Source organism: Cupressus sempervirens, chromosome 4 (assembly GCF_028749045.1).
Source record: "Cupressus sempervirens isolate cs-2001-9-10 chromosome 4, ASM2874904v1, whole genome shotgun sequence".
NCBI classification, from domain to species: Eukaryota; Viridiplantae; Streptophyta; class Pinopsida; order Cupressales; family Cupressaceae; genus Cupressus; species Cupressus sempervirens.
In genome coordinates, this window is record NC_143121.1 from 856,955,243 (window position 1) to 857,027,331 (window position 72,089).

General features: G+C 34.5%; 2 protein-coding genes and 1 pseudogene across 3 annotated transcripts; 1 reads left to right on the forward strand and 2 right to left on the reverse strand.

Annotated features, from left to right (window-relative positions):
• Positions 1-18,074: 18,074 nt before the first annotated feature.
• On the reverse strand, positions 18,075-19,509 carry LOC149564109 (xyloglucan endotransglucosylase/hydrolase 2-like). Of its 2 annotated transcripts, XM_089827190.1 has the most exons (4): positions 19,211-19,509; positions 18,991-19,091; positions 18,689-18,882; positions 18,075-18,591 (listed from the first exon to the last, which is right to left on the reverse strand). In XM_089827190.1, exons 1-4 carry the CDS (start codon positions 19,371-19,373, stop codon positions 18,219-18,221), a joined length of 831 nt encoding a protein of 276 aa, XP_089683316.1. In that variant the 5' UTR covers positions 19,374-19,509; the 3' UTR covers positions 18,075-18,218. The 2 variants fall into 2 exon arrangements, with proteins under 2 accessions (XP_089683316.1, XP_089683315.1); XM_089827189.1 differs by having other exon boundaries at positions 18,689-19,091; positions 19,211-19,501.
• Positions 19,510-36,723: 17,214 nt separating this feature from the next.
• LOC149564110 (glyoxylate/hydroxypyruvate/pyruvate reductase 2KGR pseudogene) lies at positions 36,724-43,992 on the reverse strand (annotated as a pseudogene).
• Positions 43,993-54,146: 10,154 nt separating this feature from the next.
• On the forward strand, positions 54,147-55,805 carry LOC149564111 (xyloglucan endotransglucosylase protein 1-like). The gene is made up of 4 exons (XM_089827180.1): positions 54,147-54,653; positions 54,742-54,842; positions 54,951-55,144; positions 55,239-55,805. Exons 1-4 carry the CDS (start codon positions 54,485-54,487, stop codon positions 55,606-55,608), a joined length of 834 nt encoding a protein of 277 aa, XP_089683306.1. The 5' UTR covers positions 54,147-54,484; the 3' UTR covers positions 55,609-55,805.
• Positions 55,806-72,089: the final 16,284 nt, after the last annotated feature.

Genomic DNA, 72,089 nt, shown 5'->3' on the forward strand with positions numbered 1-72,089 from the left:
GCAATTTAAGAGCTTACCATTTTAGAGACCAAAACAGCCAACCCAGAAGCGGGAAAACATTTTTTTTCAAAACCTGACATCCAAAAATCATGGAACTTTAAAATTTAGACCTAGGGTCAGGGTCAAGGTTGACTCTGACCTAGGTCAAGGTCAAGGTCAACCTTGACCTAAAAGGTTGACCTTGATCATGAGGTCACACATCTTAGGATCATGGACTTAAAAAAATAGCACCTAAATAAGTGACCGTATGAGCTCAAACGATGCCTCAAAAGTTGAAAAATGCAGGACTATACAAGGATTGTCATCGAGAATTGTAAGAACACCCTACAAGAGGTAGGCCCCACAAGAAGGTGGGCATTGTTAGAGGTGGGCCATGTTTGGTGTGGGCCCTACTAGAGGCAAACTCTGCTTGGTGTGGTACCTGCTAGAAATGGGACCCATTGGAGGTGGACCCTTCTTGGTGTGGACCTCAGTTGATGTAGGACACCACAGGTAGGCGAGCCCCACTAAGAGAAAAAATATTTATTTTTACATTGTCATAAACATCTAAATCCTTCAAAGTGTTGCAATCACTAGATAACAAAAAACAATATATGAAAAAGAGATTAATGGGTTTTCATAAATCCTTTTTGATTCTCCAATTCATATATATTAATGCAAGAGAAGAACATATGAGATTTTCCAAGACCACTAAAAATAATCTAATCTTTCAATAACTACTCTGATACCATGTTAGAATTTGTGAAAACAAATATATAAACCAAAATCTAATGAAAGAATTAGATTAGATAACGGTAAATGAAATTGACATAATAATTATATGAGACCAATTTATGATGTTAATTATTAGAGGCATAATAACATCAATGTTTCCTAATGTGTTATATGATATATATCTGAGATATGAAAGACAAAGAGTTGGCTTGTTTATATAGGCATGATATAGGAGTAAACTTGGACAAGATTGAGACAAGCGTCTCAACTTGGAGAAAGTAGAGTCATGATGGACTCAACCACCTACCATCCACCTACAATCTAGGAGGATGGTGTCCAAATTGGATTGAATCACGTCTTAGGAATAGTTGAGTCAAAAGGATGACTCAACAATATCCTCCTAATAATAATATTCAAAATAAACAATTCCTCCTGATTTATGAGTTCCCCTAAGTAAACTTAAAAGAGTGAAATGGAAAAGAACCATTTACTCGAACCCAATCTCCTCCTTCTTAGATGTAGTAATAGAACATGGCTCAAGTATCTACTCCTCCTCTACACCATCTTCATGATATTCTGTTAAGTTTTCAATATTGAAAATAGGGGAATATGAATTCCATTTGACAACTCTGCCTCGTATGCATTCCCTAAATCATGTTTCTTTAAAATATATTAGGGACAAAATTTCTTCATCTTCAACTTGTTGTGGGTGCTCATTGGAATTATTATTTTTTTCAAATACACCATAACTAGATCTCCAACTTGGAACTCCTTATGTCTCCTCTTTTCATTTACTATAGCCTTATACTGCATGTTCATCTTGGCAATATGCTCACGTGCTTCCTTAGGTAAGCTCTTGACATGTTCAACAAAGTCTTCTTCCCCAACACTAGTCCTCCCTCCTTGCTCCATCTTCCTCAACTCTAGTGCAATCCATGGACTACTTCCATACACAATTGGGAATGGTGACCTATTAGTACTCATATTCACAGAATTATTGTAAGAAAATTATATGCGTGATAGAATCGAATCCCATCCCTTGGGCTTATCCCCTACTAAACACCTCAACAAATTACCCAAGCTTCTATTTACCAATTTAGTTTTTCCATTAGTCTATGGGTGATGTGCAAAATTGAACTCCAACATTGTCTTTAAATTCTTCCACAAAGTCCTCCATAAATACCCAACAAACTTTGTATCTTTGTCCCGAACAATACTTTTTGGGAGACCATGTAGCCACAATACCTCTAAAAAACAAATTTGCAATATGAATTGCATCATGGGTCTTGTGAAAAGGCATACAATGAGTCATCTTTAAAAACTTGTCAACCACCACAAATACTAAATCATTACCCTACTATGTCCTTGGCAACCCAAGATCATATTCCCAGGGCCTTGATGGAATAGGTAATGGCTGATAAAGTCCAGTATTCTGGCTAACTCCTTTAGATGTCTGACACACTCAACAACTCTACAGAAACTTCTTCACATCTTGTGAAAATTAAGGCTAGAAATAATGTTTACTAACAATAGAAATGGTCTTATCTCAACCAAAGTGTCATGTCATCTCTCCACTATGCTTCTCCTTGATCAAGTTTTCCCTCATAGAACTCCTTGGAATACACAGTTTTTTCCCTTGAACAATATACCATCTTGGATCATGTAATCCAACCACCTAGTCTTGTCTAGAGTAAGAGGTTCCTTACAAGCCTTCCAAGCCTCTACAAAATTAGGATCCTCATAGTATAGAGACTTGAGTTCATTAAATCCAACCACTACAGCTTCCATTTTTGCCACTAACAATTGCCTCCTACTTAATACATCTACAACCCTATTAGATCTTCCACTACTATACTTCAATACAAATGTATAGCTCTGCAAGAACTCCACCCATTTCAAATGTCTTTGATTTAATTTACCTTGGATATTTTGGTATTATAATGCTTGATGATAAGTATATAGAAAAAATATTTTGGAAATAAATAATACCTTCATTTATTTAAAGAATGAACTCTCGCTTAGATCTCCTTATCATAAACATAATACTTCTTCTTTGCATCATTCAATTTCTCACTAAAATATGTAACAGACTTACCTTCTTAGGTCAATACATCCCTAATGACACTACCACTATCATCAAAATCCACCTGGAAAACCTTGTTAAAATTAGGGAATGCTACACAAGTTGCTTTGTCACCTTCTTTTTCAGCAACTCAAAACTCCTTGCAGCTCCCACAATCCACTTGAACTATTTTCTATCCCTTCTCATTGTCTCAGTTAGGGGTGCACGGATACTACTAAAATTCCTAATGAATTTTATGTAAAAACTAGGTACACCATGGGACAACCTCACCTCAGTGCTAGACCTTGGGGTAGGCCATTCCAGGATGACCTTTTCCTTCTTTGGATCCATTTTGAGACCATTAGATGATACAACAAACCCCAGGTAGACTAGATCATTTTGTACAAAGTTACACTTCTTCAAATTAATCAAATACATTTTCTTCCTTTGACATCTCAAAGCCACTATGAATGTGCAACAAATGTTCATCTAGAGACTTACTATAAATCAAAATATCATCCAAACAAATAATAACAAATGTACCTACAAATTTCTTTAGTGCCTCATTCATAAGTCACATGAAGGTGCTCAACACATTGGTTAATCTAAAGGGCATGACTAACCACTCATATAGTCCCTCCTTGGTCTCAAATGTAGTCTTTCATTCATCTCCCTTTCTTATCTAGATCTTGTGATAGCCTCTCTTGAGGTCTATCTTTGTGATGTATTGAGCTCCACTTACATAGTCCATAAGATCATCCATCCTTGGCAAAGAAACTGACAATTGATGGTGATCTTGTTTATAACCTTGGATTCTTTACATATCCTCCACTCTCCATCCTTCTTTGGTTCTAGTACTATAGGAATTGTACATGGAATCAAGCTCTCCCGAATCAAACCTTTCATCAATAGCTCCTAAACTTGTATGTCCAACTCCTCAGTCTCAATAGGAGTCATCCTATGAGAAGCCTTGTTAATCAAACCAACTCCAGAGACTAAATCTATTTGATGATGAATTTTCCTTGTTGGTGACAACCCTTCTAGGACATTATTAGATATGATATCTCCATACTCATTCAACAAACACGAGACTTCTATTAGAACTTCTCTACCACCTTACTTATCCTTTCTAGGAATTAAAGCATAGGGTGAATACACCAAGTTGTGGCACCAAAAAAATTACACACAACTAAAATTTTGAAAATTTTGAAAAGTGTGCACATGCTTTTTCTTGGGCTCCACATGCCTTAGGCTTGTGGAGCCCAAGCCAAAGTGCATGTGCACTATAGCACATGTGCTCTTTATAAAAAACCTATTTATGGGCTGCAAACCCATGACCCGTTCCATTTTTGCTTGTTTGTATTTTTTGGTGCCTTCTTTTCCCTCAATAGCATGCATGTGTTTTGTAGAAGTTGAAGAATTTTCTCACTCTCCTGCTCAAAATTCTTCCTCATCGCCAGAGATCAAGATCGGGATCATCAAGTATGTTTTCTACTCTTGTTTTTGTATTATTTTGTATGTTTTTGCATTGTTTTGTATTTTTTTGTTTTGCTTCAAATTTGTTTATTTATTTAAAATGCAATTGATTTCTTATTAGGAAATGTGAATAATCAACCACCAAAACCCCAACTTGATCAAAAAAATCAAAATAAAAACCCTCCACAAGATCAAAACGAAAACCCTCATAAGGAAGAGTGAGAGCTTCCGCAACCTTCACTGATTCAAAGACCTCCTCTTCGCACCCAAGATAATATAATGAATGAAATAGAAAGAGGGAAAAATAAATAAGAAGCAATCATTGGTAGGTTGAAATCTTGTGGGAAAACTAATCCTATGAGAGCACAATTGGCATCCTTCCTTGAGTCCATTATGAGCCATGTAGCTTTTGTTAGTGGTCAGTTGCATATTTGACATGTTAAGAGAGAAGAACTAAGAAGATATTATGCAAACAAATTATCTTATAAAAATGTAGGAAAAATGACATAGTGAAAGGTAACATATGTGCATTGTTTAAAAAGCCAAGAGAACAAGACATTGTTAAGCATACAACTAAAATATTCCCCATCCACTAGTGCATACATGATGATATTAGAAATAACTTTTGCGATAGATGGTAGATGGTAGATGGTAGAAATGACTAGTGCATAAAATGACATAGTGAAAGGTAACATATGTGCATTGTTTAAAAATCCAAGAGAACAAGACATTGTTAAGCATACAACTAAAATATTCCCCATCCACTAGTGCATACATGATGATATTAGAAATAACTTTTGCAATAGATGGTAGATGGTCTTTGATGCCTCTCCCTACAATAATCACAAGGTTCCAATATATTTCTTAAAGAAATTGTATTGTGAATTTTTCCTCGAGGAGATCCCCAATTATTCTGACATGTTAGATTCTTAGGATAGAGTTGGGAAGTCATCATTTGAGTGGTCAGGGGAACATCATGACCCCCTAATGTAGTTAGCGCACTTGTTATTAAGCTAGAACATGAGCATGTCATTATTTCTTTAGTTGTGAAGGAACATTTAGAGATCAGTACTCTAGGGATTATCAATGCTTTGACACAAACCTGCATTCATTGCACCAGTCCATTAGTTGAGGATGAGACTTCTTCGCACTATGGTCACATGTTCACATCATGTGGATCCTTATGCACGTTTGGCAATCACGTTGGAGACACTATGGATGATGGGCTAGTCACTAATGAGTTCCTAAGTGATACATTCGGCATTGACACATAAGTAAATTACAATTATAATAACCTAATTTGATCACCATGAATGACTAATTGATTAGTATATCTTGACAATGTTCAAAATTTAGGGTAAGAGTGCTGATGAACCTAGTATAGATTCCCTAACCCCATTTTATGTTATGTCGATGAGTCGATAGGTATGTATCGATTTAATCATTTAAATTAATACATATTTTTATTACATAATCATATGAAGGATTGACACTTTTTTTTATCCATGTGCATTAGTTCTCTATTGGACAATTGACATTTACAAGGGACTCTGAGCCTAGGCATTATATGAGCTTCGCAGAGGTACATTTATTTCATGAACTAATTTAATTCATTTGATTATATTATATTCTATTAAAAATATGTAAATTGTATTATATGATTTGTAGTTGTTGACATCTGAGACTCTTCCTTATCTTCATCAGTGCATCGATCATGGAGTCGCTGATGTGATGGCTAGTTTAGAGCCATAATCGAGGTATGAAAGAGTTTTCATAGTTTCAGTTAATTATTTATAATAGTTAGTATTGAAATTTCAAATGGTATTTATAAGTAATGATCGAGTGATTATATTGATTGAATTTTTGTAGGGCCTTGTTACTCTCAATTGTCTGCAAGCCTTTGAGGTGGATGTAAAGAGTGACTATTTGATGGCGGTAAGAAAATAATTAATTTTGTGTGTACATATATTTGATTTCAATGTATAATAATTATTGATTCTTTTTTTTTTTTTTGTATCATCTCCAGTTAGAGAGGAACCTAAACAAGAGGATGAGCGAACGTGTGAGGAAGACCCCATCATCCCCATCATCTCCCTCCATGCAATGACCAAAGACCTCTAGGGATTTGTTTCCTTCCCCTCGTGGGAAGGAGAAGATGTAGGTACAAAAACATGTATAGGCATTAGTGGACATATATCTTGGATTTTATGTTACTGGACATATTCGACATACATTTGATGTATGACATATATTTGATGCATCGATTTGTTCATGTATGACATTATTGGTTATCATAATATATATCTTGTTTTTCTTGTTTACATTTTAAGTATTTCATTTTAATGTAATTTGTATCCAAAATAAGGGTAGGAATCATTATAATAAGATTTGGTAGTATCTTTTGACATGTAAATAAGGCTATGATATTAATTTGTATTTAAATTTTATAAGTTATGAGTACTTTTGATTATGAGTGACTTATTTGAAGATTTTGTTGGGATGAGAACAGTGAAACTTGAATTCTTATTACTATTATACAATTAACATTGAAGTTTGACTCTTGAGTTGGGTGCATTATGTAATGTCTAAGCTTGTATCTTAGTGTCATCATAAATATGTCAAGAGTTTATAAATGCTTTATATTCAAAACACAAGAAGACTTGAAATAAATTTTTTAATTTATTCATGGAATTTGATATCAATATTGCTTTCTTATCCATCTCTTCAAGAGCTTATTCATGGAAACACATTATATATGCTCTTCTTATGATTCCTATAACTATAGTTGTTGTATTTTTTCTTGGATATCTTTTGTTTGTCATTATGCTAGTGCAAGTGATGCGGGAGCATCTTGCATGGGAAAATTTATAAAAATAAAAATTTTTAAAAATTATATTTAAAAAAATTGTGGAGGAGAGAGAAAGTGACAAAAATTGAAGGAAAAATAATAAATAAAATAAAATAAGGGAAAAAGGAGAAAAGAAAAAAAAAATTCTATTTTCGAGGTGCATAGGTGGCATAAATAGAAAAATAAAATAAAAATGGTTGTTATTCCATTTATCGAGGTGTGTAGGTGGAATTCTAGAAGGTTGTGGATATTGTGTAGGTGGAATCCTAGAAGGTTGTGGATATTGTGTAGGTGGAATTCTAGAAGGTTGTGGATAAATCATGCATTGGGTGGTAAGTGCCTATTTAAGCAAGGCATATGAGCATTTCTAATCAAACTTTGGAAGGTCAAGCTTCAAGGTGTGAAAGATTCAAGGTGTGATCTCTTCTTAGTAGAAGTTTGGAGAGAAGGAGGAAGCTAAAGGGTGAGTTTTCCTGAGTCTATGGATAGAGCGCCGAATGTGAGGTAATTTACAGCAGGATTGAGGTGGAGTTGTGAGTGTGTGGATAGAGCATCAAATGTGAGGCAATCTACACTTGGATCTTGGGTAAAGTTGGAGAAGAGCTAGTGGCTGCAGTTTTGAAACAAGGAGATTGCTTGGTGGCTTGGAAGCACAAGTTGAGATCTTGGAGGTTTCTACCAGAGTGTGGATTTGGACTAGCTAGTGTTTGGAGTGGATCTTGAGAGGTCTTGCAGAAATGTTATTGTAATTGCTATTGGATTTTCAAGTATAATAAAATTCCTTGGGAAGCATTTTGTCTCTCTTTGTCTCCATTTTTTTGAATTTTTGGTTATGATTTGGTAGGGTGGTGTGGCACTTCATCAAGTGGTATCAGAGCACAATGGTTCCTGAGCTTGTAAACAGATCATCAAAGTTGAGGCAGTTTGCACTAGGACCTTGGGAGGACATGCAAATTGATCGATGGATGCAGAGATGGAAGACTGAACTTGTTGAGGCATGATTGAACTTGTGAATTATAGATCTGTGGTCCTAGACTTGTGATGTGATTCCTGATTGTTCATGCGAGGTGGCAGGTTGTGATCTGACTTGCAAATAATTCAAGGTTGTCACAAGGAGTGTGGAAAGGATTCGTTACATAGGGTTTATGAAGAATTTCAAGGATGGGGTGAGGAAGGAATTTCATGAATGTTTGTGGAGTTGGAGTCTACCGATCTGGAAGAGAGTTGTTTGGCCAGTTAAGAGACTTGTTTGTGAGAGAAGATGGCATCACAAGGTCAAGGTGGAAGAGGTTGGTTTTGTTGATTAGATTATGGAGCCTAATACAGAACCTGCAGAGCAGATGGAGGTTGTTGCTAAAGATATTCCTAACCTAGTTGATGTTGTGATGGAGATTGGTTTTCATGATCAATTGGTTGAGTTTGACATCTAGATTATAGAGCACTCGGTCATGGATGATCTAGTTGTTGTTGGTGGTGGCTTGTATGTTGCAGAGCATCTTGTTGTGAGCAATGAGACTATTGTTGTTGTGAGTTTGGAATGTGTTGGAGATCTACATGTTGTTGTTGATATGGGGTTTTTTGCTCGTGGTGTGGATTCACTAGTTGCTAATGTAAATGAGGTTTTGTCGATGAAGCATTATGTTCAATTTGTTCCTAGGGGTGAGCATGTTGATTGGATGGTTGAGATTCTAGTGTTTGATAGAGTAATGCAGATGTGGAGGATTTGCATGGTGATTTTCTTGTCCTTGTTGAGGTGGAAGCCTTTGGTGAAGATGAAGATAGTTGTAGATCTTTCTTTTTGGCATCAAAGTGTGGACGTACTTTTCTATTTACTGGGCGAGTCTGATGTAGGAGCATCTTGCATGGAAAAATTTATAAAAACAAAAAAATAAAAAATAAAAAAATTTGGAGGAGAGAGAAAGTGACAAAAATTGAAGGAAAAATAATAAAATAAATAAAATAGGAGAAAAATGAGAAAATAATTTTTTTTTTAAATTCTATTTTTGAGGTGCATAGGTGGCATAAATAGAAAAATAAAATAAAAATGGTTGTCATTCCATTTATCGAGGTGTGTAGGTGGAATCCTAGAAGGTTGTGGATATTGTGTAGGTGCAATTCTAGAAGGTTGTGGATAAATCATGCATTAGGTGGTAAGTGCCTATTTAAGCAAGGCATATGAGCATTTCTAATCAAGCTTTGGAAGGTCAAACTTCAAGGTTTGAAAGCTTTGGAAGGTCAAGCTTCAAGGTGAAAGCTAGAAGGTGTGAAGGCTTCAAGGTGTGAAAGATTCAAGGTGTGGTCTCTTCTTAGTAGAATTTTGGAGAAAAGGAGGAAGCTAAAGGGTGAGTTTTCTTGAGTCTGTGGACAGAGCGCCAAATGTGAGGCAGCTGACAGCACGATTGTGGTGGAGTTGTGAGTGTGTGGATAGAGCGCCGAATGTGAGGCAGTCTACAGTTGGATCTTGGGTAAAGTTGGAGAAGAGCTAGTGGCTACAGTTTAGAAACAAGGAGATTGCTTGGTGGCTTGCAAGAACAAGTTGAGATCTTGGAGGTTTCTACCACAGTGTGGATCTGGACTAGCTAGTGTTTGGAGTGGATCTTGAGAGATCTTGCAGAAATGTTATTATAATTGCTATTGGATTTTTCAATTATAATAAGATTGCTTGGGAAGCATTTTATCTCTCTTTGTCTCCATTTTGTTGCATTTTTGGTTATGAGTTGGTAGGGTGGTGTGGCCCTTCATCAGCAAGGCACCTAACAACCCTTATTTTGGCTTTGTTTTTGTTGTTGTTTCTTTGAGTCTTCTTGTGACTCTAGCCAAGTCAAGGTGGTGCATTGGTGTGCTTAGATCAAGTTGGTTTGACTAAGCCATGTTTAGGTATGTACAAGCTAATAAACACTAAGGGAGACACTAGGTGGTCAAAGTGGGTCAAATTTTGTAAAATTTACTAGTAAGTGGGATATGACCCAAATAGTGATTTTTCATCTTTTTCAAGTTTTTGGAACTCATAAAATGTAATGTTGGTTGATTGGGATCTGAAATGCCAAAAGTTAATAAGTTGTCAAGAATTTTCTCAAATGGGTCTAGGGGACAAAAAGAGGCATATTGATTAATAGGGGGCCACATTATGTCTAAACACCTTTATTGAACCTGTTTGGTTCCATTCAAAAAGGTTTCAAGGGTCTAGAAGTCAAAAATGCAAAAATTGTAATGTGGTTAGCAACTTTTAAAAGTTGCTCTACATCATCTTGTGCAACTTTTTAGTTATGGTGTGGAAGGAAGGAAAGATGGTTGGTTTAACTAAATGCATGCCTTGGGAGGTCCTATAAGACCTGGAAGAAGACAAATCTACTAGTTGGATGTTGGAAGAGTTCGTTCTTGAATTTGAATACAAATGTTTTCTTACATTTCCTTTAATAGTTTGGGTTTTGCAAAAGTTTGAGATAATGGATTGAAATTTGAAGTTTTACCTTGGATTAAGTTAGTTCATGTTTGTACAATACTTTTTTCTTCATAAAACTTTCCTTTAAGTGTTCAACTTCTTATATAATTTTCATTCTTTTGAGTATCGACACACAATTTTAATGACTCTTACGATCAATTTTGTTCGGCATGCCCGAGAATGTTTGAGCGGTCAATGGTATGAGACAAGCTTAGGACTAGGGTTTATTTGGCCACTCAGAGCTAATGGAGTAGACAGTTTAGTCCCACGATGAACAACTAGAGAGATTCACCAGTTGGTAACTTTTTACTGGCCAACACTACAAGTTTCAACATCACTCGAGATGGGGCCACAAAATCAAAATGTAATCCAATCTCCAAAAAGAGAGAGAGTTTATTGTAGGTTTCAAGAACAAGATCTTGTAGTACCCAAAATTGCATTCATAGCTCGCATGAGCTCCAAGATATGCCTCGTCAAAGATCATTGCCCTATGACATTCAGTGACTCCTAGGGTCAATTTTGTTCGACGTGCTTGAGAACTTTCAAGTGGTCAATGGGATAGGATGAGCTTGGAACTACAATTTACCCAACCACTCATAGCTAATAGAGTACACAATTTAATCCCAAGTCGAATAGTTAGAGAGATTCACTAGTTAGTGACTTCGTACTAGCCAACACTAGAAGTTTCAGCATCACCCGAGATGGGGCCGCAAAATCAAAATAGAATCCAATCTCCAAAAAGAAAGAGAGGTTATTTTAGGTTTTGACAACATAATCCTATAGCACCTAGAATTGCATCCATACCTCACACAACTTCGAGATATGCCCCATCAAAGATTGTTGCCTTAAGGAATTTAGTGACTCTTAGGATCAATTCCATTTGGCATGCTTGAAAATGTTTGAGTGGTCAATGGGATGGGATGAGCTTGGGAATAGGGTTTTTCTTACCACTCAAAGCTAATGAAGTAGACATTTTGATCCCACAATGAATGGTTAGAGAGATTCATCAATTGGCAACTTTGTACTGGCCAACACTACAAGTTTCAACATCACCTGAGATGAGGCCACAAAATCAAAATGGAATCTAATCTCCAAAAAGTGAGAGAGGTTACTGTAGGTGTCGAAAACACAATCCTTTAGCACCTAGAATTACATCCATACCTCGCACAAGATTTGAGATATGCCTCATCAAAGATCATTGCCCTATGGCATTTAGTGACTCTAAGGGTCAATTCCATTTAGCATTCTTGAGAATGTTCAAGTAATCAAGGGGATGGGACAAGCTTTGGATTAGGGTTTACCTAGCCATTTAGAGCTAATGGAGTAGACAGTTTTATCCCCATGATGAACAGTTAGAGAGATTCACTAGTTTGTGACTTTGTATTGGCCAACACTACAAGTTTCAGCATCACCCGAGATGGGGCCGCAAAATCAAAATGGAATCCAATATCTCCAAAAAGTGAGAGAGGTTATTTTAGGTGTCAAAAACACAATCTTGTAGCACCTAGAATTGCATTCATACCTCACGCAAGCTTTGAGATGTCTCATCAAAGATCGCTACCCTATGGCATTTTGTGACTCTTAGGGTCAATTTTGTTTAGCGTGCTTGAGGATATTCGAGCGGTCAATGAGATGGGAAGATATTGGGACTAGGGTTTACCCAACCACTTGGAGCTAACGGAGTAGATAGTTCTATCCCAAAATGAACAATTAGAGAGATTCACCAGTTGGTGATTTTGCACTGGCCAACACTAAAAGTTTCAACATCACCTGAGATGGGGCCACAAAATTAAAATAGAATCTAATCTCCAAAAAGAGAGAGAGATTATCTTAGGTGTGAAAAAAATAATCCTGTAGCACCTAGAATAGCATCCATACCTCGCATGAGCTCTAAGATATGCCCCGTCAAAGATCGTTGCCATATGGCATTTAGTGACTCTTAGGGTCAATTTTGTTCGATGTGCTCGAGAACATTCGAGTGGTCAACAAGATAGGATAAGCTTGGGACTACGGTCTACCTAACCACTCAGAGCTAACAAAGAAGACAGTTTGATCCCATGACGAACGATTAGAGTGATTCACTAGTTGGTGACGTTGTACTCGCTAACACTACAAGTTTCAACATCACCCAAGATGGGGCCATGAAATCAAAATGGAATCCAATCTCCAAAAATAAAGAGAGTTTATGGTAGGTGTCGACAAAATGATCCTGTAGCACCCAGAATTACATCCATACTTCACACGAGCTCTGAGATATGCTCCATCAAAGATCGCTTCCCTATGGCATTTAGTGACTCTCAGGGTCAATTTCATTCGATGTACCTGAGAATGTTTGAGCTGTCAACAAGATGGGAAAAGCTTGGGAATAGGGTTTACCCAATCACTTAGAGGTAACAAAGCAGACAGTTTGATCCCATGATGAATGGTTAGAGAGATTCATGAATTGTCGACTTTGTACTGGCCAACACGACAAGTTTCAGCATCACCTAAGATAGCACCAAAAAATTAAAATAGAATCTAATCTTCAAAGAGAGAGAGAGAGAGAGAGAGAGAGAGAGAGAGAGAGAGAGAGAGAGAGAGAGGTTATTATAGGTGTCGACAACATGATCTTGTAGCACCCAGAATTGCATCCATACCTCACATGAGCTCTGAGATATGCCTCATCAAAGATCGTTGCCCTATGGCATTTAGTGTCTCTTAGGGTCAATTCCATTTAGCATGCTCAAGAACATTTGAGCAGTCAACCAGATGAGACAAGCTTAGGACTAGGGTTTATCTAGACACTCAGAGCTAACAGAGCAAATAGTTCAATCCCATGACGAATGGTTAAAGAGATATGGCCAAGATATGTATGCCTAAGCCAATTTGTGCAAGATATGAACAAAAGCTGCTAATTAGGAAAAATTGGGTCTTTTTGAGATTTTGGTCAAAATTTCCTCGGATAGGTGTTTTTAGTTGTTTTTGAATAATTTGGAACCTTTTCCAAGTCCTAGAAGTGAAATCTAGTGAACTTTCTAAAAGTTGCACTTTTTGTGCAAATTTGCAAAATTGAAAAGTTGTAAAAGTTGCTAAAAAATGCAACTTGGTTGGAAAAGAGTTATAACTATTCAAATAATAGTTGTAACCATTGGAATAGTCCTAGGATGGATAAATACCTCATTTTTGAGGTATGAAGGGGAATTAAGACAAGTAGGAATCCATTTTGCCAAAACTATTGATTGCAAGCAACTTTTCATCAATTTTTGCAAGTTTTGGGCACTTAGGGAGCATTGGTCATTCCATGGATGTAGGAATTTGATTCCCATGGAATGAACCTACATTACTATCTAAATAATCCTTCTAACAATGTTTGGACAAGATTCTACATGGTTGGAGGCCTCTAATGAAGTTTAGGTGGTTGTAGGTGCATGAAATGCATGCCTAAGGAGCAACGGCAGAAGATCTATCCATTGGAGAGGGGTATTTTATGGTAGATTATTTCTAAATATTCCTTGGATATGGTGAATCAACCTTCAATTGATTGAAGTTTTCTTGGGAATCCATACATTGAGAAAGCCCTAGGTTTGAGGGTTTGTAAGAGACCAATTTGGGGGTTTCTTACTTGCAGAGGTTGGAGCATCAATTTGACCTAATATTACTTTGATTGGATTCATTTTAGGAGACTTTTGATAATCTAGAGCATTGGAAGCAAGGGCAACAAGTAGTTTCTTTGGAAAACCACCCTATTTTATGCTTTAAAAGGGTGCCTAGTTGGAGGATCTATTTGTTGGTCCAAAATAACCTATACTGAGGTTGAGATATGTTAAAGAAGGATGAAATGAGTATCTAAAAACCTATTTTATTTGAGAAATTCTTTGGAAATTTTGGGAGAAAACTTAACATCTTTCTCGTTGGAGACCTAGTTGGGGGCAATTAGGCCTACCAGACAATTTTGAGGAATTTGAGTGGTAAGATTGGGTTGGGGCTCTAAAACCACTTGAAATATCTTGAATCCAACTTAGATAGGTGACATACATCCACCATATCCTTTGGGTGGGTGTTGGATTTATAGAAACGATAGTTATTTTGTGGGTTTGGGGAACATTGCATTTCCCTTGAATATTTTTACATTGTGAACTTGGTTGGGCCCCATCACACTTGTCCACTACATCAGAAACCTTGTGAGAAGGTTGGAGATTTTTTTGTTTGTTAGTTGGGTGAAAGAGTGATGCAGAGGGTCTAGGATTCTATCAATTAACCACTTCTAACTAAGGTTTCTAACCTTGAATCATCTAATAGTTCTTGTTTTCTTGATCTTCTCACCAATATTAGCCTCCAAGACTCTTCCCCAACTTGCCTCCTAGATATAGTTAGATTGGTGTAGACTTAATCTCTCTTGTCAAGGCACTAGTTCTACTAGCCCTTCCTTCCTTTAGAAACCTAAACCTTTCTTAGTATCTTTCACTTTTTTATTTTTTTAAGAGGGGTAAACGCTTTGACCTGGAGCTATGAACCAATGAGATCAAAAATGGGGGACCTCATCCCCATTGGATTTGAACATTGATGGCTAGGATAACAACTTAACAACTTAACCATCACAACATGCCACTATTGGCACAAAAAGATCTTAGTATCTTTCACTTAACCTTCTTTGGCTTTTACTAATTTTGTAGATACCCTCCATATCCTTCTTGATCGTGCCTAACACCTCTTGTCACATCAACAACCATTAAAAATTCACTATCTTCAAATATGGCTAATTAAACCTATTTTCTTTAGGCCTAGTAACACTATTTTATTCCATTTCTTCAAATTCTTCCAAACAACCTCATGAAAGACCTTAGGAATCTAAAATCTATCGCCTAGCACTTCAAGATTCCAAATTTACAAAGCTTCCAAATTTTCTCTTTATATCTTTTTATCAAATGGGTCTATCTAAGACCCTAGTTAGGATTCCTAGGACCTATTAGGTAACCAAATACCTTAGTCGCCCAATGATGCAGAGCACCAAGGCACTTGGTTTAAATTTTGGTTTTCATGTTTGTTTTCACCTACTTAGGCTAGAATAAATAAACCTTGGATAAAAATGCCATGGTTGTCAATGCAAGCTACCATTTGTATGTCTACGGCACTTTATGCAATTTATAAGAAAAAGTTGATCATTACACAAATTTGGGTTTTTTAATGTTTTTGGTCAAGAAAGACTAGGATTAGGTGGTTTTAGTTGGTTTTAGGTATTTTGGAACCCTTTCCAAGTCTTGGAAGTGCAATCAAGTGAAAAATGCAAAAATTGCACTTTTTTTGCAAAGTTGCATAGTTGAAAATTTGTAAAAGTTGCTAAAAAATTCAACTTAGTGGAAAATAGGTTATAACTATTCAAATATTGGTTGTAACTATTGGAATAGACATGGGAGAGATAAATACCTCATTTGTGAGGTCTGGGGGGCATTAATGTACGAATTGGAAAAAGTTACAAAGAATACAATTCAATTTTGGAGTCATTTTCTTTGTTTTGTGGACGTTGTCCATGTTGTATGAATTGTCAAACCATATATGATGGATGTTTGAGATAGATCTTTGAATCATATTTCATTTTCTTTTGGTTTCATTTTTTCTAAGTGCTTTCTTGTTCAAGATATTGCATTTTTAGTGAAGCAAGTTATTTAGGACAACATTTTGGTGCATTCAACAAAGATGGGCCTCTAATTGTAATCTCCCTGGTTGGAATTTCATAGTCCTATTGAATATTCATGGGTTCCAAAACTAGAGTATGTGTTTTTTTATTTTTCCAACCAATCCGTAGGTCAAGTACCTTGAGGGATTTGACCTTTTGTAGCCTATTGTTTGGTGAATGGTGGGAGTTTAGGACTTGGTGAAGGGTTGAGCATTTGGGAATAAGTTATTTTAGTGTTGCCAATAAAAATTGAGTATTGAGTTCATTTCCATGACCTATTTCCTACTCATTGATTTGTAAACCAAGCCTAACCTAATCAATTAGGTCTATGTTGCCTAGTAAAAGGAAGGGAATGCTGGAGCAGGACTAGAAATTGTTGCTACATTGAAAAGGGTATTCAAAAAACTATTTTTTTGGGGTCTTGTGTGGAAATTTTTTAATTTAGATCCAAAAAGAAATTCCAGGCAAGCTAAAAGGGGCTCATAGTGCTATAAGGCCAAATTGGGGTTTGAGGCTTTATGCAAGTGTTTGACTCAAACTAGTAGTGTAGACTATGTTAACTAAGTGCCCTAAGTTCATTTCACACCCTAGAATCCTTAGGACAAGCTTCTATGGTATTTTCCTAGTATTGATCTAGTTGAGGGAGATTGTTGCAAAACCCTTAAAGTGGACAAGATTGGTTCTTTGTCCTTGAATTCTTGGTGAAGTTGGAGAGTGTGTTTCTTTGATCCATTGGAGGATTGGAGGGAGGTGCCCTGCACCAAAGAGTGGGAAAGTCCATCTGAAGCTACCTAGTTGTGCACTCTGCATCACAAAAAGTGAGAGAGGTCCATGTTTTTGTAATTATATTCAATCTAATGAACTAGTTAGATCTGCTCTACATTTTAACATCTCAAGTATTCCCTCATGGTCTAACTCGCGAACCTTCCAAAGAGTCTTATTATGTGGTTTTCCACCATATTTTATCAAGTGCACATTTGATGCAACAACAAGATTTGAATAATGAAGAATCTTCCTCTCTATTTTCCAATCCTCGAACCACAAGTTAGAGCTCTTCATAGAATATTGTTTAAGCCATGTACTAGTTACAACCACCACACCTGTATGGTACTCTGAACCTTAACCAACTATAATTGAGTGATCCAAAATAATGTTTGCCTTGGATAAAACGACACAAATAATAATTTGTCCATTCTTCATTGTCTTTAGGTGCAATAACAACAAAAACATGGCCTGTAATGATAAATGTACAAAATGTGTTCATTCAAAAAATACTTAGGTAAAATTTATAAAGTTACATATTGAATATATATATATATATATATATATATATATATATATATATATATATATATATATATATATATATATATATATATATTACCAGGTTGCACTAGATTAGACAAGCGATCAAAGTCAATGGATGAATCCATCTCTACCATTTCTAGTGTTGTTGGGGGACAACATGTGTCAATTGGGTCCAAAACCTGTATATCCCATTTGTCCACACATCTAGTCAACTTGCACTCATCCCAATTTTCCTCTGCACATGATGGACAAAAGCATGACATTTTTCGTGTGTGGATACTCCATAAACCTGCATAAGAGCTTTTAAAAGAGTGCAACTCACTTGATCCTATTAGTTTGCAAAAATCCTCATATGGTGCAATGTTAGTATTATCTATCAACCAAAAAAATCTATGAACCGTAGACCCACCTTCCTTCTTGTAGCATTGTTGTATCATAATTTCTCATGCTCTTTTATTACTGATTTTGGTTTTGAGTGCTTGGGTTTGTTTGTTTTAGCCTGTGTTGAAACACATAACATTTTCGTTCCTCCTCATTTCCTAAGAGAAACTTTGAACTGTACAAATGAAAATAAATCAAATCAAATCGAGATGTATATTAATCGAATCATTACAACCAAAAAAGAGCCACTTGGCCCTAAAAATCGCTACAAAAAATGAAAGAATAAAAGAATTCGATGGAGCTTGGTGAAAGTTGATCCTCTGAAGTCGGATGCCTATGCCTGGCGACTGCATTCGGCAGGAAAACCCTGTGGGAACCTCTTACTGTCTGAACAGTAATCGTATATCATGTAATTCTTCCTCGCCCATTCGAGTTTCTGCTGCTCAGTCGATTCCAACGCCTCTGCAGTGTACCATGCATTTGCAGAGCAATCAGAGGAGGCAGAGCATGCCTCTGCTTTGAAGTTTGCATAAGACGCCACAAATGGGGATTCGCTCCAGTCGATCTTCACTGCACCGCCTCTGGTCGCCCAGTTGTCGGCGTTCCAGAGGCTCGAATATATTCTCATCGCCTGATTCTTCGGATATGCAACGCCCAAATCCTCGCTGTTCTTGAACACTCTCACCGGTGTTCCATCCACGGAAAACCTGCACAATGTCAGAAGTGCACGTTATTATCTACAGCAATGACGATGTTAAAAGCAGGAGGGCCAGACCAAAGAGGGATTTGACATTATCAACTCACATGATCTGTTTGGGATTCCAGAGGAGGGAGTAGGTGTGGAAGTCTGCGGTGGGGTCGAACCAGAGGTAGAACTGCTGCTCGCGGTTGCCTTTGCCCTGAGAGAACACATTGGTGTGCATTATGTACGGATCTCCCGAAAGATTCCCCAAGAACTCGAAGTCTATCTCGTCGTGTGTAGCCCCTTGTGAGGAAAGCTGCAGCAGAACATGAAGAGTACATTTTATTAGGTCATGCTCAAATTCACACAACAAAATAGTACTACTGCCCACTGGGCAAAAAATCAATTGGAGGGACAGACTTACATAGTAAGCGGTCACAGTGCCGGCAGAGTTACCAGGAACGAGCTTGATTTGCATATCAATTTTGCCAAAGAGATATTCATTCTTCGATTGGAACCCTGATCCTGTTTCCATAGAAGAGAGGCAGAGGAGGAGATTAGGATCGGTTCCACATACTGTAAAGAGCACGCACGCGCACACACATATATAGAAGCCGTAAGAAAATGAGATAAACGAAATATACCTGATGACTGATCGAGAGAGAGCTGCAAGTGTTGGCCATTGTCGAGTATCTTGGCGCGATCATTTCCCCATGTGATGTCAAAGTCGCTGTAGAAATCAGCAGAAACAAGGTGGGAGAATGCGAGCGCAAGGCTTAAGAGGAGGACACAGAGAATGAGGTCCATTTGGAAGTGAAGACAAAGGATGCAAAATGTCTGAGGTAAAGATTTTGTGAATGTTGTTAGTATGGGATAGGGATATCGATGGGATATGTAGAGGCAGGGTCGGGAGAGGAAGGGAAAGTGGGAGGATATTTCCCGTAGAGATATTAAAATGGATGAGTTGGAGGGCGCTTTGTATTTACCAGCGAGGCAAGGTTTTGGGTTTTGTTGCAGCACGCGGAGTTCCAGCTGGCTTAGCTCTGGCCATTATTATGAGACAGTTGTTTGGAGGCCATCTCAAATGCAGCGTCTTCGAAAGTTGGATGTAACGTTTCCTGGTCTACTAACCGGTCAAATGCCGACTATGGCATTTTGTCCCTTTTCAGAACGCGGTCGGTGGGAGTGGACCATCTTCTGGGACGGATGCAGTTGACAGAATAGTATTTAGTTGGTAAGGGGAGGCAACGGCTATCCAGCCAGTTCGTTTGACTAGCTGGATGCCTATCCATCCCGCCCTGCCCGTGGCTAAATAATCGAAGGAATGCATTCGATGTGACTGTTTGTTTGATTTATTAAGTTTGTTTGATCTATTAATTAATTTAAAACTCCAGAACTGTGTTTCTGTGATTTCTAAATTAATTAATAAATCAATAAAAATGTTATCTGACAATTATTAGAATACACACCCAGTACTTAAGCATATATTCTTTTTAAACATAAGTTTTTTTTACATTAGTTTTGATTTTACACTTTGACATTAATTTTTAAGAGATATTATATAGTGAAAGATTTCAAAAATTGGTGTGCATAATCTTTATATTATATATTATTTTAATACAAACATTGTCAAAATTAATATTCAAAATTAATTATAAGTATATATAATTGATAACTATATAATTATTAAAATGCATATCTATAAATTAAAATAGTTGTTAAGTGTTATATTTTATGATATTAGTTTTAAAATAATTTGAAATAAGTCTATTTATTTATTTAAATTTTAAAACAATTAGATTCTAGTATTAATGATTTGAAATAAATATTTAATAGATTAAAAAAATATTTTATACAATTTTGTTTGTGTATCATTAAAAATATATATATTATATTTTACAATATTAGCTTAAAAATAATTTTAAATAAACTAATATATTTTTATAAAATTATTCTACATGGTAGCATGCCTAAAAGGACAACCACTTTCAATCATCAAACGTAAGGCCACATCATTTACTCACCCACCCATGGTAAAATAGCTTTTAAAAATATATTATAAATTAAATGTATGTTTGGTAATAGAAGATAGCAAGAGTACTTTTTACTAATATAATTTTTTTAATTTATGTTCAAGCTTTTTATTTTTGAAATGTCATTAAGTTAGTTATAAAGAATTAAGTTACTTTATTAATTTTATTAGTTATATAGTATTATAATATAATATATTTAATAAAGATGATATTTATTAATTTGAAAATATTTATATATTATTTTAATAGATTTAAATTTTTTATTGAGTTTAGATTATTTAAAATATTATTTAAGAATTTTTATTTTTTATTTTTTATTAATAAATCATTATAACATAATCAATAATACTAAATTATATTAAAATTTGTCCCACTTAATTATGTCGCTACCTTATAACTAATACAAAAGTCTATCAATAATACTTATATGTAAATAGCTAATTATATCAAACATAAATAAGTAAGTCATTTTTATGAAAAAGAAAATTTTAGTTTTCAAATAATTAGTTAATCATATTTATACTATGAACTCTTCTAAAGTTGCAATTGTCTATATGAAAACTAGCTACTATATACTCTATATTTAAAATACATTGAGATGCATCGAAGCGTTGAATTTTTTTTTAATGCATATTAAAAGTGAATAATGAAAAAATTCAACACCTCGATGCATCTCGGCATATTTTACATATAGAGTATATATTAGTTAGTAGCAGTCGCGGCATGCATAACACATTGAATAATTAATTTGATTATGCTTAAAATATAACTTTACAATGTATATCATCGTTAGGTTTAGTATTAGGATTACTATTACCATATATTTATTATTATAATAATTAGGGATAAGTTTTAGTGTTAATGTGTTTACGAGTGGAAATGTGCTTAGTGTTAATATTAAAGTTAGGGATAGTGTTAGGGTCAGGGCCTGGACTTATATTATCATTACGGCTATAGTTTATGTCATGATCAATATTAGCGGCTAGGGTTAGGATAAAAGATTATGTTAATATAATGGTTAATGTTATGACTATATCCAAAGTTGGTGTTAGGGTTGAAATTTAACTTATAGGCCTAGAGTTAGGCTTGGGATTATGGCTAGAGTGTCTGTTTACATCATGGTTTGTATTATGGTTAGGATTGAAATCTTGATTAGGTTTGAGATTATAGCTTAGGATTAGGATTATCTTCAAGGTTTGGATTTATGTCATGGTTAGTATTATGATTAAGATTTAGGTTTCAATTAGAGTAACATTGGGGCTTATAATTAAAGGATTTTCATTAGGGTTAGGGTTTACATTGTTTTTAGTATTAGTGTGTTGCCCCACTTTTTTACCATATTCCAATTTTGCAAAGTGAATGATTTAACTCGTATTGTGATTAGTCTGGTCGAGTCAGTTAGTCCTTCCTTCCTCAAGTGTTAAGTTTCTCCATCAGGTTTCCATTTTTTTTCCTTTTCCCACATTATATAGTCAAGTTGGTGTTCCTTATAGTTTTGAGTCATGTGGGTAGTCTAGATCCTTACTTGATGGAGATTCTTGAAAAATGCTACCTCAGATGAATTTACTTGCAGCTTATTTGATCCGAGTATAAAGAAAGTTGAATTGGCGGAAAATCAAGTTTCTTCTTTTCCTTAGCGGGTTTTCGCACCTCGAAGGTGAAACTCCACAGAGATCTATAAATGCTATTTGTACGCTAAAACAAGGAAAGGTGAGTCATAATATGGATGGATCATTCAAGTATTATCATGTTTTCATAGTGCAAATCACTCAGAACTCACCAGGATGATCAGAATAAGCATTGGCGAAAAACTCAGAAATAGTTTCTCCTTTGGCGGGTTCCGAACCAAGAACTAAGTTTTTCGAAAACGCCTAAATAGAAGGGTAAAGTTACTAGTGGACCTCATTTTTCGCTTGCGAAGCCCTTTTTATGTTTTCCGAAGGCTTATCGTAAAGTGCTTAAGGCAGAAAAGGTAAAGCAAAAGCGTAAGCAAAAAAATGGAAATCGCCTTCTCCATTGCGGGTTTTCTACCCTCGAGGGCAATTTTCCACATCTAAGGAAAAATCGCTACTACAAGCATGGTAAGTGTTTGAAATGATCACAAGATGTGTTGGGACAAAAATAGAAGCAAAATAGTTAAATTTGTAAGGATATTTTGAGCAAAATCTAGCCAAGCGGATTTTTCCCCAAGGAGTACTCCTTTCTTATTTTTTCGAAACTGGGTGAAAACGGAAAGCTAAGTCAGTAATAAAGGAGAGTTACCGTTAGGCCAACAAAAACTGTGAAATGACAAGGAGAAAGCCGTTAGAACCCTTACATTTACTAATCCAACGGATTTGTCCTTAAATATGCTCATGTGGCGCAATTTGTAGAATTTAAGGGGCAGATTAAAGGTTTTCATATAAAGAAGAATCTAATAGAAATTCAAATCACTGCTTTACTGTTATACTTTTATATTGAATAGTGCTTCCGAAAAACTTCAAAGTTTAGGGTTCATTTCTTTACATTATCACAATTGTTGAATTTCTATCATTCTATATCAGGCAAGATGGCATCAAGATTCTCTAGTTTTGATGGGTTGGGAGGAATCATGTCAACATGGCAAAGTATCTCTGATAATTCATTACATTTTATGCAAGATTTTTGGAGAAGGCTAAGAACTGAGCCGATTCACCCTATAACAGAGAAATTAGAGGAAGTGGACTGGTGGAAGCAGTCGAGTTTCCTTTCGCAGTACAAGCTCCAAAGCTAATTGTGGAATGTATCAATCATTATAACTTGGACACCAAGCAAATCCTATTGCCTGACCAAACGGTATTGATTTCAATTGATAGGCAAGCAGTGGTGAACTGTTTGCGAATTTCAGAACGAGAGGAGTTCTCTAAGCTAACAATCGGAGGAGCCATGTCTGAATTCTCCCTGAGGAAGATGGTGTGGCAGAAGGAGATCATGAACTCCTGGTTCCAAAAGCCTAGGGGAGCAAAAAGTAAGATCCCTAAAACCCTGTTTGGCACGGATCTTAAGCCCAAAATTATGGATATTTTGGTCCTCTTGCATCGACTAAAAGGTGAGGTAGAAGCACTCAATTTTATAAAACAATACTTCTTTATGGTGCAAATTATCTGCTCAGACACACAGTACGTTGACTGGGCCTTTGAAGTTAGTGAACATCTTTCTAGGGCTCTCAGTGCAGCTAAGTTTTATAATTCATTTTATATGTCATCTTTCTTGATATATATGTTGGCCTCCCTACAATTATGGTCAGGACTCCCTAGAATAGAGAATTTTCCCCAAAATGTAAAGAGCTATGAATTTTATCCATGCTTGCAATTACAGAATAGCTATGTGGAGTATATCCAGGTTAATGATGCATTCACTATGAGAGTCTGTAGGGAACTCCAAGGGTGTCCAAAGTGGAGGTTCAGCCCAGAAGCAATGGCGGTCATCAGCCAATTTGGCTGTTATTTTATTCAATTCTCATCTTTCTCTTATTTCGTCTTGCAGTGTTTGACGGATTTTCGCTAAAGCTGCCTAGATATCCAGATTATATGATCATGCTCATCGAGATCATTAGGAAAGCAATCCAAGTAAATGTGCTGAGCGTAAGTTTGAGAAAGAAGGGGTATGAATTCCCCATAAAAGTTGGAGCTTATAGTTGTGAATCCAGATCTAATGTAAAGAACATACTCAAAGCATTTGAAAACAAATACAGACTGGAGGAGTATGAAGTGATAAGGCCCATGTTTGATCCAAATGGGTATGCTAGAGATGTGCTTCAAATTGGAAGCATCATCAAACATGTAACTACTATAGAAGATTATTGGGCCAATTGTAGAGATGAGCTAGAGAGCCAAGACCATGTCTTTGATAGACTCACAGTAGATCAAATAAAGACCTATGGCATTGAGTTGGATGTGGAAGGGCTAGAAGATGATGGGAAAAATATGTATAGTAATACATATTTGACCAAATTGAGAAACATCCCAATCATCTCTAAGCCCTGTGTAAACATAGAAGAAGATATTGATGTTATGATGGCATGGATCATCAAGAGGACTGGGAAATGGGTTGAGTGGACAGTGAAAAAAAGTCAGAGCAGGAGCAAGACTACTCAAGCTTCTCCAGCCACTGCTACTCCCACTTCCCCTCAAAGTGCGACACCTAGTGTTACAACTTCGACTACTCAAGGGCTGGCTCAATTTGCAGGAGGAGGTGATCAACCCCTGGAGAAGAATATTTCAATAGCTCCAACTTTCCAAGGAGTTTCTCTACCAATGATTGGAGCTCAGGCTGGTACTGAAGAAAAAGGGGCAAAAGAGCCGAAAGATGGAACCACCACTCCACCCTCACCCCCTCACACCACTCCAACTCCATCTCTGCATGCTACTCCAATTTCATCCCCCCGTGTTACCCCAATTTGATCACCTCATCATAGCCCTACTCCATCTATAGGTGCTTCCCTTTTGAAGCCAACTGGTTCTCCCATCCAGATAGTAGAGATTGGAGATGATAAGAGCAGCAGCAGCGAGTCCACTGAACCTAATGAAGCTACAAAGAGAACTCAAGAAGAACAGAATGTCTTAGGTTCATCTTGGCTCCTCTCTCAAGATCTGAAGAACCCCTTCTCTGCAACAACAGTAGCAATGACTCCAGTAAAGAAGAAAATGTTCAGCATAGAGTCACTTGGAATGGCTTCTAAGGTGATTGGTACAGAGTCCTGGCTTGAAGACACCATAGAAAGAAAAAGAAAGAGGAAAGATGAAAGCGTTCCTACAAAGGATGTTGTTTCTTAAGCGGTATGCTCTAGATCAGCCATAGTAAAAGCCAAGAAGCAAAAAACTTTGTCCATACTTGGGCAGGATCTAGAAACTGGACATTTGACTATGGAGATTGCAAAACCAAATAAAGCAGGCCAGATTGAGGAGATGACTCCTGAAGACTTCACTCTACATTCAATTGATCTTGGAGAGGCCAGACATGATACAAAAGTTGGCTTATGGAGATCAGGCAATGAGATAATAGAAGGTCAGTTAGAAAACCTCAAATTATCAAAGATTAAGATGAAAGCTAAGATAGAAGAAGTCAAAAGATTCATCAGGCAGCTAGGTTTTCCATTGGCAACCATTACTGGTGTGCCTACTACTGAAAATCCTACAGCAGAGGAAGTGCAAGCTTTCATCTCACAGCTCCAGAAAGATAGACATTTTGGTCAGATTAGGAAAGAGTGGATTGATAAACTCAATGCAGACGGAGTTGCTCTAATTGATCAAATTGGGAATGTTATACTTCGGTTGGAGATTGAGAAAGATAATATCTCATCTAATCAACACACTTTGACCGTGGAGAAAGCAAGATGTGATGATTGTATTTTTCTCTTGAAAATGATTATACAGTTGAAGGCAAAGGAGGCAGTTGAAGTAAAGATTTTGAAGAAAGGAATTGAACCCTTGTTTGAATGGCTCCAGGGTATGCAATTCAAGCTAGAGATGATTCAAGAAGCTAAAAAAAGACTCAAGGAAACAAAAGATAAATTGAAGAGAGCTCAAGATAGGGCATTTGAACTGATGAAAGGATTACACACTGATCCACAAACTAGTGGTCAAGGGAGAGCCCTTATTGGAGTAGAGATAATGAAGAACAACTTCTCCATGTATTTAAGTAACCTGTCAGGAATGGCTTTAAGCGTTCAAAATAGAGTGATAGAGCTACAGACACTAGGTGGATGCATACACGTAGCTGCTGAAGAAGTGATAGGACATCTAAATTCTGTGAAAGAATTGGCTCGAGAACATTCCAAATGGCTCTTAAGATTCACTAATGTACATGTGCCTAGTCATGAGGAATTAGTTCCCATTATAGTTGCCACTAAGGCATATAGGGAAAAATTTGAAAAGGGAAAGAAGTCTAAATGATTCAATGATGCCTCCTTTTCACTTTCTTTTATAGCTCCTACCAATTTTGTAAATTTTGTAATATGACAAACTGGCATCTTGCCATTTGTTTCCTCAGAAGATGAACCGATTAAAATTTCTATTGTAATGGTCATCTCTCAAAATCTATATGTATGAAGTTGAAGGATTAATGAAGGGTCGACAAAAATTTTGGTGTGAAGTATTGTTTGTTGCAGAGACAATTGAATGGTATTTTATTTCAAATCATTTTCTGTTCCAGTAGGTATTGTGATTAGTTAGTATTTCCTTTCTGTATCGTAGAGAACTAAGGAAGAACAGAGCTTCATTTCCCTTGTTTTCCAGAATACAAATGAATGTAATAAGTATTGTTATAATTCGTTTGACGAAAGGATTCTGTTAGTTTTCCCCGATTCATCAGTTGTATTTCATATTTGAGTTTGACTTAGTTTAGCATCAGTTGATTATGCGAATGGATTTATGGATTCATAAGATGTGTGGGTACATGAATCTGTTTCAATATTGAGAAGTTATTATCTGCCTGAGTTGGATTTAATTTAGCTCTAACTTGGTTATTCCTCTACTATTCTTGGGTTAAGAACATACCACAAAGTAGTTTAGGAAGAAAACAAAATTCATTGCAAATTTGTTTTAGGGAGCTATACCTATCAATTCAGAGGAAAGCTAAATTATTCACAAGAGGCTTTCCAACTATTTGTTATCAGATATTGTTCATAATTGGGTAATAAAGAGTAATAATATTAAAGAACAATCTGTTTACCAACAAATTTTTGGCGACTCCGCTGGGGAGATGAACAGTCGCTTGATCAAAAAGCCTATGTCATGAGGAAAAATGGTACTACCTAATGAAAACATAATCCCAATGCTCCAACCTAACCTTGGTTTTCAAGATGACCAAGAGGATATAATTTCATCCCTTAACACATTTATTTGGAGGCGCAAAAGGAACATTGAACATTATCAGAATGCTAGCCAAGTATTAGAGCAGGAAGAAAGAAGAGTTGAAGCCTTTGAAAGAGTTGTTCAAAGGAGAGAAATTTGGAGAGAAAAAAGACAATTAAGACAGTAAGCTTAGAGTTAAACTAGACCTAGCATCCTAGAACAATTTAGGTTCCTCAGAAGTACCAAGGAACAGGGTAGGCAAGATTCCACCTTTGATAAACTAACAGAGCTCGACTTTCCTATTTTAGAAGTTCCAAAGTGGAAAGGTGAAGGTAAAAGTTGGAGTAAACCCCCTTCCCCTGTTAGAAATCAAGATGCCAGCACTTTGCATTCCACTTGTCAGGTGTTAGCACTTCACGGAGTTACTGCACGTCCAGTTGCTAATTTTCCATCATATACTGCTAGAACAATCATGGCTACTCCATGGGCCACGGCAACAGGACCGTTAGCACTAAATTCTTATCATCCACTCCTAGCTGGTTCGAGGAAGAATTTCCCTAAATTCTCAGGTGATGGGAAAGTCACTACAGATGAACACATTAAAGCCTTCTTTGTGGCTACCCATATATTAGGGGTGGGACATGAAGATGTTGCTATAAGATTGTTCGTAGAAACCCTTACAAATAGTGCAGCAAACTAGTTTTATCATTTAGCTAATGGCTCAATAACTAATTGGGACATGATGAGAATTGAATTTGGGGCTAGATTCAAAACTGCGAAAGATGAACACGCCTTGCTAACACAATTGACTTCAATTAAGAAGCAACCAACTATGAGCATGAGGGATTTCGTTGCCAATTTCAATAAGATTAATAGCAAAATTCCTACTGTTGATAGACCCACACCTGGAAATCTAAAAACTTTCTTTATTAGTGTTATGCCTCCAGATATCAATTCTGATCTGAGAAGAGCACACCCCACTGATCTGGCTAATGCACAGAAGAAAGCTATTGAATGTGAGGATGATTTAATTTCCACAGGAAAATGGAAAGGAGAACTTCAAACTAAGGGGAGTTCTAGTAATACCACATCATTAGAAGAGATGATTCAGAAGTTGTCTAATGAACTAGTAGCGATGAAAAAGCAATTACCCAGATTCAATAGCTCTTATCAGTGGAATTACCAAAACTCACCAGGAAGAAGCAATGAAAGTAGATTTTTGCAGCTTATAGGTTCAAAACCTAGGTTGCAAATCGAAGCAGCACCAAAGAAGGGAAATATGTGCATCTTTCATTTGACCACAGATCATGATAGTGAGAATTGTCCGGAGACTGTTCATATGATGCATTTTTTATCTACTAATGAATTAAATATTGTAGCTTTGTGTTCAGAACCTGATTCTTGTTCAAATGGCGACTCTGGAAATTTATTTTTGGAATATGAATTGGATTCTAAATCAAAAGGTGAGTGTTACGCAACCATTGATGGAACTTCATACACAATACTTACCCGTGGACAAAGGATGAAGAATCAAGCCTCTAGTCATACTCACAAAGATGACTTCAGTCCTTCTACGAGTAAGGTACATACTGATCGAGAAACATCCACTTCATAAACGGGTAAGGAAAAGACATCTTTTGATTTCATTCAATTTTATGAAGAGCCAAAAGTTCAAATTTCCACTATTGATTATTTAAAGTCACATCCTTTCGAGTTAAAGAGATTAGTGGATAGATGTAAAGGAGATATCTCAAACTTGAATCATAATGTGACTATTAAAATTGAAGATGAAACCTTAACATCTAGCTTGTTTAATCAAGAAGATTCTACTATTTTAGCAATCTTCCCTACACAAAAACATGAACCTTTTTATATTTTATTGTACATCAATGGATGTAAACTTAGTAATTGCATAATAGATTCAGGTGCATCAAATAATGTTATGCCATATTCTATAGCTAAAGCCTTGGGACTAAATCTTACTAAAGTGCATGGGAGATGTTATTCTATGGATGCCAAACAAGTCCCTCTACTTGGATAGATCAAAGATGCTCAAGTAGCCTTAGCTTCACATCCGGAAAAGAAACTCCTATTGACTATCCTAGTAGCTAATATTCCAGCAAGCTATGGACTTATTTTAAGTAGAAGTTTTTGTCAAGACTTGAGAGGAGAAATAAAACTGGATTGGTCTCAAGCAGTGATACCTATTGGGAATAAGAAGGTCAAACTAGAACCTGAAGAAAAAGCAAAGTTCACAGTTTTGAAATCAAATGATCCTAAAGCTCAAATTATATATCAAGAACTGGAATTTGACAACTATATGTTGTTTACTAAAGAAGGTATGAACAAACAAATAGATGAAAATCCAAGTGATAAAATTCCCAATGAAAACAAAGATGTACCAGGCATATGGACTCTTGAATTTGACGGAAATTGTGCCTCTTCAAGATCTGGAGCAAATGTAGTATTGATATCCCCAGAAGGAGAACCTGAACCTATGGCTTTCAAATTGGAATTTAGGAATACGAATAATACCACAGAATATGAGGCTTTATTATTGGGAATAATGTCAACAAAGGAAAGAGGGATAAAGATTTTGAAAGCTCAAGGTGATGCTGAGCTTATTCTAAAGCAACTAAAAGGGCAGTATTTTGTTAAAACCATAAGCTTAAAAATTATAGGAATAGAGTATGGGATGAGATTGAAGGTCTGGATGCTTTTTCTATTGAAGCAGTTCCAAGGGAGATGAATACCAAAGCTGACTCCTTAGCAGTTTTTGCCTCTTTATTGCTCCCTCACCCATATTTCAAAGACAAGAAGTACCAAATCGAAATTGTATATCGATCTGCTATCCCAGATAACACAGAATCTTGGCAAGTCTTCAACGATGACAAGAGTTTGCAGATGTTTTTAGAGAATGACAAATCTAGTTTTGAACATGAGTCCAATGAAGGTGATCATGAAAGCTCTGATGTAATTGAGAAACAGTGTCAAAATGGAGAAGTTTCACTAAAAGGTAGTACCATTCCTCCATATTTTGTGGCTTTAGAAAAATTGTTTAATAGACATGATGTTTACATAAAGAAAAAGAGAGCGAAAAAGGGACCTACCACTTCATTGGAGACATTCATAAGATCCAAACTTATTAACATTGGGAAGTAGTGTTCACTTCAAGAAAAAGAGGCCGCAAAGCATCTATTTATGGAGTATAGAGATTTTTTTGCTTGGAGTTATGAAGATTTGAAAAGCTATAGTGATGGGAAGGTAAAACATCAAATTCTGCTTAAACTTGATGCAATCCCTTTCCGAAAAAAAAGAGAAATTATAATCCTAAGGTTGTAGATGCCATTTTTCAAGAGGTAGATAAGATGTTGAAGGCGAGGATAATTTATCCCATTCACCACTCCACCTAGGTAGCCAATATAGTACCCATCAGAAAGAAGAATGGAGAGATAAAGATCTGTGTTGATTTTCGCAATTTGAACCAAGCATCTCTAAAAGATAACTTCGCTCTCCCCAATATGGATTACTTACTGCAAACGGTAGCGGGATCTGAAATGATGTCTATCCTAGATGGATTCTCAGGTTACAATCAAGTCGAAGTAGAAGAGAAAGATCAACATAAGACAACATTCACTACCCCTTGGGGTACATTTGCATATCACAGAATGCCTTTTGGGCTTATTAACGCTGGTGCTACATTCCAAAGGTGCATGAGTAAGACATTTGCTGATTTGAAAGACTAAATCATAGTCATATATCTGGATGATCTCACCGTGTTCTCAAGAAAAAGAAAAGATCATATGGAAGATTTAAGGAAAGTACTACAGAGGTGCAGAGAGCATGGAATATCTCTTAAACCAAAGAAGTTAGTTTTATGTGTGATAGAAGGAAAGCTTTTGGGTCATATAGTGTCCCAAGAAGGCATTAGAATCGACCCTAAAAGAGTAGAGGCTGTACAGAGATTAAGTCTACCCTCAAACAAAACAGGGTTTAAGTCTTTTTTTGAACAGGTAAATTTTCTCAAAAGATTTGTGCCTGATTTCGCAGAAACTACTAAACATATAGTAGACATGATGAAAGGAAATTCAAATTTTAAATGGAATGAGGTGGGAAAACAAGCTTTTCAATATATAAAAACTGCTATTGCCCATACCCCAATTTTGAGTCATCCAAATTATAAACAAGATTTCTTTATTTATTGTTATGCTTCTGAGCATACTTTATCTGTGATATTAATGCAAGATAATGATGAAGGGGTACAAGCTCCTATAGCTTTTATGAGCACACCTTTGAAAAATCATGAACTGAAATATTCACAAATTGAATTTAAGCATGCTTATGCAGTAGTCAGAGCACTTAAGAATTTTCAGTTCTATATCTTACATTCACACTCTGTCATCTTTGTCCTAGACGTAGCAATAAAAAGTGTACTAACACAATAGGAAGTAGGTTGCAATGTCAGAGGAGCATGGGTAGCAAAGATACAGGAATACGATATTGAGATTAAACCTACAAAGTTGATAAGAGGGAATGCTTTGTGTAAGGCAATTGTAGAGAACAAAATCACTGGAGAGTCAAAATTACTGGGTGAGAAACAATTGGTGTTAGCTGTAAGTCTCCAAGATCCATGGTTTGAACACGTCATTTACTTTTTAACATATGGTGAATGCCCAAAGGGCCTAAATGCAAAGCAAAGAAGAGACCTTAAACTAAAAGCAGCTAAATATGTGATCTAGGATGGTAAGCTTTTCAAAAGAGCTATTGATGGTACTTTCCTTAGGTGTGTAGATAAGCAGTAGCAAGAAAAGTTATTGAAGACATTTCATGATGAAGCTTGTGGTGGACATTTCTCTTCCTTAGTCACAGCATTTAAAATACTAAGGCAATGTTATTACTAGCTTGGGATGTTTAAAGATGCATATGCTTGGGTAGCAAAGTGTGAAAAGTGCAAAATGTTCTCTAGACTTCCCCAACTAGTTGCCCTACCATTGAGACCTGTTAACATAGAAGGGCCTTTTCAACAATCGGGCCTTGATTTTATTGGTCGTATTAATCCCACATCCAGTGCTAGTCATCAATATATAATAATAGCAACTGGTCACTTCACTAAGTGGGTAGAAGCTAAAGCTACAAAGAAGACTACTTCCAAGGTGGTGTGTAGATTCATAAAAGAGAACATTTTGGTCAAGTTTGGTGTTCCTATCAAACTAGTGATGAATAATGCGTCTTACTTTTCTTCCATTGAAATTACTGATTTTTGTTTTGAGTATGGGATCACCATTGGTCATTCATCTGATTATTTCCCTCAAGGGAATGGCCAAGCAGAATCTAGTAACAAGAACTTAATTAATATTGTGAAGAAACTAGTTTCAGATAATCAGAAGACCTAGCACAAGAAACTTCATGATGCGCTCTGGGCAGACAGAGTGACACCCAAAAGGGCAATCGGTATTTCCCCTTTTGAACTGGTTTATGGAACTGAAGCCAATCTACCTCTACCTTTGGAGTTGGCGACGAGCAAGCTTAGAACAGTAATTGAGGATGATGTCTATAAAGATGGTCTGGAGAAGAGGATCCTATATCTGAGCAAACTTGAAGAAGAAAGGAGAGAAATTGTAGACCATATTACATAGCATCATATGCGATTGAAAGAACTCTTTGATAAGAGAACAAGACCGCGGAAATTCATGGTGGGAGACAGTGTGCTACTTTGGGACAAAAGAAAGGCTCTGAAAGGAATGCATAAGAAGTTTGATACTCTGTGGAAAGGTCCATTCAGATTTCACCAAACATTTGAGAATAACTCTTTCGAATTGGCTTATGAAGATGGTGAAGTACTCCCCCTGACTTACAATGGTAAGGATTTGAAGCTCTATCAAGTTTCAAATTGAAAACAAGTAACCCCTGTAATGTACTATAGTTAACCTTAGTGTTATGTGTGTGCCTTAGTTAGCCTTTTCCTTTCTGTTCTCTTTTTCTAGTTCCTTTTTTTAGTTTTTTTTGTGTTGCCACCTTTTATATCTTGTTACGAAACCAGAGATTTTGAGTCCCTTGCTTGGGTATACTCTACCCAAGTCCCCAGTCAGAGCTAGCTGTTGCCCCACTTTTTAACCATATTCCAATTTTGCAAAGTGAATGATTTAACTTATATTATGATTAGTCTGGTCGAGTCAGTTGGTCCTTCCTTCCTCAAGTGTTAAGTTTCTCCATCGGGTTTCCATTTTTTTTCCTTTTCCCACATTATATAGCCGAGTTGGTGTTCCTTATAGTTTTGAGTCATGTGGGTAGTCTAGATCCTTACTTGATGGAGATTCTTGAAAAATGCTACCTCGGATGAATTTACTTGCAGCTCATTTTATCTGAGCATAAAGAAAGTTTAATTATCGAAAAATCAAGTTTCTTCTTCTCCTTAGCGAGTTTTCGTACCCCGAAGGTGAAACTCTGCAAAGATCTATAATTGTTATTTGTAGGTTGAAACAAGGAAAGGTGAGTCATAATATGGATGAATCATTCAAGTATTATCATGTTTTCATAGTGGGAATCACTCAGAACTCACCAGGATGATCAGAATAAGCATCGGCAGAAAACTCAGAAATAGCTTCTCCTTTGGCGGGGTTTGAACCAAGAACTAAGTTTTTCAAAAAGGCCTAAATAGAAGGGTAAAGTTACTAGTGGACCCCATTTTTTGCTTGTGAAGCCCTTTTTATGTTTTTCAAAGGCTTATAGTAAAGTGCTTAAGGCAAAAAAGGTAAAGCAAAAGCGTAAGCAAAAAAATGGAAATCGCCTTCTCCATTGCTAGTTTTCTACCCTCGAGGGCAATTTTTCGCATCTAAGGAAAAATCGTTACTAGAAGCATGGTAAGTGTTTGAAATGATCACAAGATGTGTTGGGACAAAAATGGAAGCAAATTAGTTAAATTTGTAAGGATATTTTGAGCAGAATCTAGCCAAGCGGATTTTTCCCCAGGGAGTACTCCTTTCTTGTTTTTTCGAAACTAGGTGAAAATGAAAAGGTAAGTCAATAATAAAGGAGAGTTACCATTAGGCCAACGGAAACTGTGAAATGACAAGGAGAAAGCCATTAGAACTCTTACATTTACTAATCCAACAGATTTGTCCTTAAATTCGCTCATTTGGCATGGATTGTAGAATTTAACGGACAAATTAAAGGTTTTCATACAAAGAAGAATCTAACAGAAATTCAAATCATTGCTTTACTATTATATTGAATAGTGCTTCCAAAAAACTTCAAAGTTTAGGGTTTGTTTCTTTACATTATCACAATTGTTAAATTTCTATCATTCTATATCAGGTAAGATGGCATCAAGATTCTCTAGTTTTGATGGGCTGGGAGGAATCAAGTCAACATGGCAGAGTATCTTTGATACTTCATTACGTTTCTTTAATATGCAAGATTTTTAGAGAAGGTTGAGAACTGAGCCGATTCACCCTATAATGGAGAAACTCGGAAGAAGTGGACTGGTGAAAGCAGTTGGCTTTCCTGTTGCAGTACAAGCTCCGAAGCTAATTGTGGAATGTATCAATCATTACAACCCGAACACCAAGCAAATCCTATTGCCTGATCAAACGGCATTGATTTCAATTGATAGGCAAGCGGTGGTGAACTGTTTGTGGATTCCATAACAAGAGGAATTCTCTGAGCTAACAATCGAAGGAGCCATGTCCGAATTCTCCTTAAGGAAGATGGTGTGGCAAAAGGAGATCATGAACTCCTGGTTCCAAAAGCCTAGAGGAGCAGAAAGTAAGGTCCCTAAAACCCTGTTTGGCACGGATCTTAAGCCCAAAATTGTGGATATTTTGGTCCTCTTGCATTGACTAAAAGGTGAGGTAGAAGCACTCAATTTTATAGAACAATACTTCTTTATGGTGCAAATTATCTGATTAGACACATAGTACATTGAGTAGGTGTTTGAAGTTAGCGAACATCTTTCTAGGGCTCTCAGTGCAACTAAGTTTTATAATTCGTTTTATATGTCATCTTTATTGATATATATGTTGGCCTCCCTACAATTATGGCCTGGACTACCCATAATAGAGAATTTTCCCAAAAATGTAAAGAGCTATGAATTTTATCCATGCTTGCAGTTACAGAATAGCTATGCAAAGTATATCCGGGTTAATGATGCATTCACTATGAGAATCTGCAGGGAACTCCAAGGGTGTCCAGAGCAGAGGTTCAACCCAGAAGCAATGGTGGTCATCAGCCAGTTTGGTTGTTATTTTATTAAATTCTCATCTTTCTCTTATTTGTGTCTTGCATCATTTGATGGATTTCCCCTGAAGCTACCTAGATATCCAGATGATATGATCGTGCTCATCGAGATCGTTAGGCAAGCAATCCAAGTAAATGTGTTGAGCGCCAGTTTGAGAAAGAAGGGGTATGAATTCCCCATAAAAGTTGGAGCTTATAGTTGTGAATCCAAATCTGATGCAAAGAACATACTCAAAGCATTCGAAAACAAATACAAACTGGAGGAGTATGAAGTGATAAGGCCCGTGTTTGATCCAAATGGGTATGCTAGAGATGTGCTTCAAATTGGAAGCGTCATCAAACATGTAACTACTATAGAAGATTACTGGGCCGATTGCAGAGATCAACTAGAGAGTTGAGACCGTGCCTTTGCTAGACTCACAGTAGATCAAATAAAGACCTATCACATTGAGTTGGATGTGGAAGGGCTAGAAGATGATGGGAAAAATATGTATAGTAATACATATTTGACCAAATTGAGAAACATCCCAATCAGCTCTCAGCCATGGGTAAACATAGAAGAAGATATTGATGTTATGATGGCTTGCATCATCAAGAGGACTAGGAAATGGTTTGAGTGGACAGTGAAGAAAAGCCAAAGTAGGAGCAAGACTACTCAAGCTTCTCCAGCCGCTGCTACTCCCACTTCCTCTCAAAGCACCACACCTAATGTTACAACTTTGGCTACTCAAGGGCTAGCTCAATCTGCGGGAGGAGGTGATCAACCCTCGGAGAAGAATATTTCAATAGCTCCAAATTTCCAAGGAGGTTCTCTACCAGTGATTGGAGCTCATGTTGGTACTAAAGAAAAAGGGGCAGAAGAGCTAAAAGATGGAACCACCGCTCCACCCTCACCCCCTCACACCACTCCAAATCCATCTCTACATGCTACTCCAATTCCATCCCCCCATGTTACCCCAGTTTCATCACCTCATCATAGCCCTACTCCATCTGTAGGTGCTTCCCTTTTGAAGCCAACTGGTTCTCCCATCTAGATAGTAGAGATTGGAGATGATAAGAGCAGCAGCAGCGAGTCCACTAAATCAAATGAAGCTGCATAGAGAACTCAAGAAGAAGAGAATGTCTCAGGTTCATTTCGGCTCCTCTCTCAAGATCCGAAGAACCCCTTCTCTGCAACAATAGTAGCAATCACTCTAGTAAAGAAGAAAATGTTTAGCATAGAGTCACTTGGAATGGCTTCTAAGGTGATTGGTACAGAGTCCTAGCTTGAAGACACCTTAGAAAGAAAAAGAAAGAGGAAAGATGAAAGAATTCCTACAAAGGATGTTGTGTCTCAAGCGGTACGCTCTGGATCAGCCATAGTAGAAGCCAAGAAGCAGAAAACTTTGTCCATACTTGGGTAGGATCTAGAAATCGGACATTTGACTATGGAGATTGCAAAACCAGATAAAGCAGGGCAGATGAAGGAGATGACTCCTGAAGACATCTCTTTGCATTCAATTGATCTTGGAGAGGCCAGACATGATACAAAAGTTGGCTTATGGAGATCAAGAAATGAGATAATAGAAGGTTAGTTAGAAAACCTCAAATTATCAAAGATTAAGATGAAAGCTAAGATAGAAAAACTCAAAAGATTCATCAGGCAGCTAGTTGTTCCATTGGCAACCATTACTGGTGTGCCTGCTACTAAAAATCCTACAGCAGAGGAAGTGCAAGCTTTCATCTCACAGCTCTAGAAAGATAGACATTTTGGTCAGATTGGGAAAGAATGGATTGATTAACTCAATGCAGATGGAGTTTCTCTGATTGATCAAATTGGGAATGTTATACTTTGTTTGGGGACTGAGAAAGATAATATCTTGTCTAATCAAAGCACTTTGACTACGGAGAAAGCAAGATGTGATGAGTGTATTTTTCTCCTAAAAATGATTATCTAAATGAAGGCAAAGGAGGCGGTTGAAGTAAAGATTTTGAAGAAAGGAATTGAACCCTTATTTGAATGGCTCTAGGGTATGCAATTCAAGCTAGAGATGATTCAAGAAGCTGAAAAAGGACTCAAGGAAACAGAAGATAAAGTGAAGAGAGCTCAAGATAGGGCATTTGAACTGATGAAAATATTACACACTGATCCACAAACTAGTGGTCAAGGGAGAGCGCTTATTGGAGTAGAGATAATGAAGAACAACTTCTCCATGTATTTAAGTAACCTGTCAGGAATGGCTTTAAGCGTTCAAAATAGAGTGACAGAGCTACAAACACTAGGTGGATGTATACATGTAGCTACTGAAGAAGTGACAGGACATCTAAATTCTATGAAAGAATTGGCTCGAGAACATTCCAAATGTCTCTTAAGATTCACTAATGTACATTTGCCTAGTCATGAGGAATTAGTTTCCATTATAGTTGTTGCTAAGGCATATATGGTGAAAGTTGAAAAGGGAAAGAAGTCTAAATGATTCAATGATGCCTCCTTTTCACTTTCTTTTACAGCTCCTACCAATTTTGTAAATTTTGTAATATGACAAACTGGCATCTTGCCATTTGTCTCCTCAGAAGATGAACCAATTAAAATTCCTATTGTAACGGTCATCTCTCAAAATCTATATGTTTGAAGTTGAAGGATTAATGAAGGGTCGGCAAAAATTTTGCTATGAAGTATTGTTTGTTGTAGAGACAATTGAATGGTATTTTATTTCAAATCATTTTCCATTCCAATAGGTATTGTGATTAGTTAGTATTTCCTTTCTGTATCGCAAAGAACTAAGGAAGAACAGAGTTTCATTTCCCTTGTTTTCCAGAATACAAATGAATGTAATAAGTAATGTTATAATTCATTTGAAGAAAGGATTCTGTTAGTTTTCCTTGATTCATCAGTTGTATTTCAGATTTGAGTTTGACTTAGTTTAGCATCAGCGGATTATGTGAATGGATTTATGGATTCATAAGATGTGTGGGTACATGAATCTGTTTCAATATTGAGAAGTTATTATCTGCCTGAGTTGGATTTAATTTAGCTCTAACTTGGTTATTCCTCTATTGTTCTCAAGTTAAGAACATACCACAAAGTAGTTTAGGAAGAAAACAAAATTCATTGCAAATTTATTTTTAGGGAGTTGTACCTATCAATTCAGAGGAAAGCTAAATTATTCACAAGAGGCTTTCCAACTATTTGTGATCAGATATTGTTCTTAATTGGGTAATAAAGAGTAATAATATAAAAGAACAATTTGTTTACCAACATAGTGTTAGAATTAGGATAAAAGTTTTAAGTTTATGGAATTGTTAGGGTCAATGTTGTATTTAGGATTATAATTTAGTATAATTTACGGGTTAATAATTAGGTCAATTGTTAAGGATTTAGGATGAGGGTTTATCATATAGGTTTATGATTTAGCTCAAGATTAGGGTTTAGGGTTTAGAATTTATAATCAGGTCTTAGAAATAAATTTTAAGATCAAGTTTTATCTTTAGGATCCATGGTTATGGTTAGGGTTAAGGTTTGTGTATGCATTTATAATGGTTTTTTAGTATTATGGTTGCAGTTAGGGTTAGGGTCAATATAAGGGATTAAAATTTATAAATATAGTTAGGATTCAAACTTATCAATTTTAGGATTATAGTTAGGTAAATGGCTTTAGGATTAGTTTTTGAAATAAGTTTAGAGTTAGGATGTACATCATGGTTAGGGCTAGGGATAGAGTTATCATAAGGGTTAGGGTTAGTGGTATTATTAGGATGAAGGTTATAATTATGGTTATTATAAGAATTATGATGAGGGTTAGGAGTAAGGGTATTTTCTAACTATGCGTCGGTTATGATTCAAATTGAGCTTTTGTTAGGATTCAAATTAAGGTATGGTTATCATGAATGTTAGGGTTGGGTTACAAGTTATGGTTATAGTTGAGATTATATTATAGTTAGGGTTAAAATAGAGATATGTTAGTTTAATTAATGTTATGATTTAAGGAAAATTAAGGTTAGAGTTAAGGTTAGCTTAGGATAAGGTGCAAATTAGAGGGAAAATCTTTGATTTATAGTTAGGGTTGAAGATAACTTTAAAGTTGAGAGTTTGGTTATGGTTAGAGTTAATTTATTGTTAGGATTTTATTATACTTTGGGGGGTATTAATAGAGTTCAGTTAGGGTAATAAATTATTTATATTACTCTTAGGATAATGTTGAGGTTTAGGTTTCAAGTTGGGTTACATATCATTTAAAACAAGGGTCATACTTCATGTATGTACATGTGTTTATGTATGCATGTATCTCAAATGTAATATTATAATTTAGGATTAGGGTCAACTTGCTTTAATTTTATGTAAGTTAGGCCTCAATTAGGTTTTGAAATAGGGTTTTAGTGTAAGGGTTATAATTAGGCTCAATTTTAGGGTAAGATTTAGGGTTATGACATTGTTAGGGTTTATACGAGTATAATTTAGCACTATTTAGTGGTTAATATTAAGGTCCATGGTTAAGAATTTAGGATAAGGGTTTAGCATATAATTTTATGATTTGGTTCAAGATTATGATTTAGGGTTTATCATTTATAATAAGGGTTTAGAAATTAAATTTTAAGATCAAGGTTAGGGTTAGGGTTTGGATAATGGTTAGGGTTAGGGTTTGGTTTGGTTAGGGTTTTGATAATGGTTAGGGTTAGGGTTTGGATAATTATTTTAGGGTTAGAGTTAGGATTATTGTTAGGGCTATGATTTAGGATTCAGACCACGATTAGGGTTAGGATCATGGTCGGAGGTTAGGACTACAAATTATTGTCTATCAATTAGGATTAGTATTAGGCTTTAGCATTTAGGATTTAAGGTTAAATAGTTATGATTAGGATTAGGGTATGGGTTTACATTTCTATTAGTATTATTTATAGGGTTAGGATATGGGTTGACATTGCTATTAGTATTATTTTTAGGGTTATGGTTTGTATCAAGGTTTAAATTTATGGATAGGATTATGATTAGGGCTTATAATTTAGGATAAGGGTTGGGGCTTATCATCTAGTATAAGGGTTTGCCATTTACGATTAGGGTTAGAATTATGGTTTAGTACTTAAAATTAGTTTATAGCTTTTAGAATTGGAGTTTAGCATTTAAATTTAACATTTTAGGATTAGTGTACAAAGATTAGGGTTTAGTATTTAGGGTCATGGTTTATTATTTATGATTTATGATTATGATTAGGGTTAGGTTATGTGTTTAAATCATTGTTAGAAGTATGGTTAGATGGTTAGGGTATGGATTTACATCTTTGTTAGAAGTATGGTTAGAGGGTTAGGATTTGTATTAGGGATAAGGTTTTGGATTATGGTTTTAACACGTAGTTTTAATATTTAAAATTAAAGTTAGGATCAAGTATTATGATTTACTATTTAATGTTGGGGTTTTATCATTTAGGTCTACATATCAAATTGAGATTTAGGAGTTATGGTTGAGCATCTAAGATTAGGCTTTTGCAGTTAGGATTATGACCAGGTTTAGTATTTAGGACTATTGTTTAGCATTGAGGTTTAAGAGTTAAAATTTAAGTATTTAGTATTTAGGCTTATGATTAAGATTTAAGTATACTTTACATTATGATTAGTATTATGGCTAGGGTTAGAGTTCAAGTATTAAGCTTAGTATTTGGAGTTACAATTAGGGCTATGGCTTAGCATTTAGTATTAGGGTTAGGGTTACTCACGTTACAATTGATTAAGGTTAGAGATTAGGATTATGATAAGATTTTACCTTAAATGTTTAGTAGTGCGTTTAAGATTATGGTTTTATTAGGTTTAGGAATTAGGATTGGGGTTTTAATTTAATGATTAGGATTACTGTTAGGGCTGAGTTTTACATATTGCACTCTGGCTATTTCTTTTTTAAAATTAAAAATATGAAATCATTTAAAACTTTATTGTAAAATTGATCTCAAATATTCATGTAATCTAACCCCTAACAAAAAAACTCAAACCCTAAACCTAAACTTCATTATTCTTATGAATTCAAATTAATTAAATCACATGAATCTTAAGTTCTATTTAATATTCTTTAGGTTCCTACTTTATATGTTTCTAAAACTATTTAATGTTGGGGTTTAGCATTTTGGTCTACGGTTCAAATTGAGATTTAGGAGTTGTGGTTGAGCATCTAAGATTAGGTGTTATAATTTATAATTAGGGTTTTTCAGTTAGGATTATGACCTAGTTTAATATTTAGGACTATTGTTTAGCATTGAGGTTTCAGAGTTAGAATTTAAGTATTTAGTATTTAGGCTTATGATTAAGATTTAAGTATACTTTACATTATGATTAGTATTATGGTTAGGGTTAGAGTTCAAGTATTAAGCTTAGTATTTGGAGTTACAATTAGGGTTATGACTTAGCAATTAGTATTAGGGTTAGGGTTACTCATGTTACAATTTTGATTAAGGTTAGAGTTTAGCATTATGATAAGATTTTACCTTGAATGTTTAGTAATGTGTTTAAAATTATGGTTTTATTAGGTTTAGGAATTAGGATTGGGGTTTAAATTTAGTGATTAGGATTACTATTAGGGCTGAGTTTTACATATTGCACTCTGGCTATTTCCTTTTTTAAAAATTAAAAATATGAAATCATCTAAAACTTTATTGTAAAATTGATCTCAAGTATTCACGTAATCTAACCCTTAACAACAAAACTCAAACCCTAAACCTAAACTTCATTATTCTTATAAACTCAAATTAATTAAATCACATGAATCTTAAGTTCTATTTCATATTCTTTGGGTTCCTACTTAATATGTTTCTTATCATACAAATATTTTAAAATGTCTAATATCCTTTAATTTAAGTTTAATGAAAAAATTTTAAAAACTGTTAAATTGAATTAATTCTTTAAAAAAAAATTCAACATTAAAATAAATTATTTTATTTTTAAAAATATAATTATTCTGTTGATCATAATGTATTACTATTATTTAATGAAAATTAAACTTGTATTTATACAAAGAACATATTTTTAGAGATAGAATATTTCTATATTTTAGTAGATATATTTAAAATCAAATCCTAATTGAAATTAGAACATTTCTATAATTTTTTAGATATATTTAATCTTTCTAAACTTTTATCATATGTATTTAATCAAAGGAAAAAAAATTTAGAAATAGAATATTTCTATATTTTAGTAGATATATTTAATCTTTCTAAACTTTTTTCAAATGTATACATAGCAATTCACATATAAATTCTAATTGTTTTGTAAATTTCTAATAACAATACTCAGAATTCTCAAGATCTGATACAATTGATAATACTAAATTAATTCATTTCTTGTGATTTACATGTAGCCCTATTAAATCCTCAGATTGCCTATCTTGGAGGGTGTGTTATTGGGTTTGGGATGCCTATTTTGGGGTTTTGTTTTTTATAATCTCCCACCCTGCATCATCATTGATCCTTCAAGATTTTGATTCCTTTGGGGTCAACAACTCTCTATTAGCCGATCTCTGTAGAATTTGAACTTCTTCTTGATCCAATGGTTGTCGAGCTTTCTCGCCCATCACTTATTTAGTTTTTGTGAAGAAGCCTTCCTGCATTTTAAGAATGGATGATCGATTCAGGATGTCTGATTGGATGTTGTTTGTACTTGCCCTCTTCTTCCTTGTTCATGGCTCTCGAGTTTCATAGTGTTGTTTGTATCCCATTGCTATTTCCAACAGTGCATATTTCTTTTTGTTGCCAGCAATTGTACTACAATATGGAGCAACAGCTGGTGTAATTCTTTTTTCTTACACCGGGCTCCTATTGTCTTTTTCGCCCTAAACTTTGGGTGCAATATAATAATATATGGACTTTGCTAACCATGATAAATTTGCTGATGTGATAACTATAGATTTACACAAAACATATAACTGAGATCATATCTCCAAAACTTTACCTTGTGAGTTAACTTGTAGTCTCCCTTACCCTGCCAGAGGCCTTGGCGAACAAAGCGATTGGAAGCAGAAATGTGGCCAAGGGTATCGAGCATAAGAGCAATGGCCAAATCCGCGACGTCATCAGTCAAGACATCAGGAGTGTAGACGACTGCAATGTTGCGTTGCCTACACTTGGCCAAATCCACCCTATCCAATCCAACGCTGGTAGTGCCCACAATCTCCAAATAAGGAAGAGCATCGATCATTTCTGCATTAATCTCGTCCTTCATGCCGCATACCACGCCTCTTATAGATTGAGATTGCTCTTTCAAAAACCCTTCTCGATTAGGAGCTTCAAACAGCTTAAATGTCGTGAATTTGCAGTCCAAGGATTCGATCAAGTAGGGCATCAAAAGATATGTGATAAGAACCCCCGCCTGCTCCAATTTTTGCTCACCCATTTTTCCTACTCCCTCTCTGCGAATCGGGTCCTTTGGGAGGAGCATGGTTTCGACGAAGTGACCAAAACTATATGAAAAAAAAAATTCAATCGGAAGATTTGAACGGTGAATAGGTATGCAAGCGTAGTTAAAAATTGTTCTATCTGGTTAGGCTTGCCTTTTTTATTGCTTTTTCCTTAGGACAGAGGAGCGAGAACCTGTGGACCCTGACTTGGTGGGTCCATGTGAAATGCCACACCGGCCTGAAAAAGTATTGTTTTGAAAACTAAAAACATTTCCTATTTTCCATTGATTTGTTCCATGTGCGTTTACTTTCATCGAAATGGCTATGCAGTCGACTGTCTGATTGTTAATTATAATTTCTTAATTTCCTTTTGTTGCCGGCAATTGTACTGCAATATGGAGTGACAGCTGGTGTAATGGAGCATCTAAGTGGCAGATGGTGTTTTGCAGTGCAATAGCTGGTGTAATTCCTTTTTCTTACATTTTAATATTCATTGGGCTCCTGTAGTGGAGGTCTGTTGCCATTGTAATGTTACCCTTCTGATGTAATAAAAGTATTAGTTTTTATTAACTCAATTGTTAACATAAAAAAGATCAAGTGAAATTATTTAAAAAGGTATAGAAATAGTAACTTCTTTCTTACAAAAGACAATGGAGTAAAAGAGGAAAAAAATGTAAGTGGTGTTTTTTGTTTGCTAATTATAATAAGAATAATTTTAAATATAAATTTTTTTAATTTTAATAATAAGAATAATTTTATTAAAAAATTATTAGTTTATTTAAAATTATTTTTAAGCTAATATTGTAAAATATTTAATATCTATGTTTTTAATGATACACAAACGAAATTTATAAAATGTTTTTGTTAATCTATTAAACACCTATTTCAAATTATTAATAATAGAATGTAATTATTTTAAATTTTAAATAAATAAATTGACTTATTTCAAATTATTTTTAAACTAACATAATTAAACATAACACTTAATAACTGTTTTTATTGATAAATATACATTTTAATAATTATATAGTTATCCATTATATATACTTATTTTTTTTAATACTAATTTTGACAATGTTTGTATTAAAATAATATATAATATAAATATTATGCATACATTTTTTGAATCTCTCACTATACAATATCTGTCAAAAGTGTAAAATAAAAACTAATGTAAAAAAATACTTGTGTAAAAAGAATATCTACTTAAGTACTGGTTGTGTACTCTAATAATTGTCAGATATATGGCAAAACGTACCATGCATGATGTTAGGGAGGGGCAGCATGGATGGGCATCTAGCTAGTTGAACGAACTGGTTGGATAGTTGTTGCCATAAGCATAGGGCAACAACTACCCAACTAGTTCTTTCGACATGGCTAGATGGCCATGCCCAATGCCATGCCATTGTATTGGTTACGTACTTTGACAAGATGTTTGCACAAACTGACAATCTACACGTACATATAGTTTTAAATTAAATAAAAATTTGAAATATTTATTAACCTTTTTTATAGGTAGAATTCATGAAGGGAAGTAAAATGAACATTTTGATTTTAGCATTTTTTATCCTACTTTTTAGACGGGAATAAATATTAAATGAGAAATGTTTTATAGTTTTTAAAATATGTGATTTTTTTTTTTAACATATGTTCTTTTTTTTTCCATGTAACAAAATAATATATTAATAAAAATAAACTTCAAATAAATATTTATAAGTTGACTTTTTATAATAAAAAAAATTATATTATAGTATGTCATTTCGTGATTTCTTATTACTAAATTATAGCTTTAAATGATTTTCAATTTTTTATATTTCTTTACAAATTTTAAAATAAATTATTTCAATTTATAATTTAGTTAAATAATACATTTATAAATTAATAGAACTTATTTTTTAACAGTAATTAGATATTTATTTTTGTTATATTATTCAATAATTTTTGAAAAAATATATTGTATGATAGATAACATCTCACATAAAGATAATTATTTTCTAGGGTAGAGATATAATTATGAAAGAACATGATAAGGCTTTCTTTAGTGGAGCTCAAAAATTCATAAATTATATATTAAAAAATAAGTAATCATTTGATTCAACTAAATATCTATCTTCATTATTTCCTTTTTTTTCCCAAGTGCACGAACCACCCTATTTTCTTCCCCTCTACATAAAATATTTTATGTCTTGTTTTCTTGGTTTAAATATTTGTTATTAAGGGAGATTTTAACATCATTTTGTTTTCCTAATTAGCCGATAGACTTTCCCATTGGAGTTCACTCCAACTGGAAATTGTCTCACACCAATAAACAACTATCCCAAAACAATTTTCAAATCATAGTTTTCTGATGAGTATTATTCACCCATCACAATCAAAAAATGTACAGTATGGACGAACATGCTAATTACCTATAAAGTTGATACTTTAGAAGGTTGTGACTCTATGCAATTATTCTTAAATGTCCTTTCAGCAAACATTCGACAACATCTATTGGAGACATCATGTGACTCATGTCCCTTCAACCCAAATCTTTTAGCCATAAAATCAAATCTTCATAAATCAAAATCAAAGAATGCTATATATGTGACGTCCCTTCAACCCAAATATTTTAGCCATAAAATCAAATCTTCCTAAATCAAAATCAAAATCTGCTATATATGTGAAAGCATGCAAATTGATGGGAGCTTCTAGCTTTGCGCAATATGGCAATATTAGATATTTGACTCATCAAGATAATGCAAAGCAGACAAAGGGCTTCGCCTTCTCCTCTCCCTTTCCCCACAAGGTCAAGAAAAAGAATGGAGACTATTACAATTGCTCAACTTCTGAGTTGCAGATCTCAGAGCTAGAGCTTTAATAGGTAAGATACTAAAATTTTTACCAAAAAAAGTTTACATTCGATATTGGGTAGGGAAAAATTGGGAAGGAGCAGTGGATTCTTTTTGTATTGGGAAGGGGTTTCTTTATTTCCCTTTTTGAAGATATAATTTCAAGGGATAGGGCTCGTGGGAAAAAAAGATTGATTTATAACTGGGAGAGGTCGTCTTTTTACGTAGATCTGGAGCCCAAACTTCATCTCTTCCCAATGTCTCTGCTCCTTCATCCCAGCTTGGAACTTGGTGGAAGTTGATCTCTCTAGCTACTCCAAAATTTAGGATATAGAGATCGATGCTATTTCTCAGGCCAAGAATATGCAGTCACTAAATATGGTGAAATAATAGCAAATTTTTGACTCGGGCTTGGTTTGCATAGCAATGAGTTGTGATTAACTATGTTATTTATCTATTAGAAGTTCACCCATAGAAACCAACAACATCCCTTGATCTCAAATCAAACTTTAAAGGAACCCTATCTGCTACACCACATCGACCATATTTGGCGAGGTTGGTTTGAAATGATAGACCTTTGATGACTGCCAATGTACTTTCTACAACTCCACAATATCCACTTATCTTTTGAAACTTTCACTTGGGTACTTGAATTTCTACAATAGATAATGTTCCCAACAAAAAAAACTAGAGCTGAAAATGAACACTCATATACCTACTAGCATAATAATTATTAATAAATTAATTACCATGGCACGAATAATTTTCTCTACTCTTCCTCTGTGTCAAGCTCCTATGAGTTTTACCCTACCTTACATTTGCATAAGTGACCTGAATGGAGAGTAAAGATTATAAGCTTGTGGTTATAGTGATTCCATTTATTCCTTCAACATTCCATCATTCCATTCTATCCCCCCTCCTCCACCAAATGGCTTTGAATTGTCAACCAAAGTTTCAGTGGACTTTAGACGAATTCCTTCACTCATACTAAAAGATGCCTCCATATTAAAGGGTTGATATTTTATCTGAAGCATCAGATAAACCATTACCATTTAATATAGTAATAACATCACCATCTACATCTATTTATCTCAAATTAAGGTCATCATATCCAAAATATTGAAAACAAATTCTTCCAACTGGTCCCAGATGAGCTCCCCCGAATCCCTTACCTTTTTTACGTTTCTTGTCATCTTTATGCTTCCAAATATGACATTCAAATTAATATGACATACTTGTCAAACACAACAGCTCAAGGCATTTTCATATTTTTAACACACAACTTATCAACATTATTGTAATGGCTAATCAATTTTTACAGACAATGTTGATATCATTAACATTCAGAAACAAACAAGAAGTTAGAATAATACAATGAATAAATAAAAATGATTCAGAGAAATGCCTTAGTACATTTAGTACATATAGGGGAATAGAATTCGCCTGTGTAGTACCCAGCTCCAGTTCACTCTGCCTATGTCCAAACATTCCCACCTTCATTCATGGCATGATATTAAGAAGACACCTCATTATACACGTGTGCCCTTGCATAGCATGATAAGGTAGACAAGACACATAGACTGCTTTGTCCTTGACATGCAAAAATGTTCAACTATAATTAAGGCACGCACCTGTTTATAAGCATCGACAAGCTACGTGGAATGTTGCATAGTCTAAGAAAAGTTGATAGTTCATATTAATATTATAATATCACAATATTGGAAAATTTTACAACATTCTTATTTCTTTAGCATCATCTAAGGAAAATATATGAAAAATTCAAGTATCCATTCAATTATAGAATACTGTTCAAGTAGTGAAAGGCCATTCAATTTATCTTAATTCATAATTCTTGTGTCTTGATGAATTTGCTTGCTTTATATACAAGAAAAAAATATGAGGAAAAATATAAAAGTGCTCGTAAGGGTAGTCAAATTATTTATGTTTGGCATTCAAGAAATATCTACTGAAACATGATTTTCTTCTTTTTTTCTTTGATACACGGTACTGAAACCTTAATTTTGATTGGTGGTCTTTTAACATTGAATACAAATGCCCAACTTGTTACATTTTCCTATTATTTCTTGGTACATTGCAATAGTTACATCCATCCCTCAAATTTCAAAGAGAAGACAAAATTAGATACAAATAATGACATGTAGTTATCTATCTGAAATTTTGCATCAACCTTTAAATGCTTCTATTCATGGAATACTTTGATTTAGCAAGACAATGTAGTTGAGAATTACAGATGTCTCCATCTATCTATTCATTCATTCATATGCCACTTTCTTTCATGATCGAACACCATGATGCTCTTCCCCATCAATAGCAGTAACTTTCATCCAAACATCAATAGATGAAACATAAGATCCAATAGATATTTATGATGAATGTTAATTAGGAACATAACTTATAAGTAGATCGCCACACTCTCAATTATTTGTGAATAATTAATGCTTTAGGATGTGGATTTTCAATTAAGATAAGTTCATTGTGTTGGCTCAAAATTTCTATAATTAATCTGCTCTTAAAAACCGTCAATGCCCAATTTCTTTGCTACACTATATGTTTGAAAAAGATGGTTTTATGGCAATGCATTTGTAGTCTTGTTGGATTTAGGAATGGATAATGATAGAAATCTTCTATTTTTGATGACACAAATTGATGATTGGCTCTTCTTCTACTGCATAGTTGTGATTTCCAAGTTTTCGGTTGCAGTAAACAAGTATTTCTTAATATTAATAGTTACTTATTGTTGAATTTGCGTCAGTGACGTTTGTCTTATGGTCAAGTAAGGTTAGGTTTTAGGACCAAATTATTCACAAACTTTCTTGTGCTTTCACTCTTACTATTTTTTTTGCTTTGAGCATATTGATTAAATTTATTATAGGACTAGGTTTTGTCTTTCAGAAATCACTAATCAAATGATTTCTAGAGTTTCTACAAAAGGCGAGTAGGAACATCTTTTTTATTTTGATGCATGGAATGATTGGCTAGATTTGTGTAAAGAATTTGGCTAAATCTTTAGTAAGTCAATATTTGGTTCATTAATTAGTATTTTGTTAGTGGAGGACTTTATTTTTATTTTGTTGTTTTCTATTAATGTTATGTAGTTGCGAGGGAGATAAATTACTACTAAATATGATTGACTCAGCTTCGTGATTTAATTTGGCACCTTAAGTGTGATGTCTGACATTGTGAATGTCATGTAATTGTGTTGTGTGGTTGTTGACTTGGCATCCATACTTCTATCTAGTTGTTTGCACCATTGGCTAATGAATCATGCTTTAGTTATGCTCACTGTTGTCTTCTCTCTGAGATTGTTGGTTCTCCATATAATGTTATTGCTACATATGCTATTGCTACTAGGCGTTATCAGTAACCATGGCTTCTTGGCAGCTTGGAGCATCTGTTTTATATTTGTCATATCGATCAATATTATTGCTCATGCTTGATGATTATTACGGTGGTCATTCTGAAAGCCTTTTACAGTTATGAACGCTTTCTAAGTAGCATTTATTCCATGTTTATTGTTTAGAGTGTTTATCTTGCTTATTCGATTCATGCCATGTGGAGTGTTGAGGTAGCGCCTCTTTAGAAGATCATTTTTGTATTCATCTTTTCATTTTTTATGACAAGCTAAGTGTATGAGCTGAAAGTTTTTCGGATGTGTATTTTTTGAGATAAAAACTGTATATGCATGGTTTCTTTCTGAGTACGATACATTCTTGACTTTATTTTGGCTCTGATCATTATTGCTATTTAGGGCAACACAATAAGATCTATTATGTATGCAAGAGTTAACAAGTGTCATACGATGGCTTTGTACTTAGCCGTTAGCCGTTAGTTTTAGTAGAAATTCATCTTCCATTTAATAAATTTATTATATTATAGAGAATATTTAAATTAATAAAAACATTATATAGTATTTTTATAATAATAATAATATATAATAGTATTACTTAATAGATTGTATAATACAAATATATATAATATTTTTAATTGAATGAAATAAATTAATTTGTAAATTATAATATAAAAAAATTAATATTTAAAATATTTACAATTATTAAAGTATCATGTTTTACAATCCGAGTTAAAATAATCTAAATTATATTATTAAAAATATAATTCTTAAAAATTATCATTCCATGAAATCCAGTCCATATAAGAGTTTAAATGATTCATCCAATCAAATCATAGAAAAGTATTTTGTAGGAATTATTAAGTTAAGAATCTTACATCTAACTATGCACAATGTATTGATCTTATAATTAAATTTAAAAATGATAAATTCAAACTACTTTAAAGTGAAACTTTTAATCACGATTTAACACATGAAATGCAAAAAGTATCACTACAGTACTTGGCCTATCCGCAAGTAATAACAAGTGGTTATTTCAAAGTGACCTAGCAAACATAGTTCCTATTGCCCCGTTACCAGGTTGTTTTAACAACCAAAAATTTTATTGCAATTGATAATGTACTTTTGTACAAATGTCCCAATAATTGTGGGCTATTGATACCGATAAACTTGCAAAATTGATCTAATTGCTAACTTTTCCCCAATAAATAGACAACTGTTGGCTCACAGATAATAAGCATTTAATAATTAGAAACAATCATGCTCTTCCCTTATCATATTTAATTTCTTAACTAGGTTCATGAATGATATTTGTAATTGTAATGTGTGTGATTTGATATAAAGAAAAAGCATCAACAATTATTGTAGTTAACTTTGGATACCTTAAGTTTCAAAATACTACAGTAGTTCTAATTGATTATTTTCATGCCTAGTATTTAATTAAATGAACATAATGCAACACTAATACAAACCGTCAATTAATTTTCCAAATTCCATATCTAACAAAAATAGCAGAATGAATATAAACCTTCAATTAATTTTCCGAATTCTATATCTAACAAAAATAGCAAATTGATTTAAATGGTAGATAGCTATGGTAGTTCATATCTTCGATGAATAAAATACATTTGATATCTCCTTTGCATAATAGGACCTCAACTTCTCTGTCTTTATTCTATATAAGCAAATTTAATTCTATGCTATCAATTTGAAATCTTTCTTCTAATTTTACATCTCTTCAATTTTTCTTTTCAAATAAAATCTATCGGCGTACCCTTGCACTTTTTTTTGACTTGTTGTGGAAATTATCTCCTACTTATCAATTGATGAGCTTAAGGGGCTTTCTAATGAATGGTTCATAAGGCACAACACTTGGTGAAGGTTTTGCAAATGGGGTTGCAAGCTTTGGGTTTAACCATGGAGGAAACTCCGTAGTTAAGCGCGCTCAGGTTGGAGTAGTACTGGGATGGGTGACCTCCCAAGAAGTCTCGGTGCTTCACCTCGTGAACATCACCTAGATCTAATGAGTGCTAAGTGTTCCATTTATTCTCATGAGAGATAGATTCATGTTGAATCACTACTCATGAAATTTTCAAAATGATTATTAGAATAATCCACTATACCCTTTTGTACTTGTTCTTAAGCTGCACTGCTGTCTTTTACGAGAATGTGAAATTTCGTAACGTCCACCCGTGTTGGTTTTCCCGTTTAGTGGAACTTTGGAAGATTTGTCGCCATCTTCAAAATTCTGATTGTTTCTTCAACCCAAAATAAAGAGCAATAAATTAAAAATTAATAAAAATGTCAGGGTCACTAGCTAGAAGAGCAAAAGCCGGTCAAATCTAGAAAATGATAAAATGTTCCAGCATCGAACACATTCATTCATTTTTTAACCTTTCCAAAGGAAGCTTTTTAGTGTAGGTATGTCTGTTGTCGTTGTTTTTGTCCGGTCAAATCACAGGTAGATACTTGCTCATAATTGAGGATTAGCCTTCCCACATAATCTTGTTTTGAAATATAATTAAATCAAACTACAATCATAAATATATATATATATATATATATATATATATATATATCATCTCTGGTCAGTGTAAAACAGCCGGCAAACGCTATAAAATACAACAATTTTGTGCTTGTGACGGATAAGGGAGCCCCCCAATACAAATCGCTTCAGAAGTGCAATATATTTGGGCGCATGAATTCAGCCTGCAGAAATCTGAGTCGACCGATGAAAACTTGGGGCGGCAAATCCACTTTTAATATTATTTTTAAAACTTCGAAACCACCGCCGCTAAAAAAATTTCAACGCGTTCCAACTCACATGTACAAGTCTGCAAAGCACGATCGAGATTCGAAATTACGAGGGAACATAATAAAGCCATTTGATCCAAAAAGAACTAATTCCAGACATGGCAAGTGCAGATTTTTATTAGTTTAATATATTTTGGGACACTGAATTTTGCTCACGTCGAATCGTGTTCCGTGTTCCTCTGTATTACACCTGGAAGCTTTGTTTCTATCTTTAAATTAAAAGAGTACAAAGCTGATGAATATTTTAAGCCCTTAATGATATGCCACTGGGTCGTAATTTTGAATTTTAACAGTCTCGTGGGGCGGGAGCAGCATCTCCGCCAAAAGGATTTTCAAATTTGAAAGATTCATATTGTTGGGTGATGTGACGCGCTCCCTGCTCACAGGTGGTTAATTATGTGGTGTTTCATGTTTACTAACAGTCATGATTTTTGGTGCAATGGCAAATGGGCCCTACAATTGGTATCGGCGTTTGGTTTTGGCCTGGTCATGGGTTCAAATCTCTCCGGTGCCTTTCCGCAGGTGGTTAATTATGTAGTGTTTTAAAATAAAGAAAATTTTGGTTTTGGCCTGGTCATGGGTTCAAATCTCTCCGGTGCCTTTCCGCAGGTGGTTAATTATGTAGTGTTTTAAAATAAAGAAAATTGACTAAATTATCCTGTTTATTGTATTGTATTGCATTATTCTGATGATTCAAAATTTTGACACAATTGAAAATAAAAAATATTAAAATAAATAAACAAAATTGACTAACTTTTTCTAAACTCAATTTCTATTCAAACTTTGAAGATAATTGTTCTCTCATAAATTAAAAAGTGAATGCCATTATAAGCAAGAGCTTGTCAAACCTAGAAAATGCCAAAATCATTCGACACCATCTCATCGTTTGGTGGATAAAAGGAACTGGCCAGATGTTTCGTTTAGGTTTTCAGTTTTTCACTGGCTAGATGTTTCACTTATTGTCAAATTAAGAGTGCGGATAGCTAATAATAATTTTAGACATGAGACAAAACGTAGACGTGTCATCCCTCTGATGAGAGCTTTCTTAATGACATCAAACGGCATAAATGATTCTCGTTATGAAAGTGAACGCAGTCCTGGAAAAGCATGGCTCGCTGACAGTCTGAAACAGCTAATAAACACAATAATTTTGGGCTTCCGACAACGTTATCAGTGCCCATCTTTTCAAAGAGTCTGTAGAAATTCGACTCGACCGGCTAAAACTCGAGAAGGCAGTTTCACCTTTATTCTCATTCAACGAATGCGAACCCCCCGCCTAATGCAAATTCAGCGCCGATCTATGTAAACAGAAAACGCGTTCCAACTCATCCATAGAACGCACATATGATCAACTTTAATGCCACTCCTTACACAAGCTTTCCTGCATATATAGGGGACAGATTTCTCTACTGCCATTGCAATTACTTTGCTCATCTAGTGTATTGAAAACTTGGTAGTGGCGCGTCTTCACTTCATTTAATGATGGAACTCATGTTACCATGTTTCCTCCTGATAAGCCTGGCACTCTATTCCTCCCACCTTGTTTCTGCAGGTTTTCACGAGCAGTTTGACATCACATGGGGAGATGATCGAGCTAAGATACTCGACAATGGCAAAATGCTCAATGTTTCTCTCGACCAGACCTCAGGTATTTATTATCATACACATTTTAAACTTTACTTCCTGCATATATGAGTAATGCTGATCTAGTTTTCCTCTCTAATTTCAACACTCAGGTTCTGGGTTCCAATCAAAGAGAGAATTTCTATATGGCAAAATCGATATGCGCATAAAGTTGGTGGCGGGTAACTCGGCAGGCACTGTTACTGCATATTATGTGAGTCTTGTATATTATAGAGCTTAAATTTGTTGCACGGTAGTTTTGGTTATTAATATTTGGTAGTGGTCGTTAAGAAACGGGGGCTTATAGAATATTTTGCTGCAGCTATCCTCACAAGGGGACACGCACGACGAAATAGACTTTGAGTTCCTTGGAAATTTGTCTGGAGAGCCCTACATTATGCATACTAATGTTTATACACAAGGCAGAGGCAATCGCGAGCAGCAATTCTACCTCTGGTTCGACCCCACTGCAGATTTCCACAAATATTCTGTGACATGGAACCCGCATCAGATTGTGTATGTAGTCACAATAGCTCTAGTTGACCCTTGTAAACATCCACATGATTATAATTCTTAAATGACTGTTATATTCATTTCTCATACTGTGCAGGTTTTCTGTGGATGGAACGCCGGTGAGAGTGTTCAAGAACAGCGAGGATTTGGGAGTGGCATATCCGAAGAATCAAGCGATGAGAATATATTCGAGCCTCTGGAACGCCGACGAGTGGGCGACCAGAGGCGGTGCGGTGAAGATCGACTGGAGCAAAGCACCATTTGTGGCGTCTTACCGAAATTTTAATGCTCGGACGTGTAGTAATTCTTCTGATTGCTATAAAAATTCTTGGCATAGTGAAGCAGCAATGGATTTGAATAACCAACAGAAACTTGAATGGGTGCGCAAGAACTACATGATCTATCATTACTGCTCCGACTACAAAAGGTTTCCACAAGGCCTTCCTGCTGAATGCACTGACTTATAGGCTTCTATATAATTCCAAATACGAATGCCCCGACCACAGAACACACAAGATTCTGCCAATTCTTTATTACTGTATCTTTCCAATTCTTTCATTCTTTCGAAAGCAATAAGCCTATATGAGGCCCTGATTGTCTTGTAAAATTTTCATCTCCCATCGAATGTTTTCTATTTAATTTCACATTTACAAAGTTACACAGAGCTAATGGTTGTAATATGGTGTTGTATGATTTTTCCATTTTTCATTTTTTAGAGATGATACAATTAGGGGAAGCCCTTAAGTATTCCTATGATACAATTAGGGGAAGCTCACAAGTATTCTTACATCTAAACTTTGTGTAACTATGTAAAATCTAGACTATATGTTTTTGAAATTAGAAGTAGTAAAAAAAGGGGCTGACTCAGAAAACAAAATGGTGCAGAACAACTACAAGTCAAAAAAACCCCACACTAGAGTGTCCCAAAATCTAACCATCATAAGGTAAGTACAAGCAGTCTTAAACATAATATATACATAGCCCATATTAAAAGGGAGTCCAAAGAAGTGCCATGAATAGAGCTCACATGGGTCGAGTGCCAAAATATGGAGCATAACAAAAACTAAGACTAAAACAAGAAGGAGAGCTAAATCTCTGTGTTATTCTCTTTCTATTCTGACTTATCCAACAACAACTACAACCAATCATCTGTGAGAAACCTATAGAGAGAGCTTGTGGTGTCCACCTTTGCCACAACAATAAGGTCTTCCTTCTTAGCATGCAGAAGGTGAAGTGTCGACTCCACCAAGTGAATAACCCTAACCACAAACCTAGTCACATCATCAAATCTCTACTCAACAATCTCTTGCCTCTCCTCCAATTCCTTGAAACTCCTATAAATGGTTGCCAACCCATCATCATTTTCTAGTTTGCATTCACAAAGAACCCCTGGGGTCCTTATCCTGGGTATTTTTTCCTTTTCCATGCTGACGAGGAGGGGAGAGTCTCACCTTTCTCATCCACTTGTTTGTTAGGAGTATCATTCTTTAGGGTGTTCGAGAGATGAGATGAAATAGGGATTAAGTGGCTACTTTCTCCACCTTTTCCCTTGCTAGTTGTATCCTCTTCCTTATCCTCAATGTATTTCTTCTGGAAAGCTTTCTTCTTTCTTTTTTGAGGATCTTTTCATTTACCACTACCAGTGGAGTTCGAGCTCACAGGGTCATATTTGGGCTTGGGGTCCATAATCACTTGTTTTTTCTTATTCCTAAGGGGCCTCCAACTTCCACCTTCTGTTTCCACATCAGAGTCCACAATCTCAATATCCTTCTCCATCTTAATTTGCTTTAAGGATATGGTGCGAAGAAGTCCTAGGGATTTTAGTAATATTAGTAAACACAACCTTAGCCATAATTTTAGGGGTTGATGTAGAAATACCAAGGTTAGGGAGAGCAACCTAAACATTGATAGGTTGGACAGGGCAAAGGATTTTGTGAAAGTTTAATAATTTAAACATAAATGACTGATGGTGGACATTATAGGGTTTACCCTTTTTTATCTTCTCTAATCTTAAGGATATTACCTTCCATGGAATGAAGGATGGGGTAGGGAAACAAGATGAGATCATGGTTCCTAAAATGGTTTAAGATAGGGAAATGATAATAGTAAAAAAATTGGAACCTACCCTCTAAGGTGAGATAGCACATGATAACAAAACATACCATTTTTCATGGATTTGGCAAGGTCATTCTAACAAATCCACCATGGTCATGAGTTAGACTTCCACCAAGGTAGAAGAACTGGTTAAGGTTGGCTTCATCTGTAAAATGTATTTGTTTTTGCCATTTTTGGCCCTCTAAGGAGAAACTGTCGACCTGAGCAATGACTTCTTCATTGATCTCAAATGAGATCTCATTCACAATCACATGCTTGTTGTTCTAGGTATTGATAAATTGCATGGAGTCAGATTCACCATAGCCCTTAATACACTACATAAATGTAACCAAACCACCCTCCTCCAAATAACTCTAACAGGATTCTTTATATTTCTCAATGGAGCTCAACTCAATCTGAACTAGGTTTCCACCCATTTCTCTGCTCTAACCCAAGTCCTTAATGAAATCCTAAGAAATATCTAATAGTACCCCAAGTATCTCACAATGCAAACTGAGGAAATTAGTTAGGCCAACACACACAAAAATTGAGAATGAAAAAATTTGAACAATGATCACACAAATGAAAAAGACCCAAGTAATAATCACCTACTATGGGCACAGACCACCAAGAATCATAATGAGCCTCAGTACTCTTCGCCCAATGCCAGCCACATTCTTTTGCTAGTACTTTCATTATTTAAAATACGCATCCTCCTACTCTTGACAAGATCACACCAAACCTTGCTAAAGGTAATGTTCCACTTAAGGCACAAATCTTTGTCATATTGAACACTAGTTAATGAACCAATCAAAACCCTTTTATAGTTAATAATATTGCAACCAAATTTTCAAGGCACTGGAGATAATGTTTGTCATAAAAGTGGTAACTCTATAACAATAATTAATCAACACCATAGAATTATTGTATATCTTTTGAAATTAAAGTTATCCCATCCATACTATATGTTGAATCTTAAATTTTAATAGAATTATACAAAATTGATGGTTGCGATATGGTGTTTTATAAATCATAAATGATATATTACGATTGGTACTCTTTATTGTATGAATATTTTTCACCTAAAACTAATACAATTATATCATGGAAGCTCAAAAATTAAAAAAATTATATCTATTTGTGACATAATAAGTTTAAGATAGATGTAGCAATTAATAAAGTTAAGAGGGAGAAAAATCAAAAAGGGGTGTCACAAAATATTGAGAAATCTACAATAACAAAATAATACATGATTTGGGTGAACATATGATTTCTAAATATAATACTGAATAAATTAGTTAAGTCAAATCTTCAAAGAACAACTTAGATGTAGCCAAGTGTGAACAAACTTAATATAGACATTATGCCTATTAACATTTTCAATGGTCTATTTTGTGAGACAATCAACCATGATATTACACTCTTTCAATATGTGAACAAAAGATAATTGAAATTGAGAATGAGAGACAAAATTTTCTCAACAATAAAAATTAATTATAAGAAAAATAATTAATTTATTTAGAAGAGTAGCTAAATTTATGGAATTAATCTCACAAATAACTTTTATCCAACCAAGCCAACAAGCTTCACTCACTAAAAAGATAATAGAAAGGGCTTCCATTTGGTTAGTCAAAGAGACTCCTATAGAAGGAAAACATAATAAATGAATTGAACTCTTATTACTATGATCCACTGTATTAGTTATTTATATCTCTAGGTTGCGTTTGAAGACTTATTACAAATTAATTTTGCAGATCATTTGAAGAGGAGGGGACCACTTACCAATCCTATTCACCTTCATGGAAGACTTTAATTAAATGCTTTGAAAAAGAGAAGTGTTATAAGAAGGAATACTAAGACTACAAGAACATTCAGACTCATTAGCAGAAAGACCTTGTAGGTAGAATTCAACATAAATGTACTTTTCTAAATTGAAGGATTTATCTTATACCAGGTATAAATGATAAGGTGCTAATGATCTTGAATAATGATATGATTTGTCTACAAACAAACTGGTGTAAAATTTTTTAAAAAACCAAGATCTCAATTGACAAGAAAATTAGAGATGTATAGGTCATTGTCTCGTACTAGCCCAAAGGTTCAACAAGTGAAAAGATATTAATAAAAATATTCATCCATATTCCTTGCCATAATTCTTCAAATTTTCAAGGTAGTATGACATCTTAAAAAGAGATGACGAGCCTTCTTCACATTACTGGCACACAAAAAACATTTATAGGTCTTAATGAATCCTCTCATTAAAAGATAATCTCACTTTAATAAATTATTATGAATTTAAAAAAATTAAAATTCACTCTTGGCCAAGTAAGTTTATTTCAAAATTTCTTCCACCATGGAAAAAGTCCAATCATTTCATTCTATTTCTAAAGATACTAATTGCAAAGAGCGATTGAATAAGTTTATTTGGAATCTTTACTCCAAGCATGAAAAATAGACATATTTAGAGATGTACAATATTTTCAGTGAAGAATAGATACATGGTTACCTCAAGTATGAGAAGATTCACCACAAGGAAAAATGATGGGTTCCTTCGAGTGATATATCTTAGACCTTTTCAATTAAATGTATTCCTTAAAATTCTCAATGTTAAAATAATCAACTATCTAGAAAGATTTCAATTACACTTTCATTTCTAGATTTATTCCTCATTATCTCAATATGTGTCCAAGGCCAAGGATAAGGATTAGGTTCCCCTTCACCAAGACCTTATCCTGAGATTATATAATTAGGACTTGAATAACCCAAGGAAGACCTAGTTGACCATTTTGAGGAGTCAACTTCCACTTGGTCCACCAAGAATGTTTGTCCCAAAAGACTCCACAGCTAACTCTCCCTTTTAATCCTACTTTCCTCCTTTACCCAAAGTCCATCTCAACTACCTTAGTGACCTTTTCATTCCCCAGAGCTCTCCCCCCTCCAAGTTATCCAAAATCCCTATTGGTCTATATAATTTGGAGTCCATGATTAGAAAAGTGGATGAGTTATGTGTTTACTTCAAAATACAAACTACATAATGAAAATGACTCATTATCCAACTCTAGATTGCTAGGAGAAAATTTAATAAGTTTGAAGTGGTGGAAAAAGATTAAAGGAAAGAAGAAGAATGGACTAAGGGGAAATGAGATGTTTGTTTATGGCATATTACTGATGATTTTGATTAGAAGCTTAATAATTGGGAGATTATAAAAGACCAAATTATTGAGTTGGAAAACTAGATTCCCTCTGAAGATGAAAAGATGGAAATGATTAATTCCCTAGCGAAAATGAAGGAGCATCAATCCTATTTAGACAAACAACTTGTTGAGTTATTCAATTACAATAAGAGTAAGCTAGAGGAGGCCAACCTTTCTATAATTCCATCTAGGAAAACTAAGAGGAAATAAAAATGAAATGTAATAAGAGAGAAGATAGTTTGTAGGTAGCTCCAAAGGAGGATATGGTCTTAAGGGATACTTCTTCTATTCATCAGGACTCCCAAATGTTCCTCCATTGTAGAGAAGTTGAAAGAGTTATACAAATATTGGAAGGTGGTCCCTCTCTTTGCTAAGTAGCTACTTGGTTCCTGTGGTGTTTGGCATACTTTTTTGGTCTAGTGGTTCTTCATGCTAGTAGTTGGTACTAGGTGTTGGTTAATCTATGTTTCTTTTTTGTTACTAGTTTTATTTTTGGGTCTTTTTTTGTTTGGTTATTAGTTGCTTGAATTTGTGACTGGTGAATTCTCTCTATATTGTCTTTTTAGACTTTATGTTATTTTGATGTTGGATTTGATTCATCTCCTACTTTATGTAATCATAATTATGTAGAAAGATTCTCTTAAGAATAGTAGAAATTAGGGAGAAAACTTTAAAAAGGGGATTAAGGTCCCAATAATCATTTCAAAAGGAGCTATATCACATTTTTTAATAAGCCATCTGTACCATTACACAATTCTCTCTTGATAATCTCTAACATTATACAACCTTTCCCACTCAAATTCAATCTAGAAACATTTGAGTTAGAGTGAAACCCGCCAAACACTTAAAGTTGATATTTTTATTTAGTAAATGTTTAGGCTTTTTGAACCACTTACAATATAATTTAGTAATCAAGGCTTGGCAATTTGATACAAAACACCTTAGGCAAGACCTCTATTGGATTTGGGATGACAAACTTGATAACAACTAACTAAACGACATCTATTAGATTCTTTTTTTTCAAAGGATTTTTTTGGAGGGAGAATCAAAAAAATTTAAGAAATCTTTTGGGAGCCTATAAAAACATACATATAAATAAGGAGATACAAGTGGTATGTATATTATATGAGATTTATCCTTCTAACAAAATATATCTATGTATAAATAATCTTTATGTGAAAACTAGATGGATTTTCAATAATGTTTTTTTAAGCTATCTAAAGCTAAAGGAATTGAAAATAATCAAAAGGGAGAATTCCAATGTTGAAATAAAAATGATAAGAAATTCTTATTAGATAGTAGTACACATATTACAAATGTATGTTGGATTTTTCCTTGTTCTACATATTATGATATATATTTATACCAAAAAAACCCAAACCTTTTTAGACATTGGTCAACAAATTTATAATAACAACCTCCATTGGTGCAATATCGTCTATTCATAATAGATATAGGATTAGTAAGATATTATACTCTTAGCTATTTGTCTCAAAAAAATCTTCTAAACCTTCATTCTTCAACAAATAAAGAGGGAGATAAAGGATCCCCTTGTAAAATTCTCATAGATGAAAAAGAATTGAAGAACTAATATCACTGATAAGGATGGAGAAATATGAATATGAAATACAACTCATAACTCAATCAATCCCACTTTGAGATAGAAACAAAAGTTTAGATGACACATGCGTAAGGAAAATCTATTTGACTTTATAGTATACATCAGACAATTCCAATGTACATTAATGATAGTTTTTTTTCTATAGAGATGGACATAAAATATGTAGCTTCATCCATAACAACTACACCATTCATTATTTGAAGACCTTAAGCAAATCCACCATTATAATTATTAGTCCTTGCAAGGAACTAATGTTCTTGTTAGACGCCCAACTTCAATTAGTATTAATTTTTTCATGGCAAAAATTTATTCAAAACTAAGGTTTTAAACATAATATTTTTTAATTCATTTACACTCTTTTATTGTCTTAATTCTAATTGGCTCCAGACCAATTTCTTGGGGAAAAATCATATTTTCTAGAATGAAAAAAATGAAAAACAAAAGCCAACAATAAGAATGAATAAATGTTTGTAAGGGTATGTTTATTGTTTGTCAAGAAGTTTGGCAGACAAGTTGAATTTTTATTAAATAATTTGTTGACATATGTGAAAGCTATGTAATATTGATTTCTAGAAAAATCACTCTACTCATCACATGCTAATGGGAATTGATGAGCATTTTTTTCTTTGTTTTCATAAATTTCGCATGGCCCTTCGTATTTGTGTTTTGAGATAGATTTACAATATCATTATCTATTTTTTTCCATTTTAAGTTAATTTAAAAATAAAATTATAATAATAGTTCTATGTAAGTTTTTTTTTTTTAATAAATTGATTTTTTTTTAAATATATTTTAAGTTAGTTTAATAATAAATTTATAATATTAACTATGTAAGTTTTTTTTTATAAGATAGATTTATTTATTTTTTAAATAAATCTACAATCATTTGCCTCATTTCAAGTTTAAATATGAATTTATCATATTGACTAAATAAAATTTTACTTTTAAATAGATTTAGTTTTTACTTTTACATTTACAAATTTATATTTCAATTTTCGTTACATTTTCTTATTTTATATTTTAACAATAATTTATCAATTGATATATACTATTCAACATTTAATCTTACAAACTAAAACTATAAAATACAAAATATCTGTATGTTTGCATTTTTATAAAATCAATTAATTTTTGAATATTTTTAGAACTGTGCACTTATAGTTTAACCTTGTTTTCACAAAGGCTTAATTACTATTTTAAAATATAGAAGTTGCTTTATGTTTCTGCTACATATTTCAAATTTTTAAATTCCACAAATTTCTTTGTCATTCAATCCAAAAAGAATTGTGGATATATCTTGTACTTACTCTCTTGCATATAATATAGTTTTTGTTCTATATTCTCAAGACTCCATTCTAGTCAATTTAATAAATATGATACTTTTCAACTTCATCGTTGCTCCCATTTCTTCAAAAGGAAGGGACTCCAGTTCACCAAGGGCTCTTATTTTTAAAAGTCAACATAAGTCTTAGTAATTATTTTAGATACAACATTGTTGATGCAATTGTCATATAATTCTTTATGATAAAATAGATACCTCGCGAAATATCTCTACAAAACCTACATATATATGTGAAATGAGAAGTAGAAAGAGGTGGTGAATGGGGGAAAAAAGATGTTGAGAAGTAGTTTAGGTAAAAGAAAAAATATTCAACTAGCAAGAAATGGTCCAAGAGGGTTCAAAATTATTCCTATCATTTGTTACATTCTTTTTTTGGGGGATAGTTGCATTATCTTTTTCCTATGTCAAAATGGATCATTTGAGATTAAATTACACATTCTGCATTTGTATATAATTTCATATATGTACATATATAGATTTTGTTTAGTTTTTGGTTAGATATTTATAATGTTTCTTATACCCCTTTTCTAGGGAACATAGCTAACATATTTGTGAATTCACCAATATTGTTTAGTTTACTTTGATTTTTTATATATTTTATTTTATTTAGAAATAACTATTATAATGTATATTTGAAGAAGTGATGTAGGAGCATCCTAGGGAAGTCACCAATCCTGTATGTAGAGGCTTTGTGCTCGATTTTGTGGAGTTATGATTCACGTAGTTAGGGATTTGTTCGAGGCATATTGAGGAACCTTTCCTTAAGTGTGTGATGTTTGGAGTCACCATCTTAGAGTTAGGGCCATTTTAGTGGTTGATGGTAATGTGTTTCTATTTACTAGCAGAGCTTTGGAAATTATTTTTGGAGATTTGATCTGAGGGATTTGGTGTGTGCACTCTTGGATTTGGATAGTTGGTTGGCACGTGGACCTATGTCTAAGTATGCATTCTTGTGTGGTCTTATGAGTTAGTTATGTATTGTAAAATTGGGCCCTAGCCTAAATATTTAATTTTATGCCATGTATTTAATGTTTATTGCCAAGCCAACTTGTGGCTTGAAGGGTCTATTTAATATTGGCATTTAATTAATGTCTATTATGCTTGGTCAACTTGTGAATTGGTTTAATATAAGTAGGGGGTCTTATGGATTCTAGAGTCATTATTATGGTCATTCAACATGGAGAAGAGGAGTAGCTAAGATAGAAAAGTTTGAACAAAGCTAGTAGCTAAGTGTAGCTTGGGAAACAAGAAGGTTGCTTGGTGGCTTACGAGCACGAGTTTATATTCTTCTTGGAGTTCTCTACTAGGTTGAGAATTTGAGCTAGCTAGTGGTTTGGATCTTACAAGATCTTGCTAAACTTTTATTGTTTAATTGTTGATGTATTTGGTTGTAACCCAAAAGACCTTACAGCCAGGAATGTTGGATGAAAACCTTATTATGAGAATAGGCATTGGGTGGATCTAAATCTTTATGTTATTATTTATATTCCAATGTGTGGTTGTTTGCTAGTGGTTGGGACATCTCCTTTGGGGACTCTCCTGTCTTGCATTGCGTCAAGTGGTATTAGAGCCTAGTTAGATCTGGTTGATTTGTTGCAGAAGGTTTGCAAAGATCTTGGAAGATTCCTTCAAGACAATTGGACCCTAGGGCGATTGAAGATCTTTGTGATGTTATGGAAGTGAGGATCTCAAAGAATATTAAAGTAGAATTTAGATCTGTGATGGCATCAAGATGAAGAGTGATATGATCGTTGAGATCATAAGTGTTATAGGTGGTGTACCTCGGCATATAGGTATCAAAGATGGTTATGAGGAAGCTGATGAAGACTTCAGTACTATATTTGGGCCTAAATTGCAATGTCAAGCTGTCGCAAATTTGATGGCCACCCATTGCCCCAAGTGACAGAACTACAAATTGTCTCCCGTTGGATGAGCGTCAAACTTTTGTTGTTGCAAATTGTGACTGCAAGGGGTTCTATCGCAATTGCGACAAATAAAACTATTGTAACTTGGAAGAAGGAAAGGGAAAGAGTTCATCTTAACGTCATCCCAATTGTGACAGTAGACTATCATCATTATGACATCTTAATCTTCCAGTTGATCGTCGCGATGATGACGGTTTGCAACATATGTGTTGTGGGAGTGATGGTTATCCATTAGCACAGGTCATTACAATTGCGACATGTTTGTGATAACTATGTTGTGGGAGCGACAACTATTTGATGAAACAAGTCGTTGCAAGGTATGTGCAAGATCATGGTGTGCCAAAAAGTGGCGATGTGAAAAAAATAGAGTTTGAAGACGTCCAAAAGCACTTCAAAATCTGCTCTGACTTTTTTCCACCTATCTAGGTACCAAACCTAGAAGGTAAGGCCGAGCCTTATTGGATATCCAATTTGATTCGACATTGGATAACCGATAATCAACGTACTATAACAATACCATAATTATAATTATTATAATATTATATTATATTATTATTATTAAATAATAATATAAAAATATTATATTATAATAGTATAATATATTATTTAATATTATATAATATAATATTATTATTATATTATAATCATATAATATTATACTATAATAATAATATTATATTATAATAATATAATATAATATTTAATATTATAATATATAGTAATGTAATATTATATATATATAATATAATATAATATATAATAATAAAGTATAATATAATATAATACATTATAATAATATAATATAATAATATTATTATATTATAATAATATAATAATATAATATAATATTTTATATTATAATATATAGTAATGTAATATAATATATATAATATAATATAAAATATATATATAATATAATATAATATAATATAATATAGTATATAATAATAATAAAGTAATATATTATAATATAATATATAATAAAAAAGTATAATATATTATAAATTATGATAATATAATATAATAATATTATTATATTATAATAATATAATATAATATTTTATATTATAATAATATAATATAATATTTTATATTATAATATATAGTAATGTAATATAATATATATATATAATATAATATAAAAAAATATAATATAATATAATGTAATATATTATATATAAAATATCATATAATAATAAAAACGTAAGATATTATATGTTATAATTAATATATAATATATCCGATATTGAATATTATATTGGATATCTGATACCTGTGCACAACATAAAATAAAAAACACAAACCCGCGGGCCCATAATTATGTTATTTAGGGCCAATCTTTTGCCAAGGCGATCGGATAGACGATTGAATATCAGATATCATATATTAAGGCATTTTATTTTTTTCCAACTCATTTTTAACCTAAATTCAATAGATTTTAGCATGATTTTGTTTGTTTTAGTTGAATCTAGGGTTTTTTTTTTTTTTAAATGGTTAAAATTCTTCAGAAAGATGACTCTCACTTGATCTTAGTGCTTTATGTCGATGACTTGATCATTACAGGGAGCACTGCATCCATCACAGCTAGTGTCAAGACCTCTCTTCAGGACAGATTTGCCATGACAGACTTGGGTTTGCTACACTACTTCCTTGGTATTGAGATCATACAGTCTTCAACAGGGATTTCACTTTCACAACCCAAGTATGCTCTTGACTTGCTTTCAAGGTTTCACATGAGTGACTGCAAGCTTGCTCCTACTCCCTTCCTATCAGGTTTCAAGCTAGAGGCTAAGTGCACAACTCTACTTGTTGATGCGATATTATACAGATAGTTAGTTGGGAGCCTTATCTACTTGACACACACACGCCCTGATATTGCCTTTGCAGTTGGTATGGTTTCACGCTTTATGCAAGAACCTCATGAGCTTCATTAGAAGGTTGCCAAGCGCATTTTGCACTATATCAAGGGTACACATACACATGGGATTCATTATGCAGCAGGTACAGGGCTTCAGTTGATTGGATACACAGATTCAGACTATGCAGGAGACTTAGATTCTTAGAAGTCTACTTCAGGGTATACATTTCACCTTGGTTCTGGCCCTATTTGTTGGCAAAGTAAGAAGCAAAACAATGTTGCTCTTTCTTCCACAGAGGCTGAGTATCGAGGGGTTGTTAATGCAGCTACAGAGGCTCTTTGGTTACAGCACATCCTCGAGGAGTTTGGATTCGATCTACCTAAGCCGACAGTTCTTCGTTGTGACAATCAAAGTGCCATTGAAATCTCTAAGCATCCAGTTCAACATCAGCAGACAAAGCACATTGAGGTTCACATGCACTATATCAGAGAGCTAATGCATGAGCAGATCATTACACTTCAATACTGTCCTACAACAGAGCAGGTCATTGATATTTTCACCAAACCCTTCGTTGAGGTCAAGTATACTCATTTACGAGATCTCTTGGGGGTGCGGGATGTTGCAGATAGGGAAGTCCCTTGACTTCTCTTCTTCTTCTGGGAGGGATTTTTTCCTCTTATGAGGTCTTCTTCTCTCTCTCTTTCTCTATTGTACTTATCTCTCTTTTTGGAGGAGGGTTTTTCCCAAGAGGTTTTCCCTCTTTCTCTTCTTTATGAGAGATTGTATTGCATCATTTTAGCATTGCTTTTGTACATGGGTACCTAACATGGCCTAGTAGCTGGCACCCATTATGCATTAGTGAGCTTAAGTGCATTCCCCTAAGTTTCACTTAAGGGGGGGTGCTGGTGTAAATAGATATTTACTATTTACACTTTACTTAAGTTAACTTAGGTTAGTGCATTATTTTATTATTTTTCATTATTTTATTATTTCTCTTTATGAGACACTTAGGAGTTTGTGCATCTTCTACAGTTGTCATGTAGACAACATAGAAGTACGCAACTCTAATTATGCACATGGTGTCTACACCAAAGGAGTTTGCATCATTCACTGAGTTGTCATGTAGACAACATAGTTTTTCGCACTCCTAATTTAGCACATGTTGTCTACAACACTAATGTGCGTGTTTCACCTTTGTAGGTTTATCCTCACATCATTGCACTTACTTTCGTGCATAATGGAGAATAACCCATAACTGGTGGACATGTGCCTGGTTGTTGGACTTATCACGATCTGATTCTGAGGCATCTTAGAGGCCTTTATATTGAGGCACTCCTAGTGTACTTGTACATAGAATTGAATACTATATAGTTATTTTGATCATACTCTGGTCTAATTTATGCTTGTGTTTTGAGTTCCTTGGTCTTGGGTAAATTTTTCCCTAAGGTAGATTCTTACAATTACGTTTTGCAATTCAATAGGAATGGCTGATCAAAATGATGACACTGAGGCAGGGAATAATATTCCTCGTAACCCCCCACCAAACGATCCAATACCCCCACAAAATTTTCCACCAAATGATCCTCTACCCCCTCAAAACCCTCCTCGAATCAAGGATTTGATAAATGAAAATCTCACCGAGTTGAGAGGTTTGCAAAGAAAATATAATAATGTACCCACATTGGCTCCTATGTTATCCACATTAAACACCATAATGGATAACATTGAAACCCTTACGAACCAACAAAATGTCACTTTCATTGGCATGATGAAATGCACAAGATGTTTGATGATGGTTTGGACTATAATGAGGTTGTGGCCCTCATCATAGCCAAAGACAATTTGGCTAGCCTTTTTGCGAACCCTAAAACGGGTTTACCAGGCGACCCAAAAAAATCCAAACTATCCATTAAACGGTGCACAAATGATACCATACGTGCAAACTTTTGGGATCGTTGGTGGATGGTCTTTGATATCCCCCCACATGGCAATTTAGACATACCATTTTATTTCCTTAGAAAATTATATGCAGAATTTCTGTTGAAACTTAAAGTGAACTATTGGAGCATGAAGCCCAACATGGGCTTAGGACTAGGAGCTCCTTAGGATAGACCCTCTTTCCAATGGAAGAAAGCTAGCACTTTTGTCCCCCCCACTGATATCTCCCCTCCTCCTCGAGTGCAGCATCCAGATATTATGAAAGAGGCTAGCTCTTAGACCATCAGAGTCATTCATAGGCTGAGTAGCCTAATGATATCTCAGGCTAGGTCAGTCTTGTCTCCTCATGTTGATGATGTTGGTGCTAGTTCATCATCAGCTAGCTCATCACACGTTTGTGTGCCTCACACTTGCATTACGTACAAGAATATTTGCTTGGGTCCCATAGGTGATCTTCTTAAGTATCATTTTGTATTAGACGAGGATTCACTAGACACACGCACAGAGGCTACAGATCTTGATGCAAGAGAGGAGGGGAATACAGAGGCATGGACTCCTTTGGTGTCGATACGTGTATACATTTTTTTGTTATGACATATGTGATTCAAAGTTAATTTTTATAATAGAGTAATTTTAATTTTTAAGCCATATTGACTTTTATATGTATGTGATCTTCATTCATGTTTAGTTGATGACCAAGGAGGAGCTCAAATAGATTGATGATGCCATGCTCTCAGCCATTTCATTTGGCCTTGAGACATCTACGATACATTATGTTGTGTTCGCATTTTTTTTTCTATTTGATTTTGTAGCATATATGGTTGCTAAACTTTCTTTTATCTTGCAGGTACCACCTATCCTGGGGGGAGAAAGTGTGGGGGGTGAGCCAGCACGCATTGACAAAGGAAAGGCAATTAGGTGCTTTCTATTTGATTAAATAGCGATGCATTCTTGTAACATGTTTGTGGTAATCCCATTTAATTACATTCTTTATTATATATAGGGCATGGCTACTGGTGATGAGCATGTACAGATTCTGCGTCGTAGACCATCAGGGATTTCCATTCGCATTGAGAGCCCCATTGTATGTATAAGTATCATTTACTTTTTATTATCCTTATCTTCATAAATAAATTCAAAACTGATTTCCATGATATTAACAACTACTATTTTGTATCTCATAGGAGAATCCTAGTGCACATGAGGTCCGATAGGAGAGTTATGTAGATTTGATGATGCGGCCACTCTCTCCTGCGAAGGAGCCTACAATAGTAAGTTGTAGTTTGAATTCATGATTAAATATGTTATAAATTTAGCATGCTATGAATTATAATGTTATAGTTTAAATTGTAGATTCATCTGACAAACGTATTTGAACATATACAGCCCATAATCAGAGAGGTAGAAGCATTGCCGAGGGCATATGAGAGGACTCCTGACTGGCACAAGAGGTCGACGAGAGAGGTATTTATTATGAAATTTTGATAGTATAAATATTCATTACAAAAAAGATCATTATGCATTTGATTAATTCAATGTTAGATACAAAGAATCATATAAATTTAGTAGTCTAAATTTGGGTTTTCCATTTTTGTGTATGTAGGAGGCATCTGATCCACCTAGTGCAGCGAAGAGGCTGCATTTTGATCATCCACTAGTACCCTAGGATAGTATAGTTGTTGTAGGATGCATCATGAGATATTTTAAGATGGCATATGCCACATTGTATATAGAAACATTGATATTATACACATTCTGATGGCATGATCAGGCACATTTTGTATATGGATCTATGTATTTTAATATATATTTGAGTACTTTGTCTATGGATAGGCTAGTCTAATTGATGAACGAATGACAAATATAGAAAAGCAGACATCCATTCAAGAGGTGCAACACGTATTCATTGTCTATTCAATCCAACCCCATGTTTAGCTCATGATTCGGGATTTCATTGGCAAAATATGCTTTGCTTCCATTTTGAGTTGAGGTGAGTTTAGTAATGTTAAAATGAATTTTGTGTTCTCTCTACCTAGTAGCTAAAATCTAGAAAAGAATAATTGATGCCCGTAAAGGATTGGGTTTTCAGTTTGTATATGGAAATATGTTTCTATTATATCTTGATTATAAAATCTATTATATAATGAGGCCTCGTCGGTTTAATATCTTTTTCAGACAGTGAAGTACCCTCATTTTAATATCTCTTTTAAACAGTTCAATTGCAAGATGTTTCCAAGTTGAGTACGAATATCTTTATGTGTTGTACAATCTGGTATGAAATGTTGTTCAGTTTCAACCATTCCTTTGCTGTAGGAAATGCAAAATTTTCTCTTTCCTCATGGTGACCGGACATTTGTTTGTGTCACATCTAAGATGGTGAGACCCAGTCCTGAACTGAACAACTAAAATTCTAGCCTTTGACTCAATTGCAGCCTTTAAATAAGCCTTTTCATTATGTTCCCATATGGGGTTGAACTTTTTGATATAGTGTGATTTTCTGACCTATTTTTTTTTCTAACATGGAAGTCCTAAATTTTTCTTGCACAATTTTTTTTATGTCTCTTCATTGATATTAAGACATTCCTGCCCATTAATGTCCCATTTGCTCGTCCACTTCTTTTGCTTCATCCAATTCTTCTTTCAATAGTCCTAATTCCTCTGAACAATAATTTTGGGTCAGCAATTTTTTTTCTTCATGTTTTAGATTTTTTTAAATAGCTTAGCAAATAGATTATAATTGATGCTTCCATTGGAAACATCTTTGCTTTATTCAACAGGATCTCATAGAGAATTGTGGATTTGACTTTAAGAGTATTGATGATTAAATGTTCTTTGATTTTTTCTAGCTATCTCTAGTTAAGATTTGACATACTACTCCCCACAATCTCACAATCATAGAGGACAACTGGCACGGCCAACAAAACAAAGAGGGTTTTCCAATCCCACAGCTTTGGTTTCCTGCACCTGTTTTGAAG

Excerpts from the sequence above, each read along its gene's own strand:
- LOC149564109 (XM_089827189.1), bottom strand. The coding sequence starts at position 19,373 with ATGGACCTCATTCTCTGTGTCCTCCTCTTAAGCCTTGCGCTCGCATTC. Across the intron at positions 19,092-19,210 it reads CTCTCTCGATCAGTCATCAG|GATCAGGGTTCCAATCGAAG; the intron begins GTATATTTCGTT and ends CTATGGAAACAG. Across the intron at positions 18,592-18,688 it reads TGGAATCCCAAACAGATCAT|GTTTTCCGTGGATGGAACAC; the intron begins GTGAGTTGATAA and ends GACATTGTGCAG.
- LOC149564111 (XM_089827180.1), top strand. The coding sequence starts at position 54,485 with ATGATGGAACTCATGTTACCATGTTTCCTCCTGATAAGCCTGGCACTC. Across the intron at positions 54,843-54,950 it reads GCACTGTTACTGCATATTAT|CTATCCTCACAAGGGGACAC; the intron begins GTGAGTCTTGTA and ends ATTTTGCTGCAG. Across the intron at positions 55,145-55,238 it reads TGGAACCCGCATCAGATTGT|GTTTTCTGTGGATGGAACGC; the intron begins GTATGTAGTCAC and ends CATACTGTGCAG.